This window comes from Adiantum capillus-veneris, chromosome 15 (assembly GCF_014529385.1).
Source record: "Adiantum capillus-veneris isolate H3 chromosome 15, ASM1452938v2, whole genome shotgun sequence".
NCBI classification, from domain to species: domain Eukaryota; kingdom Viridiplantae; phylum Streptophyta; class Polypodiopsida; order Polypodiales; family Pteridaceae; genus Adiantum; species Adiantum capillus-veneris.
In genome coordinates, this window is record NC_140945.1 from 35,327,991 (window position 1) to 35,400,079 (window position 72,089).

The following is a 72,089-nucleotide window of genomic DNA, read 5'->3' on the forward strand; positions in this document are numbered from 1 at the left end:
AGTTGACAAAGATGAAGTCTTCATCGCATGAAAATGACCTTCCACTCCTCCTATTAAAATATACAAGCTCACATCTCTCTACTAGAGATGTGAACAAGGGCTAAGGATGAAGTTATGATGGAAGTGAGTCAACATGGACTCAAGTGTGATGTTATGGCATGAGAATACATGCCCATGGTCATGGAATTTACCCCCATCTACACATGTGAAGAGTCTATTGTAACTACCAATCACTTGGGTAGTAATGTGCCCCGACCGTCATGACTTTCACCATGCAACCCACCTTGCTGATGTGCAGGAAAGTACCAGTTGTCCCTATGTCTCTCTTGAAGCTCATAGCATACAGTTGGCTACACCCACCCTTGTCTAGTTGGTCATCTCTCAACAACCACACACACACACACACACAATGTGTGTGTAAGACCTCTCTATCTCTTGTCTATTTGTGTGTGTGCATTGAGAAAGATGGATGGTGTGTGTGTAGCTAGCAGTTGAATCCAAAGGGGTTGGTGGATTGGTGGCCACAAAAAATTGTAGGTGGTGGAGGGTTGCATGCAAAGAGTTGAGAGAAATAATTAGAAGGTGGTTGCACTACTCTGCATGGGTACAGTGGTAGGTCATGTCGCTAGTTTGTTGCATGGTAGACGCCATTGGGGTGTTACCGACGTACATTGGTTATGTTACTGGTGAACAGTGGTGGGCGCCAATGATGACGAGGGGGTGGGAGGGTGGGTGAAGACGAGCAGTTAAACTGTGGTTGGCACAGTGCAATAGAAGGAGAGAGAGTCAGAGAGTTAGATAGGGTTCCAATGTTCTGTAGATTACGATGGTTGTGTGTGTGTGTGTGTGTGTGTGTGTGTGTGTGTGTGTGTGTGTGTGTGTGTGTGTGGGTGGGTGAGAGAGAGAGATAGAGAGAGAAAGAAAGAGTGTTCAATTGTACTCAGTGTGGCCGTGAGCTAAGAAATAGAGAGAGATTGTTTGACTAACTCTACCTCATGCATGCCCAAACGTCTGCATGTTGATCATGCAGATGATGACAGGCTCTGATAGTGGGTGTCCAAGGGTGTTGTTTAGTGGCCTGCTGCACAAGAGAGAAGTGTGACTGCTTGGCTTCCCCTGCCCACTATTGTCAAGGGTGAGAGAAAAATTGGCAATGCTTCCTACTGCCATTCCATTTTCTATCTTCTTGTATCTCCTTCTACTACCTACTAAACCATCCCCACACCCTCTACAATCTTGCCTGCTTATTACCATATACATGTGGTCGTGATGTGTGTGAACACACTAGGACCGCCGGGGCATTTTTTCCCTCTTTAGGCGGTTTTTTCCCCTGTTCATTGTACATTTACACTAAGTACTACACTCTATGTTTTATGCCTTGAGCTTCCTTTGTCTTCTCTAAGCTGTGTGTGTTTCCCTGCAACCCTAATTCCAACAATTGGTATCAGAGTGGGTGGCATCCTCCAGGGCCTAGTCGCTAGTAGCTCCAGCACATGCCTGCTCACAATGAGCTTTGGCAAGCGTTTGTAGGTGGCAAGTTTGCTCAGATTTTTTATTCTTCGGGCTCATTTCGATCTCCGTTTCCACTACGGCTAGGACTGCACATGCAATTTTGTCATTTTGTGTAAAAATTTTGTCAGTACCAATTATTGCATAATAGGTCCCATACAGTCTACTGCGGGTTGTTCTATATAGCACATACTAGTCTCACTCAGTTTCTCCTCATTGCGGGCAGTTTTCACATCAGGTGCATGCATTTTCCATATCTGACAATAAACAGATATGTTCAAGATGTTTGTTGATGAGGACAGATTGGATGGAGACAATTACCCTATGTGGGCTTACATGATGCAACATGTACTTGTGTCAAAGAGAGTTTGGAACATTGTGCAAGGCATTGATGTACATCCTGGTACTGTGGATGTAGGCAATGTTGAGGATGTGGGCCAGGTTTTGTTGTGAGCGTTGTTGCTGTCAGAGTTGTTTTGCCTACGGTTTAGCAGGCTCATTGGGATTTAAGAGATGCACATGCTCATGCATTGATTGCATTGTATGTGAAGCGCACTATCATTCCTCACATCCGTTCAGCAAAATCTGCAAAACAGGCTTGGGATATTCTAGCAGAACTTTATTCAAGCCGTAATGAGGCAAAAATTGCTTTGTTGCGTAAAGAGCTGGAATTAAAGATTATGCATGAGGAAGATGAAATGGAAACTTTCCTTTCTGGTGTCAAGGATGTTAATGCGCAACTAATTTCTGCAGGGAAGTCATTTCTGACAATTCACTTATGCAGACTGTTCTTGATGCTTTGCCATATTCTTACCAGACTTTTGCTAGTACTTAGAGACTATGACCCAAGGAAATCCTGAAGTTGTCAAGTTTGATGCATTATGCACATTATTGTTGCAAGAGTCACTTTCCAAAAAAAAACAGGACTAGGGAGTGTGCAGTTGAACAGGCTATTATTGCAGCTCCCTCAAAGAAAGGGTGGGACAGCAATGTAGCCACTTCTTATGGTTCTGCTGCGAGTGGCAAAACTTTTGTTCCTAATGCTTTTGCTCGGAGCACTTTGTCTGGTAATTCTAGTGATAAGGGCAAAAAGAAGATGTGTTGCCATTATTGTAAAGCTAATGATCACTTGATCAAGGAAATTGAAGGCAAAAGAGGCTAAGAAGAAAGAGTCTAGATCCACTACAGGGTCCAATACAAGTGCAGCGAATGTAGAGTATTCTATCAAAGGAGATTTTGATGCTAATGTTGATGCAGAATAGGCATTTAGTGTAGAGTGCACTTATGATCCTATTGTCCATGATGCATGTATGTCAGTTGTTGCAGATTCACATGTGTGGTATTTTGACAGTTGTGCTACAAAGCACATTACCTCACATCGTGATTTGTTTACCTCTATTGAGTATGTCCCTCATGAGAATACGGTGACTTGTGCCAACAATGCCTCTTATCATGTTCAAGGAGTTGGAAAGATTGTGCTTACTGCTGCAAATGGTAGTTCTTTCACACTTGTTGATGCATTGTATGTACCGGGGATCAAAAAGAACATTTTTTCTGTATCTGCACTTGCTAGACTTGATCTCATATTTAAATTTGTGGATGACAGATGTACAGTTCATGATCTCAATTTTGGTGATGAAATTGTTGCATCTTGCCTTTTGTGTCGTGGGTTGTATAAGATCACTTTGTATGACAAGTGTGGACAAAATTTTTCAAATGCATTTGTAGACTCAACGGCTATTTCAGATGAAAAACTCTGGCATGCACGTTTTGGGCATCTGAAGTTTGCCAATTTGTTGCGTTTGTAGAAATCTGATATGGTTGCTTCTTTGCCGCCTCTTGAAGCACATGTCAAACATGTTTGTGAAGGCTGTATTTTGGGTAAAATGCAACGTGCTAAGTTTGCAAAGGATGTGTCAATACGTGCTACATGCAAATTGCAGCTTGTGCATAGTGATGTTTGTGGGCCTATGCAAACTCCCAGTCCTTGGGAAATTACTTGTACTTCGTGACTTTCATTGATGAATACTCCAAGCATGCATGGGTATATCCATTGAATTCTAAGTATATCCATTGAAATCTAAGTCCAAAGTGTTCATGTGCTTCAAGAAATTTCTTGCTATGGCTGAAAATGTCTCGAAATGTACTATGGACACCCCTCCGTTCCGATCAAGGGGGGAAGTATATGTCTCATGAATTTAATGCATTTCTGGCTAGTTGTGGGATAAAGCACCAATTTACAATGCCATTTACACCTCAGAAAAATGGTGTTGCTAAGAGGAAAAATAGGTCTCTTACGGAAATGACACGATGTATGGTCAAGAGTCGATCAAGCTTTACCACATTTATTTTGGCTCGAGACTGTCATGTCTACCACTTACGTATACTCAAGAGGTGTCCTACAAAAGTGTTGCATTCTATGACTCTAGATGAAGCATGGCATGAAAGAAATCCATCTATTGAGCACATGCGTGTTTTTGGTTGTTTGGCTTATGGTTTAGTGCCACAAGTGCAACACAGAAAATTGGATGATAAGGCTGTCGAATGTATTTTTTTTGTTATAGTGCTAAAAGAAAAGGTCACAGGTTGTACCATCCACAAACAAAGCGTATTTCACGTGATGTTGTGTTTGTGGAAGATTTTGTTCATCCTTTGTTGTCATGTACTAGAGATAGTAATGTAAGCTCACAGGACATTTATGACAGTTTATTGCCTCTTTTTAGTGGTGGAAGTTCAAATACAAATTCAAATGAGGCAAATGTACAGCCTATGGGGGTTTCTAAAAATGTTACAAATCGGCCTATTACTAATGCAGATGTACATGATATGCTTGATGAGGAAAGGACTAAACATGAACAGGCTAGCGGTATGCCAAAATGATTGGTGCACACTTTGCATGATAGTAAATTAGATGCACCTTTGTCTAGTCTTACTCGTTCATGTTCTCACCATGCCTCTTATGCATCAGATTGTTATGCTTTGGCTGTGTCTAGCTTATGTGATATAGAGGAACCTCTATCTTTTGATGAAGCACAGAATTCACAAAACTGGATGGCTGCCATGCAATCAGAATATGATGCACTTATAGAAAATGACAGATGAAATTTATTTGATTTGCCTCCTGGCAAAAAGGCCATTGGTACAAAGGGGGTTTACAAGTTGAAACGCAAGCCGAATGGTGAGGTTGATCACCATAAGGCTTGACTTGTTGTAAAAGGCTATGCGCAACAAAAAGACATAGGTTATGCAGAAACTTTTGCTCCCAATTGACGTATGACTATTGTTTGTTTTCTATGTGCATTGGCGGCTCATTTTGGTTGGGATGTACATCAATCCAATATTGTTACTGCTTTCTGGAATGGTGACATTTTTTAGGAAGTCTATGTAACACAGCCTCACGGTTTTGTCAAGAAAGGACAAGAGTACAAAGTGTGCAGATGTAAGAAGGCTTTGTGGGGGTTGAAGCAATCTCCTCATGCTTGGTATGAGAAAGCTGACACTCATTTGGTCAAACAAGGCTTTTGTAACAGTCCAACGGAAAGCACATTGTATGAGCAAGCGTGAGGGTCATGTACTTCTCATTGTTGTTCTTTATGTGAATGATTTGTTGATCATTGGTCCCAATGAGGCACAAATTGCTGAATTTAAGGCTGATTTGAATGCTACTTTCAAGATGAAATATTTGGGGTTGTTGCATCATTACTTGGGCATACATTTTAAGCAGTGTGATGGTGGTATTGCCTTGTGTCAGAAAAGTTACATAGAGACATTTCTATGTAAGTTTGGACTTGAGGATTGCAAACCTATTGCCACTCCCATGAAAACAGGTTTGAAATTGAGTCTACATGATGATGGTGTTCTTGTTGATGTCACTCTTTATCGAACTTATGTTGGCTGCCTCATTTATGTATGCAACACAAGGCCGGATATTCAGTTTACAGTCTCACAAGTCAGCAAATTTATGCATAGCCCAAGGTCTAAGCATTGGCTGGCAGTCAAGAGTATTTTTTGCTAATTGAGTGGAACTTTGCATCTTTGGCTTGTTTTATCTAAGGGGGAATCATTGCCACCAGATTTGAATGCTTTTTCGGAGTTAGATTGGGTTAGATTGGGTTGGTTGTTATGACACGCGAGTGTCCACAAGTGGTTTTTGTTTCATGTGTGGAAGCTCATGTATTTCATGGTTGAGCAAGAAGAAACCTACTGTGGCCACTTCCAATTGTGAGGCTGAGTCACAAGGCAGTCTTCATAGCTACGGTTGAGTGTGTATGGCTCACATGCCTTATAGCTGATTTGGGTGTTGGACAAGACATTGCCAACATCATCTACACTGACAACCAGAGTCAATTTTTGCGAGGAACCCAGATTTTCATGCTTGCACAAATGAGATTGAGGTGCATTACCACTATGTCATGGAGAGGCTCTCAGCAGGAGAGGTCAGCCTGGTTTAAGTGCCAACACAAAACAACCTTGCAGATCTTTTCACAAAGGCATTGTCTTGTGAGAAGTCAGAAGCTTTCCGCAAAGCTTTGGGTTTGCTCCCCTTTGTGGATTGATCCTGTCCTCAGGCAATGGCACTTCCCTTTACTCTTCAAGCCAGCCGTCATTCACCACATCACTCCCAAGGGGGATTTGTTACCATATACATGTGGTAGTGATGTGTGTGAACGCACTAGGAATGTCGGGGCATTTTTTCCCTCTTTAGGAGGTTTTTCCCTCGTGCATTGTATATACTCCCATCACTCTAGGGCTATCTATCTTTCCATTGCACAATAAGTAATACACTCTCTATTGTGTGGCTTGAGCTTCCTTTGTCTTCTCCAAGCTGTGTGCATTTCCCTGCAACCCTAATTCCAACACTGCTTACATCATCTACTACGGATTCTCAAGGCGAGCACTGTTGCTCCCGATTTTTTGTGTCTTTTTCATTAGGATAAATATTACTATGGGAAAAAAAAATACAATTAGCTTGAGGGTCGTTCTCACAAAGCTGAAGTGGATGGCGTAGAGGAAGATACAATTTTTCTAGTGATTCTAATGGTTGTGAGAACTATGCTGAGTGCAATGACGACAATTAGGAATTCCTCCTCTACTTTGCCTTTTCCTACAACCTTTCTTATTCTTCAAACTCGGATACACTTCTTTGAGGTCTCTATTTGTAGGGCATTGAGATTGAAATTTCTCTGATTCTCATGCAATAAAACTTCTTGGACTCCTTTGACAGGAAAATTTAGAGAACATTGAATTCTCTATCTCTTCTCTATATAGCTATGGAAAACATCTCCAAGTTCTTCTTTTTATGAGTATTATCATCTTAAGCATATATCCCCCTATCGAAGTACCATATCTTCAATACGGACATGATAGCATGAATATCTTCTTCCCTAATAATAGCCTACGTCGACTACTCAAATCATACGCATAGGCTCAATTCAACCTCTATGCATGAATTACTCAATACATGCATGAATACCCTCAATAACAAGAAATACCTCTTCATATCTCAAAAGAGAAGAATCATGAAATATAATTAGAATAATCATGAAAGGAAAAACTTATCTTCATGTCAATTGTGCATAGAGATCCATGTGCCACTAGGAGCGGTGATCTACGCTTTGATACCACTACTACAAACAGATGCATGGAAAATGTTGCAAGCTATAAACAAACAAATCTACATACCTGACAACTCACACAAATCCATAATTGAGCTCAACACAAACAAAGAGAGACAGAGAGCAAGATAGATTGGGAGAGTACGTGCAAGCACACCTCCTAGAGAGGAGTGCTACGCTGCCACGATGTGAGAGAAGAGAGGAGAGGAGAGAAGAACAACGCAAACACTGGGTGCAATCTCCCTTTGTGCAAGAGTGAGCATTTCCCTCTTGCACGTATTTATTTATAGATTCTTCAATGCTCAAAAATGAATACACATTGGCCGGTCGTACTTAAATGGCCTTAGCTCATAAAAAGAATTTAAATAATGTAACGTCCATCAAGATGATATCATTTTGCATAACCCTTAGCCTTTTCCACTTGTCACCTGCAAAATAATCATTTTCCATTTTCATTGCATACCTCTCTGGTAGAAAGCAATTGTCCTCAGTGGCAAAGATAAGAATCTGCAAACTACATTGGTCAAAAGTAGTGATTAGTAATGTGTGTTAGGAACATCTCATAGTAAAAGAAAAAATGTATTAAACTAAACAATGTTCTTTATGCATGTCGTCATCCATATACTACCTATCCTAGTGTCCCATACCAATAGAATAAGTTGTATATGTCATACCCTGATGAATCATGATATCATTGGTCGCACTCATCATCAATCTCATAAATCAAGTCCAATTTTATAAACGCTATCGCGACAGAAAATCATCATATACTAATTCCAATTTCAAATCCAAATATATTTTATTTGATATACTCGGGTAACAAAATCATACTAAGAACAGTGGTGGACTGCAGCATGATTTTGTAATCACTGTTGCGTAAATTGGCGAATCTACACCAATAAGACATGTTGTCTAAATCGGTAAATCTTCATTGATGCTCCCTAAATCAGCAAATCTGCGTTTGGTATTGTTAAAAATCATTATTGTGCTGCCTAAATTGGTGAATCTGCATGGACAACTGATACTGCCTAAATTGGTGAATATACACCAGGATGAGCATTTACACACTGCTTAAACCGGTGAATCTGTGTACATGTGACCAATGGACTAGACAGAACATAAAAGAGAAAAATATTTACTATCTGTTTGACATCATTTTGGAGTATAGAAAAGGACTTACAAACTATTGTGCATGAAACCAAAATACCATAGCTGATGTGAGTAGCTAGATTGCTTAGTGTCAAAGGATTTCAAGAACAACTCCATTTCGTGCAAAGCTCAACCACAATATGAGAGATGGATGCGTGCATAACTCATAAGATAACATTAAATAAATAAAAAGAGGGATTAGGTATTTGACGTACATACCAACATTTGAAAATATATCTACCAATCACGGAGAGAGGTACAAGTAGGAAAGAGTTGAGAGGGATAGGACGGTCACTAAGTATCTAGAACTTTATTCAATATAAGTGTTTGATTGCACATTTAGAACGTGTAGTCTTTACACATGTACTCAAGAATGACAATGTAAAAAATAAATCCAACTGGAACACAAATAAAAATTGATCCATAACCTTGTTGAATGTGAGACAGCTTAGAGGGAAGAAAAACTATGTAGTTCGAACGTAATAGCATAGATCGATTAGAGTCACAAACAAACATAAAATGTAGGAATTAGACCTAAGTTGAATATATAGCACAATGTAAGAGACACAAATTATATTGGTTACTTACAGACTTCTACGATGATTAGCCTTGGATCGATTCGAAAGTGAGATGGAATTGATTGGTCCAACAAATTATGAGCATTGCAAAATAATTCAATATGAGCAACTCTTTTCTATAAGTTTCCATTTACGACAGAGATGTCCACTCATAAATAAAATTATGTAAGAGAATGGAAGTTTTTTGTGCATCAAGAAAATCATTAATAAAGAAAAACATAGATTAAAGTCATCAATTCATAATATATATACATTACATCTTATTAGGTCTCCCCAATCTTAGAAAAATAAAAATTCTTTTAAAACATATTAAGTGCATAAGTGAAGGGTGAGTTTAGGAAATGACAAGATAGATAAAGGTGGAAAGTCAAAAGAAGAGTAAAGGTGGAAAGTCAAAAGACAAATGAAGATGGAAAGTCAAAAGACCTTTTGTGTCCATATAAATTGGTGTTTATTTTCTCTTTCATTTTTCTTTTAGCGTTTTCTTCTAAGTTCTCTTTAGCGTCTCTCTCTCTCTCTCTCTCTCTCTCTCTCTCTCTCTCTCAATGTTGTATTCATCTTTCTTAGGTAATACTGTTGCAAATCTATGTGCTTTGTCATTGCCTGTCGCATCGTTTTTCTTGTTTTTGAAAGGAATCTTTAAATTAGGAGCACCTTTTTTAAAAAAATTGAAGCCATTAGGAATACCTTTTTAAAATACATTACATCTTATTTGTATCACTAAGTGTAAGTAATACAAAGAATGTATCAACTAAAGACTACAAATGATAATAAACTCTAATATGACAAAAAAAGTATTTGTTACATATAATGTCCTTAAGAATAAAATCATGTAAATGAACTACAATCAGAACACGCACATCATGACTTGTATTATAATGTATATATTTTGCAGTTAGTACAGCATTTATTCTCTATATACTTTATTCTAATGTATTTTTTTAATTCAATTATTGAATTATTAGACATATATATTTTATAATTGTCAAAAATATAACATTAGTGATATCAATTACCAAACATAAGGAGGGGGGGGGGGGGGGGATTGCCGTGGGGGGATCAGATGCAGTAAGACGAGGGGGAGAGCGAGAAATGAAATGAAATATTATATGAACCGTCTTGAAAAGGCCAAAATGATCGATAAAAGTAAAGTGATACAATCTCGGTGGATTTAATGCAATGTTAGGTACAAAATAGAATAATGTAAGGTGAAAGACTACATTAAAAGGAACTAAACTAAAACCCTAAAAAACTTCATACAAAAATCATCGTCGATGCAGATGGATGCCCAGCAGCAGACGTTGTTAGAGAAAGTATTGCAATGGAGTCGTAGTGGGAGGGGGAAGAGAGAGAGACAGGAGAAATGAAATGTGATGTTAACCAACTTCCAAATGCGTATGGGACCAAACCAAGGAAATCCTTATGGATCTCATTGTCTAGGTACAAAATTATAATGAAGTAAAGTGAAAAACTAAAGGCCTAAAAGCATTAGACTAAAGTCATCATCAGCATCGTTGGCAATTCCTGTGGATGCTTTGCGGCGGATATGGTCGCAGAAATTATGGCATCATAGAGGCAGAAATGCATTTAAAGGTCGCACATTTGTAGGGTCGCCAGGAGCAGATATTGTTTGTGCGGAGGCATCAAAGCGAAGGCACCATACATTGGCAGTGGCCTTGCCAGGCCAAGGCCCCATGATGCGCTTGTGTAAGCGGATGGCCGCCCAAGAGGGCTTCACCATCACCTTCCTCAACATAACCAACTCCTTCTTCACCTCTAAGGAACCTCCTCCGCCATTAGGAGAGCATGCGGCGGCAAAGGCACGCAGTGGATCACGGCTTGATATCCGCAGAAGAGACATTTCCATGTCGTTGCTCGATCCCAACCAGTTGAGCTTGACTGGGGTGGGCATCATGGAGTGCTTCTTCAAATCCCTCAATAGCCTCGCTCCTCAAATTGAGCACCTACTGCTGCAACAGGAAGACCCGTCGGTCACTTGCCTCATCTCCGACATCTTCATGACCACCTCTATGCGAAGTGTAACCGACAAACTCAACTTACCCATAATTTCTCTTTATCCTTCCAATCATAGCACTCTGCTGCTGGCTCACCATATCCAACAGGGAACCATGTCTTTTGAAGAAGGGCAATTTCAGGACGTTCAAGAGCAGAATTGTAGGAGTGATATCAATCACCTACAGTAGTGATCTTGTAGAGAAATACAGAGAGAATTTTCTCTACTCAATATGGATCACAATATCATCATAGGGTTTATTTTAATTCCACTCCTACCATTTCTAATGAAGGTGCCAACTTTGATGCCTACAGAGCAGCAGACTGCAAAGAAGAGTCGTCATACCAACTTGGGAGCTACCTACCAAGAGATGCAGTCATGATCTCTTGATGAAGTGTAAGGAGAAAATGTTCTCCTCATCATGGAGGATCTAGCTACCAAAGTAATCCCCAAAATTCACTTGGAGGATTCATCTACAACATCTATAAATAGTGCAGTAGAAGAGGTTGCAGTAGGACCCCTTTGTACACAATTTGTACCTAGCACTACCCTAGTGCTTAGAGCTTGCCTAGTTCCAAGATGATATTGGGCTAGAACAAGGATACCATTACACTTTAGGTAGTGAGCTTAGTAACGTAGTGAAGTGATGTTGCTAGAAAGAACACTCACACCTTAGCATTGGGAAGAAGAAGAGAGAACATAGTGAGAAACATTGTGAGGCATTAGAACCTCTTGTATAGTGTTTTTTAGTTTGGAAACACGATACTTATAAGTGGGTCTATAGCCTTAGCATTGGGTTTGGGGATTAACTCATCGGTCTCTCTCAATAAAACGAGTATTGTGTATCTGGATGTTTCACAATACCTACTTTGGTACTTACAGTACCAAACTTTGATACTTCCAAACTACCAAATTATCCGGTTGGTACTAGTAGCTCTATGTTCTTAGTGCTATTAAGAGTTTTGTTACAGTCTAGAGTTTGGTGGTATGTAGCACCAATTTTGGTACCCGACAGTACCAACATTGTATCCAAGGTAGTTTGCTTATGAATAAAGTTATTCTTCTCATTACACCATTGTCTCTCTTATGCATTTAATAACATATCGGTTCTCCTCTCTCATATATCTTGGTACAAACATCCACACACACATTCCCCTCTCGCTTTTCACACCTCTGATATTCAATCTTTGTAGATCGAGCTATAACCATATGCTCGTATACCTGCATCCATGATCTAGGCTGCACACCACTACAAAAATCGCTAGTAATTCCAATAATGTAGTCACCAAGCAAACCAACACGCCTAGTATCACCGCAACCAAAAAACACAACATGTTGAGGATGCCCTGGCACAAAGACAAACTAGAAGAAACATCGCAATATATGTGTGCCCCGCTCTTTGCAAGAACAAACATACACATTCTATATAAATACGAGTAATCTACCCTAGCCATGACAACAAGTTTCGAACAAGAAAACCAATAATATTATACCCAAAACAGACGGTGGATCATCAATCACATGGTTTGTAGTAGGTGCACATTGGTCCTTGTCCAAAAACCTTGTTGTTTCAATTTAGAAATAAGTGCCAAAACAATCAAAAATTTGAAAATCTACCAAAGTTTAGGTTACATGCCAAAGAGATGATGACTTCAACTTACAAATATGTGCAAGTCGGCCAAATGGAAGAGGATGAGATGGTGGATCACCAACATCTATGACTCTGGGTGGTGGAAGATCTAAGGACGCGGCTCCTCTAAACTTCACATCATGCAACTCCTTCTCTCTCTAGCAAGGGTATGGCCTCTAACCATGTCAATCCACCAAGGGCAATGCTCAAGCTCCCACTGTGAGAGCTGATGCATGGTCGGTCGAATACATGCATCCCTCACCGCTCTCAATGTGAGTCCAAGAACACGCAAGCATAGGGATCACAACAATGTGATGCAAAGTCAGGAGGTGAGAAAAGTATCTGTGAAACGCCAACAAAGAATTATGCTAAAGTCAAAGTTAAAGAGCTTGTTAGAATGCCAAAATGGTCAAACCATCACCTGTAAACTAGTCACTAAGAAGCCATGCGGAGTAGTCAATCCTCTTCAAGGCCTGCAACTCCACATCCTTCGTTTTGTTTTCCAAAGCCACCTCTAGAGGAAATAGAAACTTACTTCACCACAATCTTGGTGTAGTACATATCCATGGTGCATGAGGGAGGAATATCAATCCATCCGGGCACATCCACATAGTCTATAAGGAGCTTGCTAGATCTATCCAGGATCCTTTGCAAGTCTCCCTCTCGTTTCATCGAGCTTTGACACCAAGCATGTAAAAAAATCAAACCAATTTCACAACATTAACCAAATACCTTAACAAACCATTTTCATTAAGATGCTCACCCTCGAAACTTGTGGTCTCCTTTCATCGTGCAATAAGTTGCATGAGTGATCTTGCATGCCTCTAGTAAGGACACCACAAGATTTTATTTTCTATCAAAGAATCATGTGGAGCAAACAAGCTTAGTTTTTCTAGAGTGGTCCAATTGTCTTTCCCCCATTGAAGGCTCATTACATGATCAAACCAATCCATCTCTAACCTTAGGTCAACAATGTTGAGAATCTACCAAAGCACAATGTTAGTCAATTGAATTCCCCCCTTACCATATATCAAAGAAAACACCAAAAGGTGGTTATATACCTTTCCAACACAATCCGAATACTTATAATAAAGATCATTTATGATCTTAGACTCTTCCTTTTTCATCTTCTCTCTAGAAAGCAACAATTTCTTGCTTTGTAGTTTAGTGTGTAGCTCTTTTGACATTTGAACCTTCAATATAAATGAATACTCCTCAACACAAAAAGCTCCAATCAAAGCATACAAAAAAGAGCTACAATGCCAAACACACTTACAATAAAAATAATTCTAGCTAGATATCTTTGTGCAAGAGAATGACATGGCTCATCTCCCTTTATGGTTCTCTTGCACAGAGTGTCAATCAATTTTTTATCATTATTCAACAATGCATGAAGATAATCCTCATGATCCACACAGCAAATGTTTGCACAGTTAATAAACTCATCTCATAGATGAGATGAAACTAGTGCATGGGTGTTCATATTGAAATAAATTTAATCAAGTTAATTGACATTCAAACATGTAAAGTTTACCCAAAAACCAAAATAGTGAAGACTCACTCATAAATTTATAAGCTACAAGCTCCTTAGTAATGCTATTTCCAAAATCTTTGTAGAGTCAATGATCACACACAAGACCCTACAATGCTTCTCTTTGCTTTTTTCCCAAGAAAAAGATCCTTCTATTAGTTAATAAAACCTGCCCATAGGGCTTCAAACCACCTCTACTAGAGAGGGCTACATCAAAAGATGGGGAGACTCTCCCAGTAAGTGAACAAAATATGTACAATGAGGCTACATCATAATATGGGAGGAGGAAAGAACCACACAGGTGGCTGGTAATGCCATCTTGGTGCACCCTAGACCATGGTGAAGAAAGGCCATGGGCGCCAGAGTCGCAAGAAAGCCTCTCTCTGCTCCTGCATGTGGTCGGAATTGCCCTGAAGTCTCTCGAACTGGCCCCTAAGAGTGTGAATCACCTTCAACAAGAAGTCACGAACAGTCTCCGTCGGTGGAACAGGGTGAGCCTCAAAGATGCAGAAGCATCGGACCTGCCAAATGAACCAGAGTGTCAGGCCATAGAGGAGCTCCCAACACACCTCTCTCTCACTGCGCCACTCCTAGGGGGTAATAAGCTCTATGGCAGGCTGAAGTGTAGGATCACTATCAACCTGCTGGTGGAGACTAGCTCAAAATGGAGCACAGGGCTCGTGAGGGTGGACCATGTTGCAGCACCCCAAGCGTACTTTCGCATTGTGGAAAGTGTTGGCATCATTCGAAGAACCGAAAGCCATACCGGTTGTGCCATGGGGCAGTCCCACAGACAGTCTGTTCCTTTTGACAGGTTTGCAGTGAAACTATAAAGGCGCCTTTTTCCATTATATAACCCTCCCCGGCAAATGCAACTTTTAAGCTAGAAACATCATAGGCCGTGTATGCGTGCATATGGAATGAGTCTATACAAAGGCACTGGAGGGCACTCAAAACAACTAAAAGCCCTTGTGGCTTTGAGAATGTCTTCTCCTTTTTCCATATGCAAATGATTGTCATCCCCATCATCTGCAGATGCCCCAACTTTACGGGTATAATTGAGATGGAACCAATTCCAAAGCTGCCTCTTGCCTAGCTGTGTGAGCACCTACTTGATTCATTGACTCCAAGCCAATGTTTGTGCTCTCGCTCTCATCACCATCAAGATCATTGTCATCGAAGTCCTTTGTGTGATTGGCATAGAGCTTACTTGATCATTGCAAAGAGGATCATGAGCTAGAGACCCTCTCCCTTTTCTATGAGAGCCTCTCCCAATTACAGGACTACACACAAGTTTTCAAATAAGAAACAGACAACCCCTTCGATCACTGCACAATCACAATTGACATTTTTATTTCACACATATATAGAATATTTTGACTACTCAACTTCAATAAAAACAGCCAACAAGGGGCCAAGAATAGAGCAATTTTAAATCAAGGGGCAAGTCTAGACGATGCAAATTGTGTGTGTGTGTGTGTGTGTGTGTGTGTGTGTGTGAGAGAGAGAGAGAGAGAGAGAGAGGAGGAGGAGAATAAGAAATAAGATAGCGCCATGTGGCCTAAGAAGCATGAGTCTTAGATTGTCATTTCTCATTAGTCAATATAGCACAAATATGACAACATGACACGTGTCCATATAGGGCCATTATTTCATTTACAAGTGTTGTTGTTCATGCAAACGTGCAAGCTTATGTGTAACCAAACAAAGGCACTGGAGGGCACCTTAAACCAAATTAAACATGTTCTATTTTAACATATACTAACCCTAATGGTTTGAATCCTTAAACTCTAAATTTACTTATGATTTGTTGATAAATGCTTCCTAGGTTAATTCATCCTATGCATTTAAGGTGCATTTTACCATGTCCTCAAAACTCTTTCTATACTTAGTTGAAATTATCGTCCAAAAGCATGTTTTTGCCTGAAGGTTTTATTCAAATCCAGCGATTGTTAAGGTTTAACCAACCAGAGCCAGTCCAATGCCATAAATCAGACATAACCCCCCATCTACAAAAACAATGAGGCAGCCTCTTTATCAATATAAAGAGGGCCAGAGACACTTCAGAAAACACCTTTCAAATCTTCCTTTTCTGAAAGTAATTGGCACCATTATCCTGTTCATAAGGGCATGATCCACCTCAAAGGTGGAACCCCACATCATTCACGTGAATCAGTCTACATTCAACAGTCCTATATTCAAAATTGAGGCCATAATCCCACAAAAGCAGCCAGCCATAAAGGGAACTATCCCACTGATCACCAGAGACCGACAATAGACCGTAAAAGGGAATTGACCAACAATAGATGTCCAATATTCAAAATTGAGGCCATAATCCCACAAAAGTAGTCAGCCATAAAAGGGAACCATCCCACTGATGAGCAAAGACGACAAAAACTAAGCAATGTGTCGTTTCACATCCTTATCGCAAAGAACCATCAAGATGCCAGGGTGGGCATAGATTACTCAGAAGATACGTTAAGAGGCCAAACCCTATGTTTTATGACAAGGCTATGCTAAAAAAGAACCAAAGTCGGGAGCATCATAAAACTTATCATTTCTGAACCCAACAAGATCAACATGGTGTGTGAAAACCATAATCAGGACTCGATATTCATGATCACAAACTACGTCCTAAGTGGCGAAAGTGTCAACCAAGCTATGGGTCAAGTACCTAATACCACAACAAAAACCTTTCAAAGTGGAGGTTTCCTTGATATATAACTGATAAGAGACTACAAACAAAACTGTCAGGTCTCTTCAAATGGCAAAAATCCTTTACATGCTGCTGTTTTACAAAAGCACGGGTGAGTTTCGCACCCATGCACGTCTCCATAACTGAAAGTCAGCTCGTCTCCTTCACCAATATCACATCTAGCAAAAAACACTAACTTGGGGATTGGAGAGCCTGACAGTCTAGCTATACAAGGCTGAAGGTTACCTCCATCACAAGAATGATTCACAAATCTTGCTACATTGCCAACATGAGTGGCATCAATGATCAGCCGTAAGCACAGATTCCCTGATGGCAAATGTTCCCTCACTACCATTAAAGAAGGCGCGAACTCTGCTTGAGTTTTCCGTAGTTCATCATACAGTCTTTGCCTGCTTTGAGCTTCCATGGTTGTTAAAAGTTCTCCTATTACCAAAGAAACTTCCAATGAGGGACCCAATGTGCTCACAAATGGACAAATAGTATAGCAATCAAGATATATTTGAGTCTTGCACAAACAACTCACAACAGACAAAAGCATTATCGTGATCTTTTGGAAGATTCAAAAATGCACAGTTCATTAAAGATTTGCACACAATTAGTATCCATGTCCTTGAACAATAAACTTTCAAACTTGCTGATGATTTGGATAATACCCGATATCAACAAGAATGTTCTACACTCGCAAAACTTGGGCCCTTGTAATCAAGTTTGTTAAAGATGAATGTTGCATGCCCAACATACACACCTCGTGCAATGACATAAGATGGAAGGCCAACTTTAAAACAAAGAACTATAGTCAAGATTGTTAAAGATAAACGTTCCATGCATGAACTTGTACAGCTCGTGCATTGACATAAGATGGAAGCCCAACTTTGGGACATAAAGAACCTTGGAGAAATGTGTTTCCTCTCTGTCGTCTAGGATCAACTCCAGTGAGCCCTCACTGTGAATAAGTTTCACCAATTGGCCGCCAATGAAGGCGAAACCACAGTTACTGATCCTTCAAACGTGTCATGCTTTGTGAAACAGCACTATCAAAGATCCAATCTCGAGAGTCTCGAACCGCAAGAATTGTCTCAACCTCTAATGTGGTCGGAGAAGCCTCAGAAGAATTCATTGACGATGAGTGGGAAGAGAGGGTGAAATTGTTTAAAATGATGTTTGAGCCGCCGCATTACTACCTCCAACGGAAGCTTGCGAATGAGTGGTATAAGAAGGAAAAACCAAGTGATTGGGGTCAATGGCTTGCCGCTTGGGTCGATCATTTGCTTTGCTTTCATAATGGCATCCTTGATCTCAAGCTCCTTCTCGGCCGTCACATTCTTGCAATGCATCATCTCACTTGCTCCCCCACTACGTGAAAGAGGTGTGCTCGAACCTTGCTTGTCCCGGATTTGCCGTGGAAGCCACATAGTTTTCACATTGTCGGGGGATTTGTGTTCGAAAGGTGAGCCGGGAAGGCGCGGGGCCTCTGGTTGTGAGAGGTGTGTGGAAGAGAGTTGCAGCAAACACAATTAATGTAAACAAAGCTTAAAACTGACAACTTGAACACGATTCTGAAGCTTGATTATCCAAAGCGGACAATTAACAATACCGCTGCTTAAATTATTTAAACTCCTTACATCATGTTAATTTGCCTTCATTGGCTTGCCGAGCTTGCCTTGATAATAGTTGTCTCCTTCGTTCTTCCTCTGCTGCTTTAAGTTCGACAGTTCGACAGAGAGAGAGAGAGAGAGAGAGAGAGAGAGAGAGATCCCAAGAAAATGATTAATTATGGCTTGAAAGAGATTACGGCTTGGGTTATGGCTTCTTTGATTAGAGTGGCTATGGAAGTTTGGATTAAAGTGGGCTATGAAAGCTTGGAAAAAGAGTTAAGAGTGCTTAAAGCTTATGGCTTCCTCCCTTGATACAGCAGAGAACGAAAACTTGAATATCTCCTAATCGGTGCAAAATTAGCCTCTGTGTGTGAGACGCAAAAATGCTCAAAACGCCCTTTTCCTTCTCCCACAGCGGCCCGTTTTTACCAAAAACCTGTTTTACAAAAATTTTACAGACAAAGACTTTTTCGGCCTCCCTCATGCATAGGTGTGAAGTCTCTCACACACTTTCCTTTTTACCACTGACCACATGTCTTCCTCTACCCAAGTTGCCTTGTATGTCCTAAGAGCCCTTTCACATGTGAAACCTTTTCTTCAAGCATAAAATCTCTATGCTTAGGCCTTCATAACCACATAAAGCATACACTTTCTGGATCTCCTTGCTTGTTCTCAAGCCCTGGTCAATGTTCAATAAATGTGTGAGCTTCAAATAGACTTTTTCTGCTTTCCTTTGTGCTTTTTCCTATCATGGAAGCGGAGCCGCACGACAACGTTAACAACTGAGGGACCTTCATGTGATGCAGAAGCTTGTGCCATATTAATGGCGCTTGAGGGTTGAGCCTTGAGACTTGAAACTCGAGAGAGAGGGATGTCCGATGGAGGGATGGAGCTTGAAAGTTGAGAGAGGGATACGATGGAGGAATGGAGCTTGCGAGCTTGTGAGAGGGATGAAGCTTGAGAGCTTGCGAGAGGGATGGAGCGTGAGAGCTTGTGGCTTGAAGCTTGAGAGAGAGGGTGAGAGTGAGTGGCTTGCCGCTCGACGCTTCAAGCTTGAGAGGGAGGGTGAGACTTCAGAGAGTGGCTTCAAGGCTCAAGCTTGAGAGTGAATGAAAGTTTGAGGGGTGAGGTTGAGCTTTTATAGAAAAAAAGACCAAACCCCCCACCCCCCCCCCCCCCCCCCCCCACCCCGGAGTCTTGCAAGTTCAAGTGTGAACAACCCCCAAACAGCCTGGCGTCCACCTGTTTTTAGAATTCAAATCTGTCGCTCGTCGTTCCGAACCGTTCTCCCCATTCTCGCCGTTCCACTGTTGGGTGACACATCCAAAACGCCTGTTCGTTCCCAACCCCGTTTCGCTAGATTTCGCCGACTGGAACATTGTTTCGGTACGGAAAGCAATCGTTCCGCCCGTTCCCTGTTACTATGGTGAAAAGCAATTACATGAAAAGCTTGAAACTCAAAAGCCTATGGCCCAAAAGTTGGCGCTGAAATCAGCCATCGTAAATCACGAAAATCTGTACACTTGCCACGTCATCGTGTCAGCACGAATTGCAGAAATCCATATTGCTGCCACTGTAACAAACTGGTGACGTGTCGACCACTGAAGAACGGACCTACCGGCCGAGGGGCCTAAACCCTAAGAAGAACAAGTAACAGAAGAAGTGCCACAAAGTGATGACGTGGTTGCCCGAGAGCAAAAACCCTAACCCTAATTTCTGCCAAAAACCCTAACTGCTGAAAACCTAATTCTGAAAACCCTAACCCTAAAACCTGCAAACCCTAATTTTGTTGCCAAAAACCCTAAAACTGCAAAAACCCTAACCCTAACCCTAAGGGCAGATTTTCGTGTTTTGCGCTTGTTGATGACGTGGCAAGTTGTATGGATTTCCGTGATTTACGCTGGCAGCTTTTTGGCATTGCTTTTTGGACCAGAAGCTTTTGAGTTTTAAAAGCTTTTTACTGTAACTGCTTTTCAGGCCAAGGGCCTTTAAATATGAGGCTAGGCCTCATTCTCTGGCATGCTTCTTGGCGAAGGTATATTGTGTTGATGCAATATAAAGAAATACTGAAAGGGGCGCCAAGGTTTGGGGCCAATACTCTCTGGGGTGGAATTTCGCCACTCCACTCCGTGTCGCGTGTCATCTCTCTCTTTCAGTTCAGTTGTTATTGAAGTGTTAAAAGTCTATTCAGTCTGTTCTTTTCTATTGGCACGTGGTGCCCGTCTTGTGACAACGGTATCAGAGCATCAAGCGTGTGCTTTTCTAAAAGCATACCGGTCCTACAAAAGAGCAGACAGAGCTATTGGAACTATCTTCGCCCTCCAACCCGGACTTATTAGCCAGCCCCACCCTTACTTCATCGCGCATCGGACGCACTCCCGTCTTCACCGCAATGTCTTACAGGGCATAAGCCAATTAAGAACCCAATACCTGGAATTCATGGATTCAGCAAAATATTTGCAGTTCCTGCTCAACGAACTCCACAACATTCTTTCGCGGCATCCTCAGCAGAATCTTTCGATGCTGCGAAGTTTTCAACAATTTTTGAACTACATGTTACCCCCTCTGATGCACCAGGTGGTACCTCCTCCTCCGGCACCAGAAAGTACGAGAGCTTCCAACCGGCAACCTTCTCAGCCGTCTGTTCCAATCCGTGAAGTCTTCAGGAATATGGTGCAGCCATCTGACCATGATCCAGTGCAACCGCCTTTGCCACCGCCATTGCCCCCACCTCCACCACCAAGGTACAATGGTTGGAGCCCATATGGATACCCTTATTATCCATACCCGGGATATGCGCCTAGCCAACCCAAAGATTTCAAAGATGGTGGCACGACAATCAATTTTTCACTTTTTTAGGGGTGAAAGATCGCAAGAAAGCATTACAGTTCCTACAACAATTCGACAACATTTATGCTTTAGGAAACTATACAAAAGAATCCAAGATTTCTCGAGCAGCGAGATTTCTTAAAGATAATGCTATGCAATGGTGGAGTTCAATCGCGACACAACAACATGCTCCAAGGACCTGGCAAGCTTTCAAGACAGTTTTTGCACGTAGTTACATGACTTCGATGTTTGAAGTCCGGATTTTGGCAGAGTGGGGCAACTTGAAAATGCTTGCCACCGAAACCATGGACGAATATAACCAAAGGTTTCTCGACGTGTACCTTCCGGTGTCTTTTTTTAGATCTGTTCCCTTGGAGGCCCAGTGCGAGCGATACACCATTGGTCTACCATCACCATTGCAGGAATATTGTCTATCCAAGCAAGTCTCTACCATGCAAGAACTTATGGACCATGCCGCGGTCAGCTACAAACTGATGAAGGAAAAGCTAGAGTCTACCACAGAAGAATCTCCAGCCACTAACCACAACACTCGACAACAACGAACAAATTCTCGAGAGTCTCGTGAAAGTCAACCACAAAGGCCTCGTTTGACACCTCAACAACGAGACACCTTACTACAAGAAGGCCGATGTTTTGGATGCTTTCAAACAGGACATAACTATTTTGGTTGTCCCCAACGCACTGACAGATCTGAGGAGCGGACTCCCGCATTGACAATCGACAGAAACCTAGGACCATCTCCAGCCAAACGAGCTAAACCGACCATTGGATTAGTACCTGACATCTATGGCATACGCCTTGAAAGTACAAATGAATTGTGTCGAGCATATGGCAAAGTCAACGGTTTGAAAGCCCTAATTTTCTTTGACCCAGGAGCTACAAAGAACTTCATCCATCCACAATTCTTGAAGCAGATGGGCTTTGATTATGATGCAAAGGGTGGAGAAATTGAAGCTGAGCTAGCCACAAGGCAAACTCAAAAAGTGATACCACTCATTGGTGCTCTTCCAATGACTATCCAAGATTATCATGGAAAAGCTGATTTCCACATTTGCAATTGTGACGTTCTATTAGGCATGCCTTGGCTTGACAAGAACGATGCGACTCTCCAAGTTCGGAACCGAACCATCACCGTGATGCAGAAGGGCAAGCCAGTCGTCCTCAAAGTTAGGTTGTCCGAACAAAACCCTGAATGAACTCTCTAGTTGTTCTATAGTTAGATACTTTTGAACTTTGTTTGAAAAAGTATTGTTTAAAGCTTTGTTTGAAATGGATGGTATTTGTTTTGAACATGTCTTGGCGCCGATTTGAATTGTTTGACTTTGGTTTTAGTACGGGTTTCAATGATTGGTGATTTTACTCGCGGGTGGAGTAGTGAGAAAAGATGTTTGAGAATGCTTGTTCATACTCGTGGCCCGAACCCTTGTGGTTATTTACGGGGGGAGTATTGAACGATTGAAAAGTGTTGTTTTTACTCATGGCCCGGACCCTTGTGGTTATTTACGAGAGGAGTAGTGTTGTTACTCATGGCCTGGACCCTTGTGGTTATTTACAAGGGGAGTATTAAGAAGTCTGAGCACTGGTTATTCTCAGCACCTCCAAACGACGCAGGCTGCGGTCTGGGGGGCGTTTGGTTGTAAAAGGCCTCTATATCTCATGGCCCCGAACTCTTTAGGTTATTTGCGGGAGAATTAATGAGAGTCGTTGAACAGCTCATGGCCTGGATATGGATGGTTATTTGCGAGGGGAGTGTTCATCGGCAGCTTTATGTTTCAATGTCTTGTAACATGCATATGTGAGCATTTGTGTTGCATTGTGATATGCCAATTACTGAATATTCCTAATTGGATGAGATTGCCTCGGTATGTAATTTTTTAGTGCATCAAGACACCCGTGGAAGATCAGTACGATTTGGGTGTGATAGCTAATTTTACTACTCCGGAATATCAAGAGTTCCGATGTTAGGTGCAACAAAATGAATGTTTGCGCTTTGCTCAAGATGAGTGCTCCGAACTGTGTCAAGGTTCCTTTTGTTCTTATGGAAGGGAGAGCCTTCCGTTCTTAATGAGAAAGTGCTATGATCACAAACAAAGTGAATGGACACTGTGCGTGCAAATGTATGAGACTGAGAGATAGAGAGAGAAGAGAATACCACACCAGAGACGTTGTAAAACCCTCCTCCGAAGGCCCCACTCTCGTCGGCGAGAGTGGTCTACTTATGATTGCACAATCTGGTACAATGGGAATGCATATGACTGATGCAAGTCTAGGCTATGTCGACGATGACGACGGTGATGACGAAGTCGATCTAAGGGCTGAAATCTGCAATCTTTCTACTGCTGTCCAAAAACGCTCTGGGCTGAAATCTACGATTAGTCCAAAACGTTGATAGGGGGGCAGTTTTCTATGGGTCTTTGTCGCTGAAAATCTGCAGTTTAATGGCTGAAAACTGAGGTCTTGCTAGGGCTGAATCTGCTACTTCTTCATGGGCTAAATCTGCTACCTTTAGGGGCTGAATCTTGCTTACCCTTCATGGCTGAAAACGCTAGGCTGCTGTGGCTGAAAAACGCTGAAATCTGCTACGCTGGATCATGCAAAAACGCCAGGGATGCAAAAACACTAGCTACTGGCTTGTCTGCAAAAACGCTAGGGGATGGGGTTCCTTGGCAAGGTGCCCTGCTGCAAAAACGCCAGGCTGTGATAGGGTTGCGATGAGGATCTGCTGATGGAGAAAATGCTAGTGATGGTTCTTGCTTGGCGGGAATCCACCAAGGTCTTGTTGGAGAAGTTGCCTACTGAGCTTGGCTCCTGTTGCCTCTTCTGCCATTTAGTGCTAACTTTGGTTTGCTTATATATTTTCTTACCCAAATTACCCTACCTACTTTTGTTGGAAAGTCACTTAAATTAATAAGTGAAAAATGTCAAAAATAGGGAAAATAGGCTAAATGCATTGGAAAAATCCCCTAACTAATTCTAATGGATTCTGATGGAAATACTGATGATCATGCTGTGTGCAACCAGAGGATATGCATCTATACTAAGTGACTAGGCATGCACGGTCTATGAATAGACTCACAAAAAGTACCAGATCACTTCTAATCTAGATTGACTGGACTTGACAGAAACCCTGTTATGGTGTAGCTTGTCCACGGACACATCGGGTTGGATGTGTAACGTGACATCCCCTCCTTTTCAAAGTGAGGTACTGGTACCGAACTGTATGGCGTCGAGGGAGATCGCCAATAGCATCCGGAATCCTGGAAGGGACTCTTCACCGGCGCACTCTGATGTGTGGATCGTACGGTACTTGAACTTCATAAAGATCTGCAACGCTAGCTTCTTTGGGCCGCGCCGAAAGCGACACAAAGTCTTATGTGGCTCCTTCAATGATTCAACTTCGTCGAGAGTCGTGCTTCTTTCTTCTTCAAGAATCTCCATGGCTGCAAATTCATGAAACCATTTCCAACACAAAACCATGAACATACCTATTCCATGTAAAGTGAGTGGAAAAAATATTGTCTTCCTCAAAGACTGTGCATGCAATGTAGATGAACAAAGAGACGGAGTGCCAAACCGTTCACCACACATACGCAGACAATGAGATCGAATCTTTCTCTTTGGATCTAGATCAATCAACTTTGGCAATTCACAACGGAAATGCCCATGCTTCGTGCTCATACTTTTATGTGCTCTTTCTACAATTGTGTCATGCCAAGGAAGAGACATGGAATGTGACTTCCTTGAATGCATACTTTTCAGCTTTTCATGAGAAATCCGCATACATTCGTGCTCAACATACAATATGGCATGCCTAAGAAAAGGGATCACATAAAGATCCTGACTAAAATACAAGAAACAATCACGAATGAAACACTCGAACAATGCGTGTGTATCAATTATGCGAACACATAATACTTCCTGTGAGGGTTCTTGAGACCGAGGCTCGAGAGCCAAGATCGGTTCTTCCTGAATGATCGAATCGTCCTGTGGGGGTTCTTTGGACCTCGACTCGAAAGCCAAGATCGGTTCTTCGTGATTGATCGAATCTACAACAAGGTTAGCTTCGCTAGAAAAAGCATCCACTAACACATCATCCTTGTGAACAATCACATTATCTTCATGCAGCTCATCATGCTTGTGAGAAATCACATCTTGATCATGCAAATCATCATGCTTGTCTTTATCATCCCAATCATCATGCTGATCATTGTCAATCAAATCATCATGCTGCTCACAATCATGTCATTCATGCAAATCCTGTGTGTCATGCTGCTCACAATCATTGTCAATCATGCAAATCTTGTGTGTCATGCTTTGGAGAAAAAGAGACTGAGAGAGTCTCCTTCTCATGAATCCGTTCAATCTTGTCCTGCATATTAGCAATGAGAGATGGAGAATGAACAATGTCCTCTCCATGAATGACAATGGGAGAATCACTTTTGGCATTGAGAGTGAAAGTGTTAGCCTCCCAATCAATGAGAGGGTTAGCATCACGAAACCATCGAATGCCCAAAATCATATCACATCCTGCGAGAGGAGAGACAACAAATCTTCTAGTGAAGACAGCTTTTTGAATTGCAAACAACACATCAAGGCACTCCTCCGTGATGAGAGCGTCCATACCGGGGACAAAGCCAGAGACCTCGATAGGAGATCTCTGACTAACTTCTAGGCGAGCTCTCTCAACAAGAGAGGGACTGATCACATCATGCATACTACCTGGGTCAAACAATATGACAAAACGCTGCCCCGTCATATGACCACAACATTTAATGAGAGAATCATCAATGGGAAGGTCATGAGAAACTTGGGGCACACTCGTGTTATCATTAACTGCATGGACAGAGGAAGTGGGTTCTGTGGATTCTTTAGATTCATTCGATTCAAGCTTAGGACATGTTCTTTTTATGTGACCCTTAATGTGACAATGAGAACAACGACCTTCCTTAGAATAAGTGCTTTGCTCTTCCGACGTGATGTATCCTCCTACAATTCCTTGTGCTACCTTTTCATCTGGAGTAAGCTTAGGTTTAGCAATTGTGTTAGCCTTACCCTTAGATTCATTTGAAGTGTCACAAACAGGAGCGCATAACAATATAAAATACATTCGGATAAATAGGATTTATCACTTATTACTGAAGCCAGAGGATATAGAGAGAAATAAATAGAGAGAGAGAGAGAGATAGAGAGTGAGAAGATCGACACAGTACTGGGGACCAGAAGATGGGCTGGTCCCTCCCGTAATAGTATCTTTATTACTGAGGAGAAGTCTATAAAAGCACTTGAACCGAACGTATTACCACGTTCGTTCTAGAATAAGACTTGATGGTTCCCGGAAGCCTCATCTTCCGATTCCTAGGACAAAACCCTATTCCAAGGAACTTCCATTCCTTATTCCAATTCCTCGAGAATCAAGATTCTCGCCTCTAGATCTCACCTTTCAGACTCATGGCATGGCATCCCTGCAACTCTTTTCCAACTCTCTTTCCAAAGTCCTCTACCCGCAGAACAACTCTGGTTTCCCGGACACGAAGTCCTTACTTGGGAATCCCAACTTCCGGATCACAACTTGATAGACTATCTCTCTCCGATCTGTGGATCTACTTCCCAAACTCGGGTACGAAATCCCTGGGCTGATCTGGCTCTAGTTCCTCAGAGCGCTTTTCTCCTGCAGAGGCTCATACCTTCCTCTGCTCCTACTCCCTCACTAAGAGGAAGTACACCTGCAAACAAATACTCAGAGTTCATAACATGAAAATCGTTACCTTCAACGTCTCGACGCTCGAAACACAACTCCGTTCTCGAAAAGCAATTCCCCGGAAGAGATCTCTCCATAGAAAATCCTCTCTTCCAATCCTACACACAAAAGAGGTGTGTTCTCGGGTTCCTTCTCGTAAATCAGCCCCGTCTACGACGTTTATGGGCTGAAAACAGAGAAAAACAACAACTTGTCGCGATGGAAACACGCTTCGTAGGCACTTCTTCGAAAGGGAACTCGCGCACTGGGTCTTAGCGACATCTGGTACACTTGGGGCAGCCATGGGCATCACCAACGTCTTCTTTACGGCTGAAATTTTCAGCAGCATCTTCTCCTTGCAAAGATTGGTCCTTCCCCTGAGTAAGGGCATGTGATGCTTTTATAGCTCCTAGCCACGGGCACGAATAGTTGCTCGCGTAGAGATCACGACCGGTTTTTTTTTTTTTTTCAAAATTTTCAATTTTTTTTCGTTGCCCTGCCAGAAAAAGAGAGAGAGAGAGAGAGAAAACGCTATAGCTGATCTGTTGCCTTATTTATCAAATGGCTGTCCACTTATTAAGTGGACGGTTGGTCACCTTTAAAAATGGTCTGAATCTGTCCAAAAACTCAATAAAACCTTATAAGTTAAAAACAATGCTTTCACAGCACTTCCCAGGCGTCCCTGGATGCAATCGCATGCACAGTTGCAATGCAGACATAGACTTCCTCGCGAGAAAGCATCTGCTTTCCCGAAAGGCAATCCCGCTTTCTCAAAAAGCATCTGTTTTTCCTCAAAGTTTCCTCTGAACCTATCTTCATTCCAATTCTTGCTTTTTCCTTGTGCACAGTTCTAACACAGTTCGGAATTTCCTCCTGACTATGGATATTCCCTTTCCGATACACCCGTCACCCACCTTGTGACACATCAAGAATACCCATCACCTAGTCCTTTCCTACCGAACTTACGGTACAATCTCCTTCACGATGCTCTATGTTCCCGTCATTACTTTAAATGACGCACTAGGAATACTCTACACTCGGATGTCTCCAGTGAGAAAAGCCCTCTCACTTAAAATTCCAATAATTCATTTAGAATTATTTTTCCTTGGTGTTCCAAGCAAGAAAACCCTTTCACTTACACATCCAATAATTCATTTAGAATTATTTTTCTGTAAGATAAAGCCAATTTAGCAACATGAAGAATTCTTTTCTGAGAGACTGTTGGAAGATTGGTTAGAAGAGTTACCATTCTTACCGTTCTGAGGGTTCTGAGAAGTTTGCGAGGTACTTGTGGACGTCTTGTTCTCCTTAGGCTTTCCCTTGTTGTGCTTCATCTTATGTGCGAGAGCAATCGCTACCGCCTTGTTGAGATCGATTGGATCAAGCACCTCGACATCGTACTTGATATACTCGTCCAATCCATAAAGAAATGCCTCTTTGCGTTCATCATCCGCCGACTTGCGTAATTGGGTACCTAGCTGCAAAACACGATTAGAAAAAGACATAACCGGCATACCATTTTGCTTGAAAGCGCGCCAATCGTCCTTCAATCGTGCAAGGTACTGAGGTGGCATAAACCGCACCTTGAGCTTGTCTTCAAAATCAGCCCAATTGAAGGAAAGAGGCGTGAGTTCGTCGGCTTCCTCTAGGTGTCCGGCTAACTATGCCTCTTGCCATGCGTGGTACCAATTAATGGCATCACTGGCAAGGTACATAGCTGCCGTCAAAACTTTTCTATTTCCTGTCTTCTTAGTTGTCGCAAAATAAGCATTAAATTGATGCAACCAAGAATGAATAACCGTCGCATCCATCTTACCATCATACTTATTGAATGTCAACTTCTCTGTGAATGGGTTGTTGGAATCCGCATCGTGACTTGCGCCACTTGAGGAACTCCCACGATCTTTGGCTGGTTCGGACTTCGAGGCAAGTACTTGTCGAACCAACTCTTCAGTTCGTAGTTCTCTTTGAGCCTGTCGCTTGATCTCCAAGGCCGCGCTTCGTACTGCCGCTTCCTCCTTTCTTAGTTCTTTTCGTGCGTCACGCTCGCGTTCTAAAGCAATGCGATTTGCTTTTTGTTGTGCGGCAATTCTTTCGTTTCTTTCATCGCGCTTGCAGTCCTTAGCAATGCGATTTGCTTCTTGTTGTGCGGCAATTCTTTCGTTTCTTTCGTCGCGCTCGCGGTCCTTAGCTTCCTATTGTTCTGCTTTTCTTGCTAGGTGTGCCACGCAACTCGATTCGTTTCTTGTTGTTGTGCCATCATCTCCAACATCGACTTGACCATCTCCTCCATAGAAGCTGGTACAACTCGTGGCGTAGATGGCGAAGGGGGAGGGTCGAAAAAATCTCTTGGTGGGGAGAACTCTTCGTCGCCTCTCTCATGCTCACCACCTCTATGCGAAGTATCCATTCCGCTTCGGGTGATGACCGTGCACTAGGGTCTTGGGTTCTTGGGTTCTTGAGGGTCCTGAGGTTTTTGAGGTTCTTGAGGTTCTTGAGGTTTTCTTTCGCTTGCAAACCACGTGTGAGAAGGATCTTCTCTTCACCCGAGTTCTACTCCTCCGCGGGCGCACCACTTGGAGGCCTTCCGCTCACACCAAGGTTGCTTTTTCCCACCTCACATCGACTGGCCGGCCGCTAAGTGCACAGTTCGCTCTCAATGAGTGAAAAGAGACACAAGGGGAGGCTGGACAAGCCCTTCTTTCCTGGGATTCCTGTCACTCCTCAAAAACACGATTAGGAATCGACACGCCCAAGCGAACTTGGGTTCGTGCAACCGCAACAAGCAAAAAATTCTTGTGATTCTTGTGGTTCTTTCCTTGAGTGATACAGAACACTGCCAAAGCTCTAATACCAATGTTAGGTGCAGTGGAATGAATGTTTGCGCTTTGCTCAAGATGAGTGCTCCGAACTGTGCTCAAGGTTCCTTTTGTTCTTATGGAAGGGAGAGCCTTCCGTTCTTAATGAGAAAGTGCTATGATCACAAACAAAGTAAATGGACATTGTGCGTGCAAGTGTATGAGACTGAGAGATAGAGAGAGAAGAGAATACCACACCAGAGACGTTGTAAAACCCTCCTCCGAAGGCCCGCGAGAGTGGTCTACTTATGATTGCACAATCTGGTACAATGGGAATGCATGTGACTGATGCAAGTCTATGCTATGCCGACGATGACGACGGTGATGACGAAGTCGACGTAAGGGCTGAAATCTGCAATCTTTCTACTCCTGTCCAAAAACACTATGGGCTGAAATCTGCGATTACTCTAAAACGCTGATTTGGGGAGCTGTTTTCTGTGGGTCTTTGTCGCTGAAAATCTGCAGTTTAATGGCCGAAAACTGAGGTCTTGCTGGGGCTGAATCTGCTACTTCTTCATGGGCTGAATCTGCTACCTTTAGGGGCTGAATCTTGCTGACTCTTAATGGCTGAAAACGCTAGGTTGTTGTGGCTGAAAAACACTGAAATCTGCTAACGCTGGGTCATGCAAAAACGCCAGGGATACAAAAACGCTAGCTGCTAGCTTCTCTGCAAAAACGCTAGAGGATGGGGTTCCTTGGCAGGGTGCCCTGCTGCAAATCTCTGCAGTGTTTTTCAGATCATCCTGCACACAGGAGAGATGCCTGACAGCATGAGTGAGGGCCTGATTTACCTCATTCCCAAGGAGGGTGGCTCCTTGGATGAGATTTGACATTGGCGCCCCATCACCATCCTCAACTCAGCCTACAAAATTCTTGCCAAGGCTCTCAGTTTGAGGATTCGGCCACTTCTAGAGAGCATTATACATGGGACACAAATAGGTTTTGTCAAGGAGCGTAGTATCCTTGACAACATCTTTACTTTTTGGGAGGCTTCTGCCCTCCGTGGTGAGGATCTGGTGATACTTCTTCTCCATTTTGAGAAGGCCTACGACAGAGTTGATTGGGACTTTTTGGAGGGCACTCTACGCAGGATGGGCTTCTCAGATGCTTGGATCAAAGGTGTGTCAACTCTGTACAGACAGGCACACAGTCAGGTACTTTTGTCAGAAGTTAGAGGTGATCGTTTCATGCTCACACGTTCGGTCAGATAGGGCTGCCCTCTTGCCCCTTCCTCTTTCCATTCTATATTGAGGCAATGAGCAGGTTTTTGGTTTCACAGCAGGTTGGTTTACGTGGCTTAGCGCTCCCAATTCGGGGAGATGAGCTACTGGACGCTGAGTTTGCAGACGACTCAGCCTTGTACATGGATGGCCTGGAGGCCAACCTTCACACGTGTGAGCAGGCTCTTGAGACTTTTTGTTGTGCATCAGGCGCACTGATCAACTGGAGAAAGACAGTGGCTTTGTCGGTTGGTAGTGCTCCTACGCTTGATTGGATGCCAAGTGAGGGTTTCAAGTGGATTCCCCCAGGGACTGCAATTCGATACTTGGGCTGTCAAGTTGGTTTGGACTTGTCTCCTAAGCAGCAGATTGCTCCCCTCCTCCTGTCCATCAAGAGGAAGTTGTTACATTGGAGCTCCGCACGACTTTCTCTGGAAGGCAGAGTTGTAGGGGCCAACCAGGTGTTGTTGGCTACTATGTGGTACATCACTTCTTGTTCGATCTTTTCGAGTTCTTGTATCGGCCAAGTAGAGAGGCTAATCAAGAACTTCCTTTGGTCAGGGCGTGACACTCAGATAGCCCGGGCCAAACTGGCATGGCAGGTCATCATTCTTCCTTGTTCTCAAGGAGGATTGGGAATCATAGACCCAGCACAGCACAGCAGAGCCCTTCTTGGGAAGTTTATCGTCAGAGGACTTCTTCCAAGAGAGGAGCCCTGAAAGGAGTTCTTGCTTAGTGGCTTAGTGCTAGCGTACCTCAGGTTGGAGGCCCCTAGCGACCCTTGACTAGATGGATTTTCACAGAGATGCGCAGAGTTGGCTTGAGCAAGAGATTGGAGGACCGCTTTGCTGTGAGTGCTCCGAACTTGGGAGCAACTGCGGAGAGGCCTAGAGCAGCGCCAACCTACTTGCACGGAGGAGCACCTGAGATGGCCCCTTGTTTGGAACCCCATGGTTAGCACTCAGAGAGGCCACTTGGTTGGTAATCGGCCTCATGTTTCCTGGGGTCCCATGGCAGAGGGTCCAGCATGCACTTTAGGTGACTGGCTACAATTTTCAAGCTTGTCAGAGGAGCTTCAAGGCATTCAACTACAGGGCATGAGAGGGGTGCAAAGCATGTGTCAAGACATCTCAGAGGCAGTACCAACTGAGTGGCTCACACCTCTCGAGTCAGCAGCACCCAGATGGATGGGGACCTTCACGCTACTCGAGGTTCTCATCTCAGTTCGGGCTTGCTCAGGGACTATACCCTCCCTGTTTTTAGAGCTACAGGGTGAGGGACGCTTACACCGAGTTGCAATAGAGGCCCCACAGGTGGCAGAGTGCTGTTTTCAGAGGATCCGAGTGGTAGGCATCTGTGGAAGGACCTGTGTCATAGATCTTGACCCAACAGCTCTTGAGACTGGCCAATTGAGATTGTGGGCTTGGGAGAGTTGTCCACTGGCACGAGTACAGTGGGATCCTAGAGAGTGGCTTTGGAGGGACCCTTTCTCCTCAACAGACCATCCAGATGTCCCTTTGTTTCAGTACACTGTTCGACTGGGACGTGTAACAAACTGCTGACGTGTCGACCTACTGAAGAACGGAGCTACTGGCCGAGGGGCCTAAACCCTAAGAAGAACAAGTAACAAGAGATGTAACAAATTGATGACGTGGTTGCCCGAGAGAAGAAACCCTAACCCTAATTTCTCCCAAAAAACCCTTACTACTGAAACCCTAATTCTGAAAACCCTAACCCTAAAACATGCAAACCCTAATTCTACTGCCAAAAACCCTAAAATTGCAAAAACCCTAACCCTAACCCTGAGGGCAGATTTTCGTGTTTTGCGCTAGCTGATGACGTGGCAAACTGTACGGATTTCCGTGATTTACGTTGGCAACTTTTTGGCTTTGCTTTTGGACCAGAAGCTTTTGAGTTTTAAAGGCTTTTACTGTAACTGCTTTTCAAGCCAAGGGTCTTTAAATATGAGGCCAGGGCTCATTCTCTGGCATGCTTCCTGGAGAAGGTGCAAGGCGCCAAGGTTTGGGGCCAATACTCTTTGAGGTGGAATTCCGCCACTCCGTGTCACGTGTGGTCTCTCTTTCAGTTCAGCTGTTATTGAAGTGTTAAAAGTCTATTCAGTCTGTTCTTTTCTATTGGCACGTGGTGCCCGCCTTGTGATAGTGGTATCAGAGCATCAGGCATGTGCTTTTCTGAAAGCATACCGGTCCTATAAAGAGCAGACAGAGGTTCCAATTATCGGACTTATTAGCCAATCCCACCCTTACTTCATCGCCCATCGAGCGCGCTCCCGTCTTCACCGCAGTGTCTTACAAGGCATAAGCCAATCAAGATCACTTGCAAGAGAAGGATCCAGATTTGTTTCAAGTCACTTTTTTTTTCTCAGAAGCAGTGCCATGTAGATGTTGATATCTACAGCTACCAAGCAGCATACTCCAAGTACTTGGCAAGCTTTCAAGAAAATTTTTGCCCGAAGTTATATGGTTTCTGACATCTTCCTTCGGAATGCAACTTCTGGCAGAGTGGGGTATCCTGGAATGCTTGCCATGGAAACCCTAGCAGATTATATCTTGAAATTTCTCGACATCTCTCAATGATGTCTCTTCTCGAGTTGATAACCTTGGAAGTTCGGTGCGATTGCTATCTTGGGACTACCATCGCCGCCAAAGAAACACTATCTGTCCAAGAGCTGATGGACCATGTTGTGCTCGGCTACGACCTTATGGAATGAACCTAACCCTAATTTTTGGTGCAGGTTTCAGGATGGAAAGTCAATCGACTTTCCGAGCTCGACTGATGTCGAGATTGCTTTTTAAGTTTGAGTTCTGTTTGAACTTGTTTGGTGATACTATGTGGAATTTGTTTGGAATTTGTTTGAAATGGATGGTATCTGTTTTGAACCTGTTTTGGTGCCGATTTGAATTGTTTGACTCTGGTTTGATATTGATTTCAATGATTGGTGATTTTACTCCCGGGTGGAGAAACGAGAAATAATGTTTGAGAATGCTTGTTCATACTCATGGCTCGGACCCTTGTGGTTATTTGCGGGGGGAGTATTGAATGATTGAAAAGTGTTGTTTTTACTCATGGCCCGGACCCTTGTGGTTATTTACGAGGGGAGTATTGTTGTTGTTACTCATGGCCCGAACCTGGATGGTTATGCGGGAGGAGTATTAAGAAGTCTGAGCAGTGGTTACTCTCAGCACCTCCAAACGACGCAGGCTGCGGTCTGGTTGTAAAAGGCCTCTCCATCTCATCGCCCGAACCTTTTTAGGCTCTTTGCGGGAGGAGTGATGAGGGAGTCGTTGAACAGCTCATGGCCCGGACCTAGATGGTTATTTGCGGGGGGAGTGTTCATCGACGGCTTTATGTTTCTATGTCTTGTAACATGTATATGTAAGCATTTGTGTTGCATTGTGATGTGCCAACTAGTGAAAATTCCTAATTGGATGAGATTGCCTGGGTATGTAATTTTAGTGCATCAAGACACCCGTGGAAGATCAATACGGTCTGGGTGTGATGGCTAATTTTACTACCCCGGAATATCAAGAGTTCCGATTTGGACGAAAGGAGAAGCTAACTCCTTGATCAAATCAGCCGAAAGGAGAAGCTAACTCCGTGATCAAAACAGCCCAAAGGAGAAGCTAACTCCTTGATCAAAAGAGCAGAAAGGAGAAGCTAACTCCTTAATAAAAAGAGCAAACTGATTGTCCCTCGGAATGTCCCTCGGAAATTTTTGAGCTGACTTGAGTTGTTTTGCAGATATGTTGTAATCGAGGACGATTACTCTCTTTCAAGAAGGGGAGATGTAACCAACTGCTGACGTGACGACCTACTGAAGAACAGAGCTACCGGCCAAGGGGCCTAAACCCTAAGAAGAACAAGTAACAAGAGATGTAACAAATTGATGACGTGGTTGCCCGAGAGCAAAAACCCTAACCCTAATTTTTGCCAAAAACCCTAATTGCTGAAACCCTAATTTTGGAAACCCTAACCCTAAAACCTGCAAACCCTAACTCTGGAAACCCTAACCCTAAAACCTGCAAACCCTAATTCTACTGCCAAAAACCCTAACCCTAATCCTAAGGGCAGATTTTCGCGTTTTGCGTTGGCTGATGACGTGGCAGGCTATACGGATTTCCGTGATTTACGCTGGTAGCTTTTTGGCTTTGCTTTTGGACCAGAAGCTTTTGAGTTTTAAAGGCTTTTACTGTAACTGCTTTTCAGACCAAGGGCCTTTAAATATGAGGCTAGGGCTCATTCTCTGGCATGCTTCCTGGAGAAGGTGCAGAGTCTGGAGTACCGTCTTGTACTTTGATGATGCAATATAAAGAAACACCGAAAGGGGCGCCAAGGTTTGGGGCCAATACTCTTTGGGGTCGAATTCTGCCACTCCGTGTCGCGTGTGGTCTCTCTCTTTCACTTCAGTTGTTATTGAAGTGTTAAAAGTCTGTTCAGTCTGTTCTTTTCTATTGGCACGTGGTGCTCGCCTTGTGACAGGACGTCACATACGGACAGCGCAAAGAGAGGCTCGTCCTGCTGTAGCACCTCATTGGCAGGAGGAGGGTCTCACAGCTGAGTTCTTGGCAACTTTTTGGGAGAGGTTGTGGAACTCCAAACAGCCGAGGCGAGTCACTTTGTTCCAGTGGCTGGTTGCACACCGAGCTACAACAGTTGGGAGTTGGCTTGTACATAGTGGTCTCTCTACCGCATGTGCAGCTTGTGACCATCTTGTGGAGAGTCAGTATCACTGTGTCCTTTGGCACATCAAGTGTGGCTTTGTGTTCTTCGGCTGATGCCAGCTCTTTCCACAGCTCGGCAGTACACTTGGGGGACAGCTGCCTCGTCCACTCTCACGGACACGGCACTTCAGTTTGAGCTATCCTCCACTAGCACGATGATAGTGATGTAGGGGGGTCAACCTACACTCCAGCTTGCTACAGAGCTTACTCCACAACAGTGGTGCCATGAGAGAGAGGAGTGTTGGGAGCTCATCAGCGGCCTGACACTCTGGTTCATTTGGCGGGCCTGCTGCTTCCGCATCTTCGAGGCTCGCCCTGTACCACCAGCAAAGACTGTTCGGGATCTTTGGCTAGAGCTGATTCATACTCTCAGAGGACAGTTCGAGAGACTCCAAGGCAGCTCCGACCGCATGCGGGAGCGCAAAGAGGCTTTCCTTCGACTCTGGCGTCCTGGGCCTTTTTTCACCATGGTCCAAGGTGTGCTCAGATGGCACTACCTTTCCCTCCTCCCATCTCTTGATTTAGCCTCATTGTACCTATGTTGTTTTTTCATTGGGAGAGTCTCCCCATCATGATTGTTGTAGCCCTCTCTTGTAGAGGTGGTTGTAGCCCTAAGGGCAGTTTCATTAACTAATAGAAGGATCTAAAAGTAAGGGTGGGAGTGGCTATTAAGTCCGGGGTCGGGACACGAAGATTCTTTCTTTATTAGAATTTCCAATAAACTTTGGAAGTGCCAAAGTGCTCTTTCTGCTCTTTGGTAGGACCAGTATGCCTATGAAAAGCACACACCTGAAGCTATGATACCACTGTCACGAGACGGGCACCACGTGTTAACGAAAAATAACAGATTGAACAACTTTAAGCACTTCAAATAACGATTGAACTCAAAGAGATAGACGACACGAGACTGGACGTGGTGGAATTCCACCCCAAGAGAGCACTAGCCCCAAACCTTGGCGCCCCTTTCAATATTTCTTTATATTGCTTGAACTCAGTACATTGTCGGTACTCACACTTGGCATGTTCACTCAAAAGAGTGCCAGAGAATGAGCCCTCTGCATATATTAAAAGGCCCTTGGCCTTGAAAAGCAGTGACATGAAAAGCTTGAAACTCAAAAGTGTCTGGCCCAAAAGCTGGCGCTGAAAATCAGCCAGTGTAAATCATGGAAATCAATACACTTGCCACGCCATCATGTCAACACGAATTGCGAAAATCCGTACAACTGCCACATCATCATGTCAGCGCAAATTTCGAGAATCCGTATAGCTGCCACATCATCAATTCTTCGCGTGTGTGTGTGTGGGCTTGCTTTATTTTAATGCCTTTATGTCACTTGGGCCCCATCAGACAAGGTCCCATAAGTTGGTGGAAACTCTTCTTTAAAAGTTGGCCACTCGGCAAGACTTTGTAAGTCAATAAAACTTCTTTTGCTGCTTCGGCTTCTTCTACTTAGGGTTCTTCAGTGGCTTGACACGTCAGCAATTTGTGACAAGGGGGGGGGGGGGGGGGGGGGGGGGAGAGTACAAAAGAGGGAAAATACAAGAGAGAGACGATGGAGCATTTGAGAGAGAGACAGAGAGAGAGAGAGAGTATGGACAAGGACAAGGCGCAACTCTGTTATCACAAGAAAATACAAGGCTATACACACTACAATGCCAAAATGGGCTGATCTCCACCTCCCTATATAGGGAAGTACAATAAAATGCCCGACCTACATCTCAATAACCAATGTCATATAAATGAGAATATGAAGGGTCAAAAACATCTAAATAGGGCGCCCAACAAAAAGGCCACAAGTGGTACACTAGACAAAATCTAAGAAAAATCCCCTATCATGCCTAGACTCTAGAAAAGCCTCACAATAGCCACACTCACAAGATCCGTACAGGAAAACTGTAAGGTGCAGCGGAATGAATGTTGTATTTTCTCAAGATTACTGATCTTTATTGCTCAAGGTTCCTTTTAGTTCTTAGGGAAAGAGAGAGCTTTCCATCTTATGGAGAGTGCTATGATCACGAACAAAGTGAGTGGATTGTGCGTGCAAGTGAATGAGATTGAGAGAAGGAGAGAGAAGAGATACGACACCGAGAGGTTGTAAAACCCTCCTCCGAAGGCCCCACTCTCGTCGGCCAGAGTGGTCTACTTTGATTGCACAAATGTGTACAATGTGAATGCAATGGATTGATGCAATGGGACTATGCCGATGACGACGATGGTGGTGACGACGACGACTTGATGGTTGAACTCTGAGATCTTCTAATCGCTGAATTCGGGGACTGTTTCGGTGGCTGAAAATGACTGTTTTGGCCGCGTTTTTATGGCTGAGAATGGGGGATCATCTGCAACCGTCTTGGGGTGGTTCTGCTGCTGTGCATAAGGCTGAAAATGCTGTGGTCTGATGCAGTTTAGGGCTGAAAACAAAAACGCTGGCTGAACCTATCTCTTGCCAAAAATGCGAGGCAGATCTGGGTCAGAGAACCAAAAACGCTGGGCCTTGGGGCTGAAATCGTTGAGTATTGCAAGGGCTAGCTAGCGTTAGTAGAGCCTGCTGCAGCTGCTGGTAAAGGGGAAAACGCCAAGCATTGGGGAATGATGGCGATAACTACTGGAGATGGAAACGCCAGGGATGAGGGAGGTATGGCGATGGATCTGATGCTGAGGGGGGGTACTGCTGAGAAGTTGCCTGTTGAGCGAGAAGCTCCTGCTGCCTCTTCTGCCAGAAATTGCTAACTTGGGTTTGCTTATATATTAACTTAGCAAAATTGCCCTACCTACTTTTGTTGGAAAGTCACTTAAAAATAATAGGTGAAAATAACCAAAAATAGGAAAATAGGCTAAATGCACTAGAAAATTCTCCTAACTGATGCTAATGGATTCTGATGGGAATTCCGATGATCATGTTGTGTGCAACCGGAGGATATGCATCTATGCTAAGTGACTGGGCATGCACGGTCTACGAATAGACTCACAAAAGTGCCAGATCACTGCTAATCTAAAATGACTGGATTGACGGGAACCCTGCTATGGTGTAGCTTGTCCACGGACACATAGGGTTGGGATGTGTCACGTGACATCCCCTCCTTTTCAAAGTGAGGTATTGGTACCGAACTGTATGGCGTCAAGGGAGATCGCCAACAACAGCCGGAATCCTAGAAGGGACTTTTCGCCGGCCCACTCTGATGTGTGGGTCGTGCGGTACTTGAACTTCATAAAGGTCTGCAACGCTTGCTTCTTTGGGCCGCGCCGAAAGCGACACAAAGTCTTCAAAATCTCCTTTCTTGCTTCAACTTCGTCTAGAGTCCTGCTTTTTTCGTCTTCAAGAATCTCCATGGCTGAAAATTCCCGAAACCATCTCCAACACAAAACCATGAACATACCCATTCCATGTAAAGTGAAGGAAAAAAATATTGTCGTCTCTAAAGACTGTGTATGCAATGTAGATGAACATAGAGACGGAGTGACAACCCGTTCATCAAACACATGCAAACAATGAGATCGAATCTTTTCTGTTTAATCAAAATCAATCAACTGTGGCAAATCACAAAGGAAATGCCATGCTTGGTGCTCATACTATCACGTGTTGTTTCGGAAACTGTGTCATGCCAAGGAAGAGACATGGAATGTGACTTCTTGACATAAAGACTTTTCAACTCTTCACGAAAAATCCGCAAACATTCGTGCTCATCCATGAGAGAAACGTGCTCAACATGCAATATGTGATGCCTAGTAAAAGGGATCCCATAACGATGCTGACTAAAATACAAGAAACCTTCACGAATGAAACACTCAAACAATGCGTGCGTATCAATCATGCGAACACATAATACGTCCTGTGATGGTTCTTTGGACCAAGGCTCAAGAGCCAAGATCGCTGCTTCGAGATCTATCGAATCTTCTTGTGGGGGATCTTTGGACCTCGACTCGAAAGCCAAGATCGGATCTTCGTGACTGATCGAATCTACAACGAGGTTAGCTTCGCTAGGAAAAGCATCCACTGACACACCATCCTTGTGAACAATCACATCATCTTCATGCAATTCATCATGCTTGTCTTTTTCATCCAAATCATCATGTAAATCATTATCATTCAAATCATCATGTTTCTCTTAATCATGCAAGTTTTGTGTGTCATGCTGTGGAGAAAAAAAGACTAAGAGAGTCTCCTTATCTCGAATCCTTTCAACCTTGTCCTGCATATTAGCAATGAGAGATGGAGAAGGAGCAGTGTCCACTCCATGAAAGACAGTAGGAGAATCACTTTTGGCATTGAGAGTTAAAGTGCTAGCCTCCCAATCAACGAGAGGGTTTATTTCACGAAACCATTTCATGCCTAAAATCATATCACATCCTGAGAGAGGAGAAACAACAAATCTTCTAGTGAAGGCAGTCTGTTGAATTGCAAACAACACATCAAAGCACTCCTTCGTGATGAGAGTGTCCATACCAGGACGAAAGCCAGAGACCTCGATAGGAGATCTCGGACTAACTTCGAGGCGGGCTCTTTCAACAAGAGAGGGACTGATCACATCATGCATACTACTTGGGTCAAACAATATGACAAAACGCTGCCCCGACGTACGACCATAACATTTAATGAGTGAATCATCAATGGGAGGGTCCTGAGAAACTTTGGACACAATCATGTTATCATTCATTGCATTGACAGATGTTGACTGTTGTGGGTTCTTTAGATTCATTCGATTCAAGCTTAGGACATGTTCTTTTTATGTGACCCTTAATGTGACAATGAAAACAACGACCTTCCTTAGAATAAGTGCTTTGTTCTTCCGAAGTGATGTAACCTCCTACAATTCCTTGTGCTACCTTTTCATCTGGAGTAAGCTTAGGTTTAGCAATTGTGTTAGCCTTACCCTTAGATTCATTGGAAGAATTCTTTGATGAGATACTGTTGGTAGATTGGTTCGAAGAGTTATCATTCTTATCATTCTTACCGTTCTGAGGAGTCTGCGAGGTACTTGTGGAAGTCTTGTTCTCCTTAGGCTTTCCCTTGTTGTGCTTCATCTCCTGTGCGAGAGCAATCGCTACCGCCTTGTTGAGTACCTCGACATCGTACTTGTATACTCATCCAATCCAAAGAGAAAAGCCTCTTTGCGCTCTTCATCCGACATGCATAATTGGGTACCTAGCTGCAAAACACGATTAGAAAAAAACATAACCGACATACCATTTTGCTTGAGAGCGCGCCAATCGTCTTTCAACCGTGCGAGATACTGAGGTGGCATAAACCGCGCCTTGAGCTTGTCTTGGAAATCAGCCCAACTAAAAGAGGGGGGCGTGAAATCGTCGGCTGCCTCTAGGTGCGCGGCTAGCTGTGCCTCTTGCCATGCGTGGTACCAACTAATGGCATCACCGGCAAGGTACATAGCTGCCGTCAAAACTTTGCTATTTCCTGTCTTCTTAGTTGTCGCAAAATAAGCATTAAATTGATGCAACCAAGAATGAATAACTGTAGCATCCATCTTACAGTCATACTTACTGAAAATCAACTTTTCTGTAACTAGATGGTTGGAATCCGCGTCGTGGCTTGCGCCACTTGACGAACTCCCACGATCTTTGGGTGGTTCGGTCTTCGAGGCTAGGATTTGGACAATAAATTCTTGATTGGAAGCTCCCTCTGAGCTTCACGCTCGGCGTCCTTTTCTGCTTTTCGTGCATTTCGTTCATCGCACTCGCGTTCGAGAGCAAGTCGATTTTCTTCTTGTTGTGTAGCAAATCTTGCTTTTCTTTCGTCGCGCTCGCGGTCCTTGGCTGCTTGATCTGCGGCCATTCTTGCAATTCTGTCTCGTCGCGCTCACGGTCCTGAGCAAGGCGATTTTCTTCTTGTTTTGCGGCAAGAGCAATGCACTCGCGTTCTAAAGCAAGGCGCTTGTCTTCCTGTCTATCCATCATGGCCATCATCTACTTGACCATTGCCTCCATAGGGTCTAGCGTCGATGGCGAAGGGGGAGGGTTGGAAAAATCTCCTAGTGGGGAGAATCCTTCGTCGCCTCTCTCATGCTCATCACCTGAATGCAAAGTATCCATGCCGCTTCGGGTGACGACCATGCACTATGATCTTGGGGTCTTGAGCTCGCGAGGAACTTGGGTTCTTGAGAGTCTTGGTTCTTGGGTTCTTGGGTTCTTGAGGTTTTCTTTCGCTTGCAAATCGCGTTGGAGAAGGATCTTCTCTTCACCCGAGTTCTACTCCTTTTTGCGGGCGCATCCCTTGGCAGCCTTGCGCTCACACCAAGGTTGCTTTTTCCCACGTCACGTCGATTGGCTGGCCGCTAAGTGCACGGTCCGCTCTCAATGAGTGAAAAGAGACACAAGGGGAGGCTGGACAAGCCCTTCTTTCTTGGGATTCCTGTCACTCTTCAACAAAAACATGATTAGAAATCGCCACGCCCAAGTAAACTTGGGTTCGTGCGATCGCAACAAGCAAAAAAAATTCTTGTGGTTCTTGTGGTTCTTTCCTTGAGTAATGCAGAACACTTCCAAAGCTCTTATACCAATGTATGGTGCAGCGGAATGAATGTATTTTCTCAAGATTACTGATCTTTATTGCTCAAGGTTTCTTTTAGTTCTTAGGGAAAGAGAGAGCTTTCCGTCTTATGGAGAGTGCTATGATCACGAACAAAGTGAGTGGATTGTGCGTGCAAGTGAATGAGACTGAGAGAAGGAGAGAGAAGAGATACGACACCGAGAGGTTGTAAAACCCTCCTCCGAAGGCCCCACTCTCGTCGGCGAGAGTGGTCTACTTTGATTGCACAAATGTGTACAATGCGAATGCAATGGACTGATGCAATGGGACTATGCCGATGACGACGACGGTGGTGACGACGACGACTTGATGGCTGAACTCTGAGATCTTCTAATCGCTGAATTCGGGGACTGTTTCGGTGGCTGAAAATGACTGTTTTGGCCGCGTTTTTATGGCTGAAAATGGGGGATCATCTGCAACCGTCTTGGGGTGGTTCTGCTACTGTGCATAAGGCTGAAAATGCTATGGTCTAATGCAGTTTAGGGCTGAAAACAAAAACCCTGGCTGAACCTATCTCTTGCCAAAAACGCCAGGCAGATCTGGGTCAAAGAACCAAAAACGCTGAGCCTTGGGGCTGAAACCGCTGAGGATTGCAAGGGTTAGCTAGCGTTAGTAGAGCCTGCTGCTGCTCTGCTGGTAAAGGGGAAAACGCCAAGCACTGGGGGATGATGGCGATAGCTACTGGAGATGGAAACGCCAAGGATGAGGGAGGTATGGCGATGGATCTGATGCTGAGGGGGGGTACTGTTGAGAAGTTGCCTATTGAGCGGGAAGCTCCTGCTGCCTCTTCTGCCAGAAAGTGCTAACTTGGGTTTGCTTATATATTAACTTAGCAAAATTGCCCTACCTACTTTTGTTGGAAAGTCACTTAAAAATAATAAGTGAAAATAACCAAAAATAGGAAAATAGGCTAAATGCACTGGAAAATTTCCCTAACTGATGCTAATGGATTCTGATGGGAATTCCGATGATCATGTTGTGTGCAACCGGAGGATATGCATCTATGCTAAGTGATTGGGCATGCACAATCTACGAATAGACTCACAAAAGTGCCAAATCACTGCTAATCTAAAATGACTGCACTGACGGGAACCCTGCTATGGTGTAGCTTGTCCACGGACACATAGGGTTGGGATGTGTCACGTGACAAAAACCCAAGAAATGACCTTCACAATTCTTAACCCCCACTCTGAGATCTTGAGTACACAACAAGACCAAGGATCTAGGGCATCCTATAACGCGACGGGCACCACGTGCCATCAGAAAAGAACAAACTGAACAACTTTAAGCACTTCAAATGACAACTGAACTGAAAGAGATGCACGACACACGAGACAAGGAGTGGTGGAGTTCCACAACCCAAGAGAGCACTAGCCCCAAACCCTGGCACCCCACTTTCGGTATTACTTTATATTGCTTCAACTCTGTACAAACCAGTACTCCACCTCCACGCGGAGACGCACAAGAGAATGAGCCCATGGACTATATTTAAAGGCCCTAGGCCGGATAGGCCCATGAAAAAGAGTATACATGAAAAGTGTGAATCCCAAAAGCTTCTGGTCTGTCACGTGCACATCTAACCCTATGTGCATGTGGACAAGTTGTACCTACTTCCACGGTTTAGGTAGCCTAGAAAGTGTTCCGGCACCCTTGTGAGCCTGTACGCAGGTCGTGCATGCCCACGCACCTAGAGTAGCTGCATACCCTCTGATTGCACAACCCATAACATTAGCATCATGATCCAGTACCCAACATGAGCAATTCCACCTCATGTGAACCAGTTCTGACCGCGCGTGGAAACCACCTCTTACTATGATAAGTGACTTATTAGTATTTCCCAAATCGTGGAGATCCCAGCCAGGCTACTCGACCCACCTTCTTGCACCTATATAAGGATGACAAGGGGATGCTAGAGGACGAGATCACCCAGAGTTGAAGACAGAACCAGGTAGCACCTGCAGAACCCGCATGACTTGCAATCTCTGGCGTTTTCTCAGCAAACAAGACCAGCGTTTTTGCCTTGTGCATCAGCGTTTTCAAGATCAGCCCTTAGCCTCACCAACGGCAAAGCCCGCAACACCTATAGCATATCCTCTCCACAATGATCCTCCAATCAGACAGCGTTTCCAGATCAGCCTACATCAGCCAGCGTTCTCCAGATTCAGCCCCATCAGTTAGCGTTTTCAAGATCAGCCAGAGATCAGCCCGCGATCTCTAGTTTTCAGCCCTTGAGGCTTGCAGGCCTTGGTGGTAGCAAATCAGCCCTTGCCTTGCAACAGTAGCAGACTCCCATTAGCAGATTCAAATTCTCACAGATTTCAGCCCATCGTCATCGTCGTCGTCAACTACCACAGCATCTAGAAGCATTGTACCAGACCTTTGTACAATCTAAAGGAAATACCTCTCTAGCAATAGAGAGGAAGGCCTTGGAGGGGGTTCAGGACCCCATCTAGTGTCGTCTCTTCTCTCTCTCTAGCACTCTCATGCACTCGCCACTCAGTTTTCCACTCTTGTTTTGGTCATTGCACATTCTCTCTCCAAGTACGAAAGGCTCTCCCTTCCGCTAAGTAAAAGAACCCTCGAGACTCACTGATCACTCATCCTGAGCCATACACCACCATTCACTCCGGCTGCACATTACATGGTCCAAAAGCATTTGATCCAAAGTCTGCAACGTAAATCTGAAAATCCGTACAATCTGCCATGTCAACAGTCAATGCATTTCACAGACGTCTGTACATAGCCACGTCAACATGACAATGCAATCCGTGGGATGACCGTACAGTCCTACCACGTCATCAGCTTCATTTGCTGGGCAGTTTTTATGAGAGTGGGTCCTGCTTTATTTTATTATGGGCCCCATTAAACAAAAACCCAATAAGTTAGTTCACACTTCTTCTATTGCTTCTTCTCTTAGGGTTTAGACCCCTCGGTCAAGATCTGCAGGTTGACTCATATCTTCAATGACTTGACACATCAGAATTTGTGACACCTCCAGCAAGTTAAGAAGGAATCTGCAAGTCCAATCCACGACTACTTAAGCATATCTCTCTACAGAATACCACAAGGCATCGAGTTAGGCAATCCTATCCACCAATGGAAACTAAGTACGCGCAACCACCATCAGTGTCCGCAAGGCACTACGCGGAAGGCTGTGGGAGTCGCACATGCTGGAGTTCCACCGCCTGAACACCATGCCATGTGGGCATGTCATCAATAGCTATAGTTTATATGGAGCGTCTCTCTTCATGCACTGAGCACTCTTACCAGACTCGACTGTTGAAAACTTGAGAGCTCTACACAAACAAGCTCCTCACATCTGAAGATGTCAAGACAAGATCTTTCTTCTCCGAGGACTATCTACCAAGTCGTCCTCGTCCAATCCAAACTTCCAAAAACTCCACAAGTACCATCGATAGAAGTCTAACAAATCCCTCTATGAATCTTTTCGAAATGCTCTTGCAACCCTGCAACTTTTCAATGATTCTACAAATCCCTTTTCGAAATCTATCAAGCAGGTCAACAACTAATTCTTCTTGAATTCATTGCACACAATATCTAATTTGTACCTTTATTTTCAAATCGTTGCCAATTGCAACATCCCTACTTGCACAAACCAAGAGATTCTACCAATCCCTCTTTGAATCTAAATCCTACTTTTCAAGAGATTCTACCATCCCTTTTATCAGATCTTCTGAGACACCAAATCAATTTGTGACTTGGCTTTCTTTACTCTTCAGTCCTCTGCTTATTGTTTTTTCCCTACTGACTTTCACAGGAAGTAGACCTTATCCTGTTGCCACAATCTCTCTGACCTCTTACTGCTTCTCCTCTTCTTCTTCCTTTCCTCAAAGATAAGGTGTTGCTTCTCAATCAATTGCTACAGTTGTAGATTGGATTGCTGTGAGAAGAACATAATCTGAGCTCTAGTACCATTGTAACCGGCATACCATTGGCTAGGCGACAGAATCATTGCAACAATCACCAAGCTAAGCCAAGACAGGAAACAAATGATCTTGAAAGAGAGAACATAACACAGTAGATAGGAGACATAAAGTGGCGGAGTTCCACTCCCAAAAGCCTTGGCCCCTAAGTCAGGCACCCCTTTCAGTACTGCTTTCTTTCTACCTCACCTCTAAGACCTTGAACAGTTTCTGTTTCTTGGACTTGACTTGATAGGATCTTATCTGGCATGCCATTCATATCTTGATACCTTCTGGTGAGCAGGTTTGCTTCATGACTTTAACTTTGTCTTTCATTCTAAATATCTAAGCACTACATGCTTTTCTACTATTTTGATCATCTGCTATCAAATGTTCGTGAATATATAAACACTTGATGTGTGATGTATATGCCTTGAAAGAGGTTTAAGGCCCAATATGGCAGTGCCCACTATGCATGGAGGAAGCGCCACAAAACTATGATTGAAACGGGAGCCAAGGACACATGTAGAGCCAGAGCTGGTAAGCGAGGGGATAGTTGGGATCAGCTATAGGCTATTTTGTGTCATATCTTCCAAAAGATTTGGACCTGTAAGAAGAGCCTCTTTTATAGGCAAAGCCTTGGTAATTATCAAGTACAAAAAAATTTGTGACATAAACACATGAAACGACAAGAAAATTGACCCAAACGAGCAGAGAGATGATGTGAATAGCACAAACCTGCATACTGAAATACAAAGGCTCCCTTAGGAATGAAATCCATGGCTCGCAAACTCCAACCCTTAAGGTGATCCTTGAGTACAGCAACCTTGACACTAAGACCATGTTGAGTAACCCTGTATTTGCATCTTAGCGAGCAACCACATGCAGGGCCACATTCGATGATGGACAAAAACTCGTTGGAAGGAACCCATTCATCGCTCTTGCTGGACATGCTGAGGCAGTGGAGTCGAGAATCACCGTCATATGCAAGCTCCCCTTCAAGTAAATGTCCACATAAAGGAGGCATTTCCCTCTGCCTCTTCGAAATAGGAGGAGAGTCTGCTTCCATGCACAGCTGGGAATGGTTGGTAGCAGAGTTTGATTCCAAGATCTGACCAGAATTGGAAGCAACGCAGGGGCAAATATCTGCAGAGGGGCTTGGTGGGCGGGCATTAGAAGGTGTTTTGTGTGGAGGTCGAGAGAGAGAGCCCCAGGGAAGCAGGGGAGGGGAAGAACGCAGGATTGAGAAAGGGGAGTAGGAGAAAAGGGGGTAAAGGACGTGGTCCACGATGTTGAATACGGGCACGGGGAAGCGCTCGAGGCCACGAGCTATGTCGTTGGCACGCAGGAGATTGAGGGAAGCAGCGGTGGCTGCCAAGGCACGGCAGGTGCGGCCAAGCGAAGCCAAGTCCTTGAGATGCAGCCATGGCATCACCTGGGTAAGAATACCCTGCCCTGTATTTGGGAATCGGCCATTGCATGTTTTGTTGGCGGGGAATAGCTGTTTGAATTACCCTATGCCAAAATGGTGACGGTTGCCATGTATTCCCAATTTTGTAGGAACGATCTTTTCGTGGGTGGTGCAAGGGTTATTTTAGCAAGTCGCAGCCAAAGCCTTGGACGAGCACGACAGGAGTAAAGAATTTCCCTTGTAAAATTTTGGGTACTAGTAGATTGTAGAAGGACAGCAGGCGCCAGCGAGGGTCGAGCGTGCATTGCGCCCCAAAACTTTGCTCCAGTAACGATGCCACCTCCCGAGCTTCAGTGCTCCAGACTATACTTAAGTTACTTTATTTGGCTCGCTCTGTCTCAGAAAAGGGGGTCATCCCATTATTATTGGCCCCCATATCCTAGAATGTCAAGTAAGGGCCAGTCTGCATGTGGGAGGCAGGTCCGCCGGCTCTAATTGTGACCCAACCTTATTTTATTTTGTGTCCAGCATGCGTCATCAACTAAGCTTTCCAGCTTTTAGTTTTCGTCGGATGCTTCCCTCCATGCTTGCTTACGTAAACTTTACCATCACTGGCCTAGCATGCGAAACTGCTCTCAGAGATGAGTGCTTCGGAGAGGTGGCCAGTTTGTAAATCCATCATTTTGTGTGATAGGTTTTTCTACTTACATACGCGGGTTCTCTATTGGGTGTGCCCTAGAGACAAGGAAATTAAAATAAACAAGGCTCGAATGCTTGCCTACACAAAACACGATTGTACAACAAACCTTTGGCAACCACGACACTCGACAAATTTTGTGCTTTCATTGATGCAACAAAGTGTTCTAGCAAACCACCATTTTTGTTCTACATAAAACTGAAAAAGAGCATTGGTTACCACGTAGATGCACGATGGAGAGAGAGAGAGAGAGAGAGAGAGAGAGAGAGAGAGAGACATACATAAAGAGCACATGGAGGGGTCTGGTGATAGATCCATTGAGGTGAACATCCATTCATATTTTCGATGCATATTGTAGCCTCTTCCAAAACTCCAAATTTATTGAATATTTGCAGCAACTTAATTTGCTTAAGCCATGAAAAGTTGAGTCAAAACACTCTAGGCCCTTGCAAGCCATTATATGGGACCCAACTTTTACGTAAGTTTGTGTGTGTAAGTGCACACACAGAGAGATATAGATAGATAGATTTCATTATCATCGTCGAAGGTCAAATATGACTATGGGACCAAAAGAAATTTTCTAAGACAAATTTTGAGCAAATCCAAGGGCAAATTGATACAAGAGCAACAATGCTAAAAGAAAATAATTACGCCATGCAACAATTATGTGAACTGATCGACACAAATTTAGATTTTAGAACCATTATGAAAATTGAATACTCCAGACAAAGACAATCTCTTCATACTCGAGACATAACGCAATTCCAGGTGACATACATCCTCTCCAAAATAGTCCATCAACAACCATGTCTCTAATGATGGAATCTTTGACCCAATGGCATGTCCATCTCGCCAAAATTGCATAATCTCCTCTTTACAAACGTTTGCAGCTCCCAATGGAACACACGTGATCTTTCTTTTTCATGCATTGGCTTATTTGCACCTCCAAAGTTAACAATACGAACAACAATCCAATTTGCACTAGCCTCATCTACCATAAAACCTATAAACTCTGGCTTCTCAAATCCAAGACCACCTTGTTAAGAAGGTCATTTGCACAGGTCTTGGCGAGGCAGATCTGAAGCTCCCCTTGACTTGAAAACGCCCACACATACTCGCACTGAAAGTCCGAATGCCATCGAGACTATGTGTGCAGGGGTTTTATTGGATTAGCAATGTGGTATTTTTGGCATATTATAATTATTATATCTCACAATCATCATTCGTGTTCATAAAAATCTCTCTCTGTCTCTCTCTCTCTCTCTCTCTCTCTCTGTGCGCGAACCCTAGGAAGTTGTGTGTACATGCAAGGAGGGAGGGTTAGGTTAAAAGAGAGGGGCCATATCCCACAACGCAATCTGAGGTAGAGATAGGGGGAGAGAGATGGCTAACCCATTGCCCATTTGGCATTGAGTCAAAGAAACGCCCTACTGAAAAGAGTCATACTACATGGCCTCACAGACTTTGTTAAGGTAGGCTTAACAAAAACAAAAAAGAAGAAGTTTGCAAAAGATAAAAGAAGTTGTGTCTTGGAGGATGCTAAGGTAACATATATGAAACATGCCCAATAGGTGGGATAAAGGGAAAAAGGAAAAGATGAAACTCACCCATAATTCTTTTACTTAATTCAATTAACATTTGAGCAACCATCTTCAATGCCATAAATGTCATGACAAAAACAAGTGATAAAATCACGAGGCCTGCCCTTGAGAGCAGGAGTGGAAGGTAAAAGAGGAAAGTCATATTACAATGACTCAACTTCAAGAGAAAAGTACATCTTGACACGGACAATGCACAAAGTCGTTAAGACTAGCTATTCTAGTGCAAGTGATTAATAACTACATAAAGATTGGCTATAGATGCTCCAACATAGTGTCTAGGATGCAATCTTATTGCAATGTACACAATTTACATATCTTGCAATAGTCATAGAAGAGTCACATATTTCTTCCTTTTGCAGCTTGAGGAGGATCGATAAGCTATTGAAGCAACCGTTCCAGAAAGAGTTCTACAAGCTTATCCACCATGAAATTCAATGCAAGTGTGGACAAGTTGATGAAGGTAAATTTTATGCTCTAGACCATGGCCAAGGAAGAAGAAGTTTAACACTTGAGGTCCCTTGTTCTCATCAGAGGATGATCGTAGACCATCTCGTGGATTATATTTTTCTCTCACCATTACGTAAACTTGTGTATGAGCCTTTTGAAGAGAAGGGATTGTCAATTTCAATAGTGTCAAAGGAGGGTGATAATGCTTCACAACTTGCTATGGGAAAGTTGAAGATGGATACATGTCATCAGCATCAGAAGAATTGGAATGGCATTGATTGCAAGCTCCCTGGAGACATAAGGTCACTCTCCACCATAAGTTCTCAAGTAGACAAAGCAATTTCATCATCTCAAAATATGTTGAAGAAGTGCAAAAATGAAGAGATTTAATGGACAAGAAATGAAGCCTTTTCGGGACCAAGAGAACTAGGCTCCAATTCTATGTCGAAAGGTGATACCTTCATGGATGAGAAGTACTAGCAAGCGATTAACTTCAAAAATGAAAGTTGTGCTCCTGCCAAACAACAAAAGAATGGAAGTGCCACCTGTGGTAGCTAGCTCCACCACTCGCTAGCGCCAACTGACTGCATTAGCCACATTGGACAACCGCTTAGGAGTCTGTCTACAGGCTACTACTAACAACAAACAATTGTCCACATCCATTTTCTGTGTCATGTCAGCCCTAGTCTATCAACTCATCCGCCCTACACAGCGCGCTTGCAACCCTGTGTGTTTTCCATGATGCCAAACGGCATGATAATGCACGTAAACAGAGCAAGAAGGTGAGCCTTTTTTCAATCTCCTGCAAGGCTCGGAAGGATTAACATGCAATATAGCTCAACATCCTGTTGCTCTCCAAATTGAGCACAACAAGGCAAGGCTCCAAGATGTGAGCCGGAGAGAAGATTTACAAAGAGGTTGAGAATGGGAAGACAGGTGTTTGCCAAGAGGAAGGGAGATGAGAGGTGGGAACGGGAAGAAGTGAGGCGGATTCATATAAAACCTCTGTTTTTTGAGAGAGAGCATACAAAAGAGACGTTTGCAATCTTTGCCAAATCCACCAAACTCTGCCACATAGGCTTTGCCCCATGATTAAATATCACTATTGCTGGTCCTGTTGAGCTAGCACCATGGTTGCCTTCACGAAATTCTTCAGGTCCCTTCTTGCCAACTCACCATGCAGTGCAAGTATATAAACATGGTACTTAGTTAACTTGGCATGAACAATACTTTTGCAAGAGAGAGAGTTTAGAGAAATGACAATAGTTGAGGACCGGATTCGTACGAAGCCGGCCCCCCTCCAATAGGCATTTGTATTATAGTTTCTCCCATCAAGAGAGACTTGGTACAATACAATCTTTGTGTTCCTTGTGACCTAAGTGATGCAATGAAGATGGAAAGCTTCATGCATCACAAGCATAACATAAACTTTGTAGAAAGCATTAACTATCCCAAGCCTCAGTCCCAAGGCCTCAAACACCTTCGAAGCTCGAGAGAGCTAGCGGGGAATGAGGATAGGAAAGAGGAAGAAGAAACATTCCATAGGAGAAAGAAATAGTTCCTCACTTATCATCACTCTTCTTGCTAGCATACATAATAGCATAGTAATGAAGATGGAGAAGATGGAAAGCTTAAGCATTGAAGCATGGCTCTTGGTTGGATTTACATTCCATAGCCAAGAGTGTTGGTGTAAGCTCTCACTTCTCACAAACTTGGAGAAGGAGGTGGAGTTCCTCAACTTTTACCAAGTGAGAATGAATCCCAAAATGAGTGTGTGTGTGTGTGTGTGTGTGTGTGTGTGTGTGTGTGTGTGTGTGGTTTATATGCCCCCAGCACCCCCCTTGCTTGCTTGGGGCAAGTTGTAGCTTTTATACATGTTTCAAGTTCATTGGAACCTCTTCCCCCTAGCCAATCACATGCAGCATGCATTCAAGTACATGGGTAGTCTTTGGACAAGAATCCTCCTTACCCCTTAGAGAGAGAGAGCTTGAAAATATCTAGATATTTATTGGATGGAGCTAGAAGCTCATTGGACCTCACTTTAGACCAACCAATAGCATTCAAGCACACCATGTGGTTAAGCATAGGAAGAGTCTGACATGTGTCCCATGTGCCCTTTGAGAAAAGGGGTGTCCTTTGGGTGAGTGGAAGGTTAAGTCAAAGATTTCCCTAACTTAGGGACTTTCATGCATAGGAAGCTTATCAAGCACCTTCCTCATTAACTTTGTAGGGTCTCTTTTTGACTCAAGCACCTTACCCCCCCATGCATGGGAAGCTTCTCAAGCACCTTCCTCATTAAGTATGACAAGCACCTCAAGTACCTTAGTCATCAAGCATGGCAAGCACCTCAAGCAGTCATCAAGCACGACAAGCACCTCAAGCTTAGGTCGGGTTCCCACCTCAAGCTCAACCCTAGCTTGCTTAAGGTCAAATGACTTTTAACACTAACCATTGGAGATCTTTAATGAAGCTAACCCTAAGGTCTTTTAAGCTCCATTAGTTAACCTTGCTCTTTGACAGACCATCTCCCATTTGGACCCCTTTACCATTGGCTCCGTGTTGAGATAGATCCGTTAGCACGTGTCTATATTCTAACCTTTGTTCCTGTTTATTATCCCACATTGAATCATCAATTTAATATGAGAAAATAATTTGGGTTGGTTAGATGTTATATTTAATGACATTACCTCTCTCTTGAAATCATAGTCGTCCTCGACTATGAGGTAAAAGAAATAAAGCCATAGTCATTAGTCAATTTGTCTCAGCGGGTAGAGGATCCCTTTTTACCCTACAACATCATTCCAAGATGGATGATTAATCCATTTGGTGCTTGGGAGACATAGCTGCCCCACAAGCATGTCTGCTCTTTAGTCCATTTCATCCTCCCAAGTAGAGTGACAAATTCTACATGGTGTTTTGAGAGATGTCGAAATCCCAAACATGATTCTTAGTATGCATACTACTTAAATTTGTGCCCAATAGAGAGAGAATTAGTCTATAAGACAAAAACATTGATCATTTAAAAGAAGCATGTACATTTGCTTACTCTAATGTAGCATTGTAAGCGTTGACAAGGTTCATACTATCCTTAAGTCGGATTCCTTGCATCCATCTAGCATTTTCAAAAGGATAATTTTTTAACTTAATAAGATATCTTTGGGTTGTAGCACCTCTTCTTGGTCTTTGATTTCGGGAGGGTCTTCAATAATTGGTTCATTTGGAGGCTCTTCTTTGTAGGGCTTAAGTAGGCTCACATGAAAAGCATTGTGTATGAGCCAATGGTTAGGCAACTTGAGTTGATAAGCCACCTCATTGATTGGCTTCAAAATTTAAAGGACCATAGTATCTTTTTGCTAGTTTAGCATAATACTTTTGATGGCCTGTAGGATTTTTGCCCTTCGTTTGCCTCGATCAAGCCTTAGGAAACTTAAGTAAGACCCGATCATTTTCTTTGAACGTTAAGGCCCTTCTGTGCTTGTCAGCAGCAGCTTTTTGCCTTAGTTGGGAGATGGATATAGCCTCCTTAATCTTTTGAAAAGATGCTTGCAGGTCACGCTTATTACTCATCGGCAACGAAGATCTTCCCATGTACTTTAAGTAGCAAGAGACTTTTAGGTCTTCCCTCTATGATTTCAAAAGGTGCTTTTCTCGTAGAAGTATGGATAGTATTATTATACACATACTCTACAAGAGGTAAGTACTTTTCCCATTGTGAGCGTTGATCTACTTCTGTAACATAGGTCTTTAGTAGATCAATAATTGTAACATTGGCTATCTCACTTTGGCTATCCATTTGTGGGTGATAGGCCGAAGATGAAATTCAATCTTGTACCTAGATTTTTGAAGAGACCTTTCCAAAAATTACTGGTCATTCTAGGATCTCTATCTGACACAATGGATGTTGGCAATCCATGGTGTTTGAAAATCTGGGATATGAAGAGAGTTGCCATTTGGTGTGCCTTAATAGTCTTCTTGACAAGAATAAAGTGTGCTTGCTTGCTAAACCTGTCGACTATTGTCCATATTTCTGTATCCCATGGATAGACTTGGGTAATCCAAAGATAAAATCCATGGATATACTTTCCCATGGTGAATTAGGGATTGTCAATGTCTGGAGTAATCCACGTTGCTTCCCTCTATCATACTTGGTCTTTTGGCATACCACACATTTTGAAACATACTCTTGTATGTCCACTTTCATGGTAGGCCAATAAAAGTACGTCTCTACCCCTCGAAGAGTAGGTTGAATGCCTCTATGTCACGGATAGGGAGGAGCATGGGATTCATACATGACTTTCTCATGAAGGGACTGGGTAACACATAGCCTATTTCCATGGAGAAGATGACCATCCTGCAAGGTGAATGGTTCCTCTTTCTTCCCCAAAGCAAGGGCTGACATTATGTCTTTAAAGTCAGGGTCAACAACATACTCGTCTATCATAGAAGATAGATCATTGTGAGTTGCTATTGACACATCATTAACTTTTGGTCGTCATGAAAGTGCATCAGTCACTTGATTGTGCTTACCAGCAATGTGAGCAATGTGGAAATTAAATTGCGAAAGAAACTTTGCCCACCTCATTTGTTTGTCGAAAAGCTTTGTTTGCGTCATGAAGTACTTGAGACTTTGATGGTCTGTTCGTAAAATGAATGGAGTCCCCAATAGATAGTGCTTCCATGTGTCTAGGTCATGTAGGACAGCTAACAACTCTTTCTCATAAATACCTAAGACCCATTCATTCGTGTTGAGCCTTCGGCTCTCATATGCTATGAAATGCCCTTCTTGAAGCAAGACTGCTCCAAGGCAATCACCACAAGCATCACATTGGACCTCAAATGGCTTTGAGAGATCCGGAAGCATAAGGACTATTTGGGAGTTAAGCTTCTCTTTGAGCTTGCCAAAAGCACTTTGTTCCTTAGCAGTCCATAAATACTTAACGTTTTTCTTTGTTAAGTCATGTAATGGTCTTGCTATTTGAGAGAACTTTGATATGAAGCATCTATAGTATGCACAAATACCACTATAGCTTCTTAGCTCATGTAGCTTCCTTGGATTAGGCCATGCTTTTATTACCTCCAACTTTGATGGATCCATACGGATACCATCTCGAGAGATAATATGACCTAAATATTGAATCTCTTGAAGAAAAAATTTGCTTTTCTGTTGATTGAGAAAAAGCTTATTCTCCCTTAATGCTTGAGAAATCACTTGGAGATGTTGCTTGTGTTCCTCCAAGGAATTGGAGTAGATGATGATATCATCAAAGAATACTCCAGCGAATTTACGGTAGGGTCTAAAAATTTTCTCCATTAATCGATTGAATGTAGCTGGTGCATTAGTCAAGCCAAAAGGCATGACTAGATATTCATAAAGGCAAAACGTTGTACGAAACACGATCTTTAGGATATCTTCATTCACTATCCTTATTTGATGGTAGCCACTTTTAAGGTCAATCCTAATGAAGTAGGTAGAGCCTTGTAGCTTATCAAACAGATCTTTTACCCGAGGTACAGGAAATCTGTTTTTGATAGTGATATGGTTTAGTGCGTGATAGTCCACACACATGCGGTATATACCATCTTTCTTTTGCACTAAAAGGACTGGAGAACAAAAGGGAGAGGAGCTAGCCTCACCATCCCTTTGTCTACCAATTCTTGTACTTGCCTTATGATCTCCTCTTGTTGAGCTTGGGGAGCTCGATAAGGAGGTTTGTTAGGCGGTGAGCTTCCTAATAAGAGCTCAATTCAATGGTCATCATCCCCTCGTTTGGAGGTAAGTCCATAGGGATATCATCGATGAACACATCTTGGAATCCTTTTAGAAAGTTAAACAAGTCTAACTCTTCTTGATTCCTACCATTCACCTTTGATGAAACATTAGGACCTTTTAGGGACTCTTTGACAAAAATCATGTACGCAGAAACTGAGCTCTTCATTGATTTATCAAGGGCAAGAGGATTTACAAGTGGTATAGTACGACCATACTCATTAGCATCTATATACATATTCTTTCCCCTATAGGTGAAGAAGATTCTCCTTTCAGGGAACTTCATGTTGGCAGCCATGCGGTGAACCATGGTACCCCTAGGATAGCATCCTCATGTCAGAGAGGAGAGATAGAGAAGTCTTCTTTGTGGACATAGCTTTGAACATGAAGCCTCAACTTCCCAATCAAGGGAGTAACGGAGGCTTGATGTCCCTTGAAAGCGGCATCGGCAGTTACAGCATCTCCCATCTCAAAGGCTTGAATGCCCAACTTGGTGACCAACTCCATTGATATGAAGTTGTGAGTAGAACCAGGGTCAAACAGGATAAAGGCATCATGCTCCCTTACCTTTCCCCACGCATAGGAGAGAGGTGATCCTTTGCAATGAGCATCCTCTTTTGGAGCTTCGATAATGGAAGCTCTAGGAGTCTCATTACGAGCATTTCTTTTGGGGCAAGAATGATAACCATGCCCTTGCTCCCCACACTCAAAACATTTGTGATCCTTGCAAAATGTTTCAAGCTCTTCAGGAGAGAGTTTACTTTTACCTTTCTAAACTCCTTTCTCCTGAGACCGATTGTTGTTGTTGTTGTTGGAATGGCCTTGGGAAGAATTATGGGCATTAATTTTTCCATTTGCATCACTTTTGTCTTTATTTTCATGGGCTTGACATTCCGTCTAACCCCTTGTTGGAAATTGATGCGTGAAGTAACCATGGTATGGTGAATTACTTCGCTGATAGAACCAGGCCGTTGAGAGTTGACATAGTCGGCCATGTCTTCAGGTAATCCCACACCCACAGAATTGTTGCTTTTGCTCAGCAAAGTCTATCTTTTGAAAGCCAGTAGCCTTGAGATGTAAATCCCAAAACTTGTCTACATATTTGTGGATAGACTCATGAGAGAGAAGCCTCAAACTCCGCCATTCGGTGAGCACTCTGTCCTTTGCCATTGCTGGCAAGGAATTGCTTCATAATGGAAACTCGTAGAGTTTTCCATGCCTTTGGGGCTTCACCGTTGCCACGAAGGCTAGCCCACCATTGACGAGCCAATTTTTGGAACTGCATAGCTACATGGCGTAGCTTGGAGGACTCCGTGAAGCCCTCATCTCCTAAGGCCGCATCAAATTGTTGGATGAAGGCCAATACTTTATCGGTAGCACCAAAGGTTCCATAATAGGTGAGAAAAGAGATACTCTTTCCTCCCTCTTTGAACTTCTTTAGCTTTTGTGACCTTCACCATGTAGGGTAAGATTTGTGATGTCCTCCCCTCTTGTATTCTCTAGGAGAATTGCCATAGCTTTCATCGGTAGAGGAGGAAGGTGAAGAAGAAGGTGACTTCTTTCTTCCCCTTTTCTTCCTTGGTTTCCCCTCTTCCCTTTTGGAGTGATGAGGAGAAGGACTATGGGTTAATCGTTTCCTCTTGGGAGGAATCGGCGATCGCTTAGTCCGCCTTCTTTGTGGAGACACATTTGCGGAGGAACTTAGGGATTCATTACTTTCTTGATCGTTGGATTCCTCCATTCTTATGGGAGAGAGTCTTCTTTTGGGGGTCTCATCAAGAGGCCTCCTAAGCTCTCTCTCCTCTTGGAGAGGAAAGGAAATCCCATAAGCACGAAGTTGTTAACTTCGGCTTGCAAAGCGGGGTTGCCCATAGCCTGTTGCAACCTAGTAACAAGATAATTAACAAACATGGGGGCATCATCATTAGCACCTTCATGTGCAAAATCAAAGTTATCAATGTTCATTCTACTCTCTTGGTTTGTCAGCCATGTTAATTAAACTTATGTGTTTACTTAGTGTATGCTTTGGCAAATCAAAACCTTAGTTGCTACTCCTCTTAGCCTTTGAAAATAGGCACTTAAGTATCTACACCCATGGCTGGAATTGGTTAATTATAGAGAGTAGTGGAGTGGGTCTAACATAACGAAGTTGCCAAGGCATAGCTCCTTTCGGACTTCTTATGGCTCAATAATGGCAAAGTCGTAGGCAAGTCTAAGAAGACTCCATTATTAAGACCAAAGCTCTTGAGGTGTGCACCATATCCCACATAGTGGGCTCAACAAAACCGATAATAGATCCCAATCCCACTTGCCCTAATATAATTAATAAAATCAACCATTAATAGGCTACTTAAAGACCTCTCTTCTTGAGCAAGAAAAGAGAAACCAAATGCTCTGATACCAATGTAATGCAAATGGCCTATGAACTTTGAGAATAGCAGAATTAAGATAATTAGAGTGAGCATTTTTGTGAGATTACTTTGAGAACTTGGAGGGTGAACTTAATTGATGGTAGCAACATAAACATAGTACTTAATTAACTTGGCATGAAGAATACTTTTGCAAGAGAGAGAGTATTAGAGAACATGACAATAGATGAGGACCGGATTCATACGGAGCCGGTCCCCCCTCCAATAGGCATTTGTATTATAGTTTCTCCCATCAAGAGAGACTTGGTACAATACAATCTTTGTGTTCCTTGTGACCTAGGTGATGCAATGAAGATGAAAATATTCATGCATCATAAGAATAACAAAAACTTTGTAGAAAGCATTAATTATCCCAAGCCTGAGTCCCAAGGCCTCAAACACCTTTGAAGGTTCAGAGAGCTAGCGGGGAATGAGGATAGGGAAGAGGAAGAAGAAACATTCCATAGGAGAAAGAAATAGTTCCTCACTTATCATCACTCTTCTTGCTAGCATACATAGCATAGTAATGAAGATGGAGAAGATGGCAAGCTTAAGCATTGAAGCATGGCTCTTGGTTGGATTTGCATTCCATAGCCAAGAGTGTTGGTGTAGGCTCTCACTTCTCACAAACTTGGAGATGGAGGTGGAGTCCCTCAACTTTCACCAAGTGAGAATGAATCCCAAAATGAGTGTGTGTGTGGTGTATATCCCCCCCAGCACCCCCCTTGCTTGCTTGGGGTGAGTTGTAGCTTTTACACATGTTTCAAGCTCATTGGACCCCTCGCCCCCCTAGCCAATCACATGCAACATGCATTCAAGTACATGGGTAGGCTTTGGACAAGTGTCCTCCTTACCCCTTAGAGAGAGAGCTTGAAAATATCTAGATATTTGTTGGATGGAGCTAGAAGCCTATCGGACCCTCTTTAGACCAACCAATAGCATTCAAGCACACCATGTGGTTAAGCATAGGGAGAGTCTGACATGTGTCCCATGTGCTCTTTGAGAAAAGGGGTGCCCTTTGGGTGAGTGGAAGGTTAAGTCAAAGATTCCCCTAACTCTGGGCTTTCATGATAGGAAGCTTATCAACCACCTTCCTCATTAAGTTTGTAAGGTCTCTTTTTGACTCAAGCACCTTACCCCCCCCATGCATGGGAAGCTTCTCAAGCACCTTCCTCATTAACTTTGTAGGGTCTCTTTTTGACTCAAGCACCTTACCCCCCATGCATGGGAAGCTTCTCAAGCACCTTCCTCATTAACTTTGTAGGGTCTCTTTTTGACTCAAGCACCTTACCCCCCATGCATGGGAAGCTTCTCAAGCACCTTCCTCATTAAGTATGACAAGCACCTTAGTCATCAAGCATGACAAGCACCTCAAGCACCTTAGTCATCAAGCACGAAAAGCACCTCAAGCTTAGGTCAGGTTCCCACGTCAAGCTCATCCCTATCTTGCCTAAGGTCAAAAGACTTTTAACACTAACCATTGGAGGTCTTTAATGAAGGTAACCCTAAGGTCTTTTAAGCTCCATTAGTTAACCTTACTCTTTGACATACCATCTCTCATTTGGACCCCTTTACCATTGGCCCCGTGTTGAGATAGATCCGTAAGCACATGTCTATATTCTAACATTTGTTCCCGTTTATTATCCCACATTAAATGATCAGTTTAATATGAGAAAATCATTTGAGTTGGTTAGATATAAGATTTATGACAAAACATAGATTACATGAATGATGATAGCCATTATGTGAAAGACGAGAATGGATTAGCTCTTTAGAAGCTAGACACTTGTCTCTATGTGTAGGTCCAACTATGGACCTCAACGAGGTCAAAAAATAGTTCTTCTATTTGATGATCGATTACAAGAGATCAAGGTTGACACACTTAAACTACATTTCGATGTTCAGAATGGAGATTTTTTAATGCGTCCTTTGACATTGTATGGAGAAAATGTCCATCTTGAACATGGAGAAAACAACGTTGGTGACCAAATTTACACTCTTTACCACGAACTCTCATAGTTCTAAAAGATTGGTGTCACCTCTGGGTTGTTGTCGGACGTTGTTGGCTCAAAAGTTTTGCCAATAGTGATCAAAGAGGAAACTAATGACTTCAGGCATCCATAAGTGAGTGTTATTGACATCATTAGAAACCTCCCACTGTAAACAAACCTTATGGTGCCCTTGTGTCAAGTTAGAAGGTTATGCAAGTCTCTGAGCTCACATTGCAATATTATGGGTATGTCACTTTTGAGTTGCCACCACAAGGTGAAAGCTCAAGCATGAATGGTATGGAACAACGTTTCAATGGACACTCATGGGTAGAGTATGTGACTTTGTAGTAGGTGTGGTGCACTTTAGCAAATGTTGTGGCCATTTGTGGTGTATGAGTCTTGATTGCAATTATCATTTGAGAACAAACCTTCTGAATGAGAGTCAATGGAAGGATCGATTATCACGAGCACCACCAAAGGGGTTGATTGGACCAGAATTTGGTAAGCTTATGTGTGTCCATTGTCATTAGTTTCTAGAATGTCTAAATGCTTGTGCGACAGTCATTTATTATTGCATCCCAATTGAAAAGGAAATTATTAGTAGATGCGCAATTCATCTTGGTTATTATAAGCATCCAATGGCCGCGGGAAAAAGTAGAGTTGTTGTCAAAGTTACATGCCAAGCTTTGCTTGCGGGGGCAGTTTTAGATCCTTTGACTACAGCCAAGAGTAGGGGAATGGAGGGAGCTTTTGATGGAAAATGGAACATTGGATAAATTTATTGAAAAAGCTCTCTTTATTAAAATTGTACTGGATTTCATAATCCTATGAAAAAATCTCCCTCTACCAAATGCTAGTGAATGTCATAGTCTATCACCCAAAATTGTGTCGCCACATCAAAAGACACCAGTATAGTGTCATAAAATCTAATACCTAACCAACCCAAACAATTTTCTCATATTAAATTGATAATTTAGTATGGGATAATAAACGGGAACAAGGGTTAGCATATAGACATGTGCTTACGGATCTATCTCAACATGGGGCCAATGCTAAAGGGGTCCAAATGAGAGATGGTCTGTCAAAGAGTAATGCTACCTAATGGAGCTTAAAAGACTTTAGGGTTAGCTTGATTAAAGGCCCCCAAAAGTTAGTGTTAAAAAGTCCGTTGACCTTACGCGAGCTAGGGCTAACCGCGAGGTGGGAATCGTACCCAAGCATGAGGTGCTAAGACGCTTAAAGTGGTTGTGGGAACCTTGCCCAAATCTTGAGGTGATTTTTATGCTTAAATGATTAAGGTTTTTGAAATGTTAAATTCAAAGATAAGTTCTCAAGAGGCATGAACGTCCATGCTTGATTGACTAAGGCTTGAAGTATTCAATTCAAACCAAATGACTTAAGAAGCATAAAAGACACATGCTTGCTTGATTGAATAAGTTCTTGAAGTATTCCATTCAACCAAATGACTTAATAAGCTCCACATGCGACCCTCATGATGTGCTTGAATGCTATTGGTAAGGTTTTAAAGGGGTCCAATGAGAATTTAGATACATAAAAATAAATAATTAAGTTCTTTCTCTCAATAGAGGAAAAAGAGAACACATGTCCAATGGAAATAATAAAATAATACGAGCGAGAGAGAGAGAGAGAGAGAGAGAGAGAGAGAGAGAGAGAGAGAGAGAGGGGGTATACTCTCCCACACACACACATACATTCTCTCATTGTGTGGAGTGCAAAATGCATGAGCTCCATCTCCTTCTCCAAGTTTGTGGAGAAGTGAAGAGCCTACACCAACACTCTTGTCTATGGAATGCAAATCCAACCAAGAGCCATGCTTCAATGCTTAAGCTTGTCATCTTCTTCATCTTCATTACTATGCTATTCTGCTATGCTAAATAATAAGAGTGATGAAAAATTAGGAACTATTTCTTTCTCCTATGGAATGTTTCTTCTTCCTCTTCCCTACCCTCATTCCCCACTAGCTCTCTCCACCTTCGAAGGTGTTTGAGGCCTTGGGACTGAGGCTTGGAATAGTTAATGCTTTTAACAAAGTTTATGTTAAGCTCGTGATGCACGAAGCTTTCCATCTTCATAGGATCACCAAGGTCACAATAAACACAAAGATTGTATTGTAACAAAGTCTCTCTTGATGGGAGAAGCTATAATACAAACGGCTTTTGGAGGGGGAACCGGCTTCGAGTAAATCCGGTCCTCATCTATTGTCATGTTCTCTAATACTCTCTCTCTTGCAAAAGTATTGTTCATGCCAAGTTAATTAAGTACTCTGTTTATGTTGCTACCATCAATTAAGTTCACCCTCCAAGTTCTCAAAGTAATCTCACAAAAATGCTCACTCTAATTATCTTAATTCTGTTATTCTCAAAGTTCATAGGCCATTTGCATTACATTGGTATCAGAGCATTTGGTTTCTCTTTTCTTGCTCAAGAAGAGAGGTCTTTAAGTAGCCTATTAATGGTTGATTTTATTAATTATATTAGGGTAAGTGGGATTGGGATCTATTATCGGTTTTGTTGAGCCCACTATGTGGGATATGGTGCACACCTCAAGAGCTTTGGTCTTAATAATGGAGTCTTCTTAGACTTGCCTACGACTTTGCCATTATTGAGCCATAAGAAGTCCAAAAGGAGCTATGCCTTGGCAACTTCGCTATGTTAGACCCACTCCACTACTCTCTATAATTAACCAATTCCAGCCATGGGTGTAGATACTTAAGTGCCTATTTTCAAAGGCTAAGAGGAGTAGCAACTAAGGTTTTGATTTGCCAAAGCATACACTAAGTAAACACATAAGTTTAATTAACATGGCTGACAAACCAAGAGAGTAGAATGAACATTGATAACTTTGATTTTGCACATGAAGGTGCTAATGATGATGCCCCCATGTTTGTTCATTATCTTGTTACTAGGTTGTAACAGGCTATGGGCAACCCCGCTTTGCAAGCTGAAGTTAACAACTTCGTGCTTATGGGATTTCCTTTCCTCTCCAAGAGGAGAGAGAGCTTAGGAGGCCTCTTGATGAGACCCCCAAAAGAAGACTCTCTCCCATAAGAATGGAGGAATCCAACGATCAAGAAAGTAATGAATCCCTAAGTTCCTCCGCAAAGGTGGCTCCACGAAGAAGGCGGACTAAGCGATCGCCGATTCCTCCCAAGAGGAAACGATTAACCCATAGTCCTTCTCCTCATCACTCCAAAAGGGAAGAGGGGAAACCAAGGAAGAAAAGGGCAAGAAAGAGGTCTCCCTCTTCTCCTTCTTCTTCACCTTCCTCCTCTACCGATGAAAGCTATGGCTATTCTCCTAGAGAATACAAGAGGGGAGGACATTGCAAATCTTACCCTACATGGCGAAGGTCACAACAGCTAAAGAAGTTCAAAGAGGGAGTAAAGAGTATCTCTTTTCTCACCTATGATGGCACCTTTGGTGCTTGACACTCCCTAAAGGGAGTGGACCTACACCATCACATCCGCTCAATAGTGAAGAGCACGAATCAGATGGAGAGTGGGTGGAATCAGATTATGAGGTGTTGGAAGTGCCTATGCGGCCAAAAAAGAGAAAGAGCATTGTCTACAAGAAGAGGAAGCAAGCTGCCCCAACTCGTGCAACAAATGCACCTCCCCGTCGACCCTCAGAAGGTGCGAAAGCGCAGCCGTGCTTTTGTGGAGATTCGCCACTATCAGAAGAGCACCGAGCTCTTGATTCGGAGGGCCCCTTTTGCAAAGCTTTGCAGGGAGGTTTTGCAATTGTACAACACTCAGTTTCGGATGGGCACCGTGGCCATAGAGGCAATCCAAGAGGCAACAGAGCAATATCTAACTAGCATATTCGAGGATGCGAACCTATGTGCCATCCATGCAAAGAGTGTAATGATTATTCCCAAGGATATGCAGCTTGCTCGCCGTTTGCGCCATGAGCAATAGCTTGTAATTAGGCATCAAACCTTTTTGTATTTACGGAACTTCCAAGATTGGGAAGAATTTGAATATAAGCGTCTTTTGATTGTATACCCCACTCTATGCATTGTATTGCTTTAATTCTGTACCATGCGATGTAGCATTGGTCCATGTTTTGTCTACCTTCTTTTGTATGTATGTAGCCATTAGCTTGTTATTGTGAAAACTTGCCTACGTTAAGCACCTTGGCTAAGTGGGGCATGCACTTCCTGATGCATCCATGCTATGTGAGGCATTGAAGCAAGGGAAAACTCACTACTGCATAGAAAAAGCATCTAGAAAGCCTTGAAAATGGCTTGGAATGCCCCCAGAGTGGCTGCCACAAGGGCGCGCATTTGGGGCTTCCAAAGGCAGGTGGATGGACAAAATGCGCGCCCTTGTGGCAGCCTTTCTTAGGGCATTCCAAGCCCTTTCCAAGGGTTTTCGGAAAATTTTAACAAGCAATAGGGATATCTCATTTGCTTCAATGCTTCACATACCATAGATGCATTTGGAAATCATGCCCCACTTAGTCCATGTAGCATAGAATTTTTGAAGCATGGTAACCTCTTGTGATTGGGTATTGCAATTGTAAAGGATCTGGGTATGCTCCAAAATGGGCTTGAGATGCTTCAAAATGAGCTGCCACATGGTTTCCTCTTGTGATTTGGTATTGCAACTTTAAGTATCTGGGTCTGCTCCAAAATGGGCTTGAGATGCTCCAAAATGAGCTGCCATAACATGGTTGTCTCTTGTCTTTGGGTTTTGCAACTGTAAAGTACCTAGGTATGCTCCAAAATGGGCTTTACATGCTCCAAAATGAGCTACCACAAGGGCGCACATTTGCCCCTATTTGCTGATGGAAGGCCCAAATGCGCGCCCTTGTGGCAGCCCATTTTGGGGCCTTCAAAGCCCTTCAGTAGGCAAATCAATAACTTTGGAAGCCAAACATAATATTAATAATTTGCCTGCCAAACCCTTTAGTAGTCATATCAGAAATTATGGTGCTTCTCATACACAATGGAAGCCAAACATATAACAAATTCAAAAACTTGCAAGTAAGAGAGTCATAGACACCAAAAAGTAGTTTCATTAAAGAAATCAATGCTTTACATGATATCCGGCTTTTGCTTTAGGATCTTTCGAATTACAATTTTCTGGCGCTTGGCCTTTTGGGGTGGCTCCCTGTTAAGTAAAGTGGTGGTGATTTCTTGGGTTTCATTAACCCCTACAACTTGGTTCATGTCGACATGGACGATCAGACGCCCGCGAAAGTTAACGCCAAAAGTGGATATTGCAAAATCTTTCTTTACAAGCACTACAAGGTTGGCCGATTGGGCAAGGGTTGTTAAGCACAACGCCTTGGAGAGTGAAAGGAGGGCAAAAATGTTGTAGCAACCATTGGGAGAGTAGTCGGCATGCACAAACACCACGACACCAGTCAAAAGTGTGCCGAGGTAGTGAGCAAGTGCCGCTTGAGGTCCGAACGGCGTCCTCCTCTCCCCTTACCGTTGTGCCCATGCGTTAACCCCCAAAAAATCCTACAAAATATAGGTTTTGTGAGAAATATGGCAGAGAATTATGATATAAGATTAACAAAATCATTTGTAACAATCAAATGTAAGTGAGCATCTATACCTCTTGTCTACGATCCTCCTCATCAGCATCCCGGTGCAAGTAAAGATCCACACTTGACTTCCCCTTTGGATCAAGCAAAACAGATGTTGTAGCAGGTGATGGTGAATCCACTCTAGCGCGTTTATCCAAACACATGGCTTGCACGGCCGCAAACTCCTCCTCAGAGACCTTGGCCTGCTCGGCCACTACCACCCAGCTTGTGCGATCGCCACTGTGTCCGCCAAAGTATTCCCCATGGGCAGTAGGAGATCATCGTCATGGGAGGTGGTGGTATCAACCTCCAACTTTCCATGGGCATCGAGGATGGCGAAACACTCATCCATGCGAAGCTCAAAAAATTTCTCCAGATCGTGCAAAAACACAAACTCCTCTCCACCCACCACAATGAAGGAGAAACGGGTAATCTCTACCTCAGGGATGGCATCCCGAGTGCTGGTTCCTTCTGGCGGCCCTGAGGATGAACCAACAGATGGAGAGGCCTCCAAGAGGCTTTGAATCCCTACAGGGTAGGTCAAGGCAAGCGTCCTCTCCTCTACGGATGTGTCAATGGCCGCGAGCTTGGGGTCCTTCACATCAGCTAGTACCCCGCCGATCTGCAAGTGTGGTAGCACTACGTCAGGGCTGCTGGACACTCATGAAGGAGGAAGATCATTATGGCCTGGACAGAGAAAAAAGTGTTTCCAATCTTTTCCCTACGCATTGCTCGCACATCATCATCTTCAAGCCGCACATATTGTCCGACGGGTTGTGCTATGGTGGCAAAGCGTGCAAGCCGCTGATGAAATGGCCTGTCCCCTTTGTAGATGTGGTGCAGAAGGCCCTCAGGGACCCATTGCCCTTGTCGGTTTGGTAAGTGAACAATGAATCTCCCCATGCACGTGGAAATGTATGAAGTGATGTGCTCAAGAGATTGAGAGTGGAGGGTCAAGGTGGTTTCCAAATCGGGTTGGGTTGTGAAAAATGCATGAAGCTCAGGGCGATTTGCATGCCCAGCCTCAGTAAGGAATGCATCTAAAGCACTAGTAGCAGCCATGTCTTCTCTTTGCGTGATTGGGTATGCTAGGTCTCTTTGCAATGCTGGGATGAAAATGGTAAAATGAGGAGGTGGTCCCCCTTATATAGACATATTCCATCTCGAAAAAAAAAACAATATGCGTTTAAAAAATAAAATTACACAACACCTTAAAACTCAAGTACAAAATCAAGTACAACACGTTAAAAAATTTCAAAATCTTTAATAAAATATCCAATATATAAACGATTAAAGTTACAAGCGAATTCAGTTAGACAAGATGACTTCGTTTGTAGCCCAATCTTTGTAAACAAGCATAGTGGCATCCATCCGCCTTCCAATCTACACAACCAAAAAAAGGGGAATCAAGATACAAATACCCACAAAAATTAAGAAAAGGTAGCTAATCAAGCACAAAGCAGACCTTGCGTTGTTCCAGTTTGAAACTTGCATTGCCGACATCCTCGAATCCCATTATGACAAAGTGTTCCCGAAGATTGGCAAGAGTCCAATGCGGATTCACTGCAACCACCTCCACCTCATTATTGGACATGCGGACACGAATTTCAAAGGATTGAACCTCTTCGGTTGTCAGTTGCAAGGGTATCCATTTGCCACGTTTGTGCATCCACCTTTCGTAGCTAAACCGTGCATACAAGGTGCACCTTGCCTTTGAATATCGAAGGCAAAGCTGTGTGGGGGACACATTGCACTTGTAACGGTCACCATCATGCAAACCGTCAACATAGCCCCAATTGACACCTAGAATGGTGTCCATTGCATCTATGTCAACTTCTTTGTAAACAAACATTGTCGGTGTTTCCACAATCGGCAGAGAGCGGAATGCATGCACAAACAAATGAATGGGACAATGCCAACTAAGACCCACCAATTTGGTTGCCTTACCAAACTTTAGGGACCCTTGGAAATCTTGCAGCACCTTGCACTTGAAAGAAAGCAAGGCCCAACGGTCTGGAGTTGGCCATTCTGCACTCTGCAATGAGGGTGTCTCCACGGCTTCTAACCTACCATAGCTTTGGCTTGACTTCGGCACCACGTACTTGTGGGAGTACATGAATATTCGCTGCTCGGTAAGTTTTTTCGACGAGACATTAGAAAACATAAGCTTCCCAATGTGAGCATGCACAACCATGAACGTACCTGAGAGGCACTCAAGCGGCTGCTCCTCAACTAAGCTGGATGGAAAAACATCTTTACAAATGCCCTTAGTCAAACATAATGATCGCATGCACGTAAACATGATATATGCATGGGATAGCTAAACCACGAGGACTTACAATGAGGTGCAAATTGAGTTGAAGCTCTCTTCAGGTGGATCTCAACTACACTCTACACGTGTTGCACGATGGCCACCATTCTGGACTTGGTTTCTTTGAATGCCAATAGTCTTCCCTTCCAATGGCGTTCCAATATGCCTCGACATCGTACGCAATGAGATCCAGCACTAGACGGTTGCATGCAGACCCATGAACCCTTCTTGAATACCTGTGGGATCCATCCCCCCTCTAAATTTTTTGTGTTGTGCAACACAATCTCTTGTATCTCTGGTTTGGGCCGTCTATGCATGGTAGCGGTGGACATGCTTGGGAAGTTGGGCTTAGAAAGGGATTGGAAATGGGTGGGAGGAAGGTGAGGGAGAGAAGTGGGCAAGGATGTGGGCTATTGTGTGTGGGTACTGTGGAGAGAGAATGACGAGCTGAGGGGAGGGTGAGGTGAGCTGCCTATGGTGGCTTTGACAGTAGAGATAGAGAAAGAGGGGAGGAGTGAGAGGTAGAGAGGATAGTGGAGCTATGGGCTATGGGGTGTGGGACTGTTGAGGGTTGATGGAGGTGTGAGAGAAGGGGGAGCTATGGAGAGAGGAAGAGAGTGGTGAAAAGCTTTTGGCTATGGCTGCCTTGACTGTAGAGAGAGAATGGAAGGAGGGAGAAGAGGGAGAGTGTGGGAGAGAAAAGTAGTGAGGGAGGGAGAGAAAAGTGGATTTTGGGGGGAGAAATTTACTTTTTGAAGTTAGTATATGCTTTGCGACAGTTTTGGAAGCAAATGAGTCAATTTTGACACTTTTTAAAAAAAATCATTTTTTAGAGTTTTTAAGGCTGCGCATTTTTTCTTTTGGGGGGGTCCCTCCCTCTTTTATGACACCTTTTTTCCCCGTTTACCCCCCCCCCCCCCCGCCACCACTCTCTAAGAACCAAGCATTGAAGAGGGAGACAATTAGGTTGTACCCCTACCATTCCTCCCCCTCTAGGTGATATCCCAAGAGCCCTCTCATTGGTTCTCCCTTAAGCCTTCACTAATCAAAAAGGCCCAAAGAGAGTCCATATTTTTCCTAATGATGACCTATTTTCTATGATAGATGAATATGCTACTGACCCTGACTTTAAAGACATAATGTTAGACGTTGCTTTGAGGAAGAAAGGGGAACCATTCACCTTGTAGGATGGTTATCTTCTCTATGGCAATACGCTATGTGTTACCCACTCCCTTCGTGAGAAAGTCATGTATGAATCCCATGCTCCTCCCTCTACGGGGCATAGACGCATTCAACCTAATCTTTGAGGAGTAGAGACGTACTTTTATTGGCCTACCATGAAAGTGGACGTACAAGAGTATGTTTCAAAATGTGTGGTATGCCAAAAGACCAAGTATGATAGAGGGAAGCAACTTAGATTACTCTAGCCATTGCCAATCCCTAATTCACCATGGGAGAGTATATCCATGGATTTTATCTTAGGATTACCCAAGTCTATCCATGGGAATACAAGAATATGGACAATAGTTGACAGGTTTAGCAAGCAGGCACACTTTATCCCTGTCAAGAAGACTATTAAGGCACACCAAATGGAAACTCTCTTTATATCCCAGATTTTCAAACACCATGGATTGCCAACATTCATCATGTCAGATAGAGATCCTAGAATGCCATTAATTTTTGGAAAGGTCTCTTCGAAAATCTAGGTAGAAGATTGAATTTCTCTTCGGCCTATCACCCACAAATAGATGGCCAAAGTGAGATAGCCAATCTTACAATTCTTGATCTACTAAAGACCTATGTTACAGAAGTAGATCAACACTCACAATGGGAAAAGTACTTACCTCTTGTAGAGTATGCGTATAATAATACTATCCATACTTCTACGGGAAAAGCACCTTTTGAAATCATAGAGGGGAGACCTAAAAGTCCCTTGCTACTTAAAGTACATGGGAAGATCTTCGCTGCGGATGAGTATAGTCGTGACTTGCAAGCATTTTTTCAAAGATTAAGGAGGCTATATCCATCTCTCAACTAAGGCAAAAAGCTGCCGCTAACAAGCACATAAGGGCCTTAACGTTCAAAGAAAATGATTGGGTCTTACTTAAGTTTCCTAACGCCTTATTGAGGCAAACGACGGGCAAAAATCCTACGGGCTATCAAAAGTATTATGCTAAACTAGCAAAAAGATACTATGTTCCTTGTCAAATTTTGAAGCCAATCAATGAGGTGGCTTATCAACTCAAGTTACCTAACCATTGTCTCATACACAATGCCTTTCATGTGAACCTTAAGCCCTACAAAGGAGAGCCTCCAAATGAACCAATTATTGAAGACCCCCCCCGAAATCGAAGACGAAGAAGAGGTGCTACAACCCAAAGCTATTCTTCGGCATGAAGACAAGGTACTACGACATGGTAAGATTATCCGACGGTATCTTATTAATTTCAAAAATTATCCTTTTGAAGATGCTAGATGGATGCGAGGAATCCAGCTTAAGGATAGTATGAACCTTGTCAATGCTTACAATACCACATTAGAGTAAGCAAACGTACATGTTTCTTTTAAACGATCAATGTTTTTGTCTTATAAGACTAATTCTCTCTTTATTGTGCACAAATTTAAGTAGTATGCATAGTAAGAATCATGTTTGTGATGACCGCGTCTCTCAAACACCATGTAGAATTTGTCAGTCTACTTGGGAGGTTGAAATGGGCTAAAGAGCAGACATGCTTGTGGCAGCTATGTCCCCCAACCACCAAATGGATTAGTCATCCATCTTGGATGTCGTAGGGTAACAAGGGATCCTCTACCCGCTAAGACAAATTGACTTTATCTCTTTTACCTCATAGTCGAAGATGACTATGATTTCAAGAGAGAGGTAATGTCATAAAATCTAATATCTAACCAACCAAAATGATTTTCTTATATTAAACTAATCATTTAATGTTGGATAATAAACGGGAACAAGGGTTAGAATATAAGACATGTGCTTATTATGGATCCATCTTAAGACGAGGCCAATAGTAAAGATGTCCAAATGAGAGATGGTCTGTCAAAGAGCAATGCTACCTAATGGAGCTTAAAAGACCTTAGGTTTAGATTCATTAAAGACCTCCAAAAGTTAGTGTTAAAAAGTCCTAATTTGACCTTACGCAAGCTAGGGCTAACCTCGAGGTGGGAATTGTACCCAAGCATGAGGTGCTAAGACGCTTAAAGTGATTGTGGGAACCTTGCCCAAAGCTTGAGGTGATTTTATGCTTCAATGACTAAGGTTTTTGAAATGTTAAATTCAAAGATAAGTTCTCAAGAGGCATGAACGTCCATGCTTGATTAACTAAAGCTTGAAGTATTCAATTTAAAACAAATGACTTAAGAAGCATAGAAGATATATGCTTGCTTGATTGAATAACTCTTTGAAGTATTCCATTCAACCAAATGACTAAATAAGCATAAAAGACACATGTTCAAATGATCCTCCACATGTAGCCCTCATGATGTGATTGAATGCTATTGGTTAGGTTTTAAAGGAGTCCAATTAGAATTTAGATACATAAAAATAAGTAATTAAGTTCTTTCTCTCAAAAGAGAAAAAAGAGGACACATGTCCAAAGGAAATAATAAAATAATACGAGAGAGAGAGAGAGAGAGAGAGAGAGAGAGAGAGAGGTGGACCAAGCATGAGAGGG

The 72,089-nt window shown here is 43.1% G+C and overlaps 2 protein-coding genes across 3 annotated transcripts; both read right to left on the bottom strand.

The window, feature by feature from the left end:
* Nucleotides 1-16,762: 16,762 nt before the first annotated feature.
* LOC147440514 (histone-lysine N-methyltransferase SUVR3-like) lies at nt 16,763-47,759 on the bottom strand. Of its 2 annotated transcripts, none has more exons than XM_086530227.1 (2): nt 46,948-47,742; nt 16,763-17,165 (listed from the first exon to the last, which is right to left on the bottom strand). In XM_086530227.1, exons 1-2 carry the CDS (start codon nt 47,639-47,641, stop codon nt 16,777-16,779), a joined length of 1,083 nt encoding a protein of 360 aa, XP_086386353.1. In that variant the 5' UTR covers nt 47,642-47,742; the 3' UTR covers nt 16,763-16,776. The 2 variants fall into 2 exon arrangements, with proteins under 2 accessions (XP_086386353.1, XP_086386355.1); XM_086530229.1 differs by lacking the exon at nt 16,763-17,165 and adding an exon at nt 17,189-18,213 and having other exon boundaries at nt 46,948-47,759.
* Nucleotides 47,760-65,589: 17,830 nt separating this feature from the next.
* On the bottom strand, nt 65,590-66,253 carry LOC147440515 (uncharacterized). Its single transcript, XM_086483531.1, has 3 exons — nt 66,119-66,253; nt 65,991-66,021; nt 65,590-65,747 (listed from the first exon to the last, which is right to left on the bottom strand). Exons 1-3 carry the CDS (start codon nt 66,251-66,253, stop codon nt 65,590-65,592), a joined length of 324 nt encoding a protein of 107 aa, XP_086339657.1.
* Nucleotides 66,254-72,089: the final 5,836 nt, after the last annotated feature.

Excerpts from the sequence above, each read along its gene's own strand:
- LOC147440514 (XM_086530227.1), bottom strand. The coding sequence starts at position 47,641 with ATGCCATGGCTGCATCTCAAGGACTTGGCTTCGCTTGGCCGCACCTGC. Across the intron at positions 17,166-46,947 it reads CTTTGTATTTCAGTATGCAG|GAGAACTTTTAACAACCATG; the intron begins GTTTGTGCTATT and ends CTTTGGTAATAG.
- LOC147440515 (XM_086483531.1), bottom strand. The coding sequence starts at position 66,253 with ATGTGTTTGGATAAACGCGCTAGAGTGGATTCACCATCACCTGCTACA. Across the intron at positions 66,022-66,118 it reads AGGAGGATCGTAGACAAGAG|GATTTTTTGGGGGTTAACGC; the intron begins GTATAGATGCTC and ends TATATTTTGTAG. Across the intron at positions 65,748-65,990 it reads GGTTAACGCATGGGCACAAC|GGCGTCTGATCGTCCATGTC; the intron begins GGTAAGGGGAGA and ends TTAACTTTCGCG.